This window comes from Bubalus kerabau, chromosome 8 (genome assembly GCF_029407905.1).
Source record: "Bubalus kerabau isolate K-KA32 ecotype Philippines breed swamp buffalo chromosome 8, PCC_UOA_SB_1v2, whole genome shotgun sequence".
Taxonomy (NCBI): domain Eukaryota; kingdom Metazoa; phylum Chordata; class Mammalia; order Artiodactyla; family Bovidae; genus Bubalus; species Bubalus kerabau.
Window position 1 is genome coordinate 57780606 of NC_073631.1, and position 72089 is coordinate 57852694.

Here is a 72089-nt window from a genome sequence, read left to right on the forward strand (position 1 = left end):
AAGATATGATACAGTTTTTAGCATTTTCACAGATATGCACAACATCACCATTATATAATATTTTCATCATTGCTAAAAGAAATCCATTACCTATGGGCAATCACTTCCCAATTCTCTTACCCTCAGCCTCTGACAACCACTAAGTTATTTTCTCTCTCAATGGATTTGCCTATTCTGAGCATTTCATAAAAATGGAATCATGCTGTATGTGGTCTTTTCTGTCTGCCTTCTTCCACTTAGCATAATGTTTTCAAGGTTCATCTGTACTGTAATATGTACTTCATTTTTTTCTATTGTTGAATGGCATTTCATTGTATATACCACATTTCACTAAAATATCACAGTTTGTTTAGCCATTCATCTGCTGATAAACATTTTCTTTTTCAATTTTGGGCTATTATGTATAAGCTTTTATGTAGACAGATGTTTTCATTTCTCTTGGGTATATACCTAGGAGTAAATTGCTGGTTAATATGGCAACTCATATTTAACCATTTGAGAAACTGCCAAGCTGCTTTCCGAAGTGGCCATAACATTTTACATTCCCACCAGAAATGCACGAGAATATGTATTTCTCCAAATCCTCAACAACACTTGTTATTGTCTGCTTTTTGATTATTGCCGTCCTTGTGGGTATGAAGTGGTACCACATTGTGGTTTTGATTCATATTTCCTTAATTACTAATGAGGCTGAGCATATTTTCATGTACTTATTAGCTATTAATAGATTTTCTTTGGAAGAATGCCTACTCAAATCCTTTGCTGATTTTTGAATGGGGTTATCTGTCCTTTTACTGAGTTGTAAAGGCTCTTTGTGTATTTTGCATATGAGTTCTTTATACATCTATGCAAATATTTTCACTTATTCTGTAGTCAGTCTTTGTATTTTCTTGAAAGTGTCTTTTGGAGCAAAAAGTTTTTAATTTTATGATGTCCAATTTATTTTTTTCTTTTGTCATTTGTGCTTTTGATGTCATGCTAAGAAACTATCGTCTAATCCAAGCTCACTAAGATTTATGCCTATGCTTTTGTGCAAAAGTTTTCCAATCTAAACTCTTAAAAATGTAAATCTTTGCTTAGTTTCTGAATTAATTTTTGTTTATTGGGAGCCAGGGTCCAGCTTAATTCTTCTGCATGTGGATACCCAGTTTGACCAAGATTAAATTTCACTCGACGGTGAAATATTGCAATCTTTACCACATAGATAAGGATTAAGATGCTCGTTACAGCCACTACTACTGAGCATTGTATGAGATTCTTTTTTTTTTGCTAGTGCAATAAATCAAGAAAGCAAAAGATACAAAGATTGGAAACCAAGAAATAAATTCCCACTATTCACAGGTAACATGATACTGTACACAAAAAGCACAAAATAACCTAAGTAAATTAATATAATTAATAAATGAATTTAGTAAGGTCACTAGTTACAAGGTCAGCTTATCAAAGTCAGTTGCATTTCTATATACCAATAAAAGGAAAACTAGAAAATAAAAATGAAAAAATGGAAAATGAAACATTTAGAATGATAGTATATATACTAGCATAGAAAATTAAATATAAACAAATATAAACAATTAAATATAAACAAATTAAATATCAACAAATATAAACACATTAAATAAACAAATATAAACAAAATTAAATATAAACAAATGGATCTAGTAACACATATGAAAGAGCTCCTCACTGAAAACTACAAATTATTATTGAGAGAAACTTTAAAAGAGCTAAAACCATAGGCCATACCATGTTTGCAGACTGGAAATCTCAGTATTGTAAAAATGTCATTTCTCTTTAAAAATCTACTCAAATAATCTATAGACTCAATGCATGCCAAATAAAATCCTAGCAGAATTTGTTTTTTGTAGAAATTAACAAACTTATTCTAAAGTTTAAATGGGGTTGCAAAGAGTTGGACACCATGGAGTAACCAAGCACATATAGAGAGAAAGAGCAATCTTTCCATAATTATGCTGTACACACTGGATATTTTTATGCAACAAAAATAAATCTTGATTATCCTACCTCATATTATACCCATAAATCAATGCCAGATAGACTGTAGATTTAAATGTGAAAGATAAATCATAAAGAATTTACCTGAAGGACTAACAAATGAATTCTACTTCTTAAATTCCATTCATTGAAAGACACCATTAAGAGTAACAGGACAGGTCACATAATGGGAGAAATAATATACATATAGGCATGCATACATGTATTTCTGGGAAAAACATTAATATCTATATATCAATTTATTGATCCATCAATTTATCTGACTTCAACAGTCACTTCACAGAACAAGACATGCATATGTTCAAAAAGTGAGAAGATGCTTAACTTTATTAGACATCAAAAAACAAAAGTAAGATACCATTTCATAATGACCATGTGACAAATAAAACTATTGACAATACCCTGGGCCTGCAAGAACTCATAGTAACTCAGATCCTCATACATTGCTATTTGGAGTGTATATTTGTCCCACCACTTTGATAGATTGCTTGGTAGTAGCTTCCCTCCATGGGATTCTCCAGGCAAGAGTACTGGAGTGGGTTGCCATTTTCCTTCTCCAGGGTATCTTCCTGACCCAGGGATCGAACCCAGGTCTCCCTCATTCCAGTCAGATGCTTTAACCTCTGAGCTACCAGGGAAGCCCAATAAATTAGAATATACATATATAAGTTTAGAATATATGTTCCTAAACTGTCTTTGCTGCTGCTAAGTCGCTTCAGTTGTGTCCGACTCTGCGACCCCATAGACGGAAGCCCACCAGGCTCCCCCGTCCCTGGGATTCTCTAGGCAAGAACACTAGAGTGGGCCATTTCCTTCTCCAATGCGTGAAAGGGAAAAGTGAAAGTGAAGTCGCTCATTCGTGTCCGACTCTTTGCGACCCCATGGACTGCAGCCTACCAGGCTCCTCCATCCATGGGATTTTCCAGGCAAGAGTACTGGAGTGGGGTGCCATTGCCTTCTCCAAAACTGTCTTTAGGGTTCATATATTAACAAACCAAAGGTCTTTCAACAGTAGAATGAATAGTAAGTTATGACCTTTTCATAAAATAGAAGAGGACACATCAAAGAGAATGGATGAATCTCACAAATATTATATTAAGCAAAAGAAACTAGACCAGAGTTTGGTTTCAGAAAAATTAAACTTAAAAACAAGAAAAACTAATCAGTGGTGATGGAAGTCAAGATAGTGGTTACCTTTAAATACAGCTTTTAAGAGTGGGTATGAGGATTTCTTGCTGGAGCTGGTAATCCATTTTTCAAAGTAGTTGATTAAATGGCTAAGATCACTTTGGGAAAAATTCAGTGAGCTGTACATTAATGATTTGTGAGCTTTTAGTATAAATGTAATAGTTTAAAAGTTTTGCTTCAGTTGATACAAAAGACTTCGGTTAGGGCAGTAAGTTCTTATGAGGATATCAAATGCTGCTTCTGAGACAACAATAAAAATAAAACACAAAAACTAATGTAAATTAAACTATAGCACAAAATAATAGAGCTTTTATTAATTTATTCAAGTGGAATGTGATGCCTCACGAAGCAGTGAGTTTGCTGTCACTGGATTTATATAAGGTAAAGACAGAAGCATTACTGTTTAAGGGTGGGCTTTGGATAAAATGATCTCCAAGGAACTTTCCAATTCTAAGACAAAATAATGTCAACCTTACAGTGAAGAAACACAACCTCCCAAGTGTGTATTCCAGACAATTTGCCAAATAACTGTTTATCTGTGAGAAAATCATTTAAACTATCAAGCTGACTCCACTTAGAAAATGTATTTCTCACTTCCTTATAAGTTTGACAATATTTTGTTATATAATTTAATATATATGTGTATATATATGTTATTAAGATACTGAGTTAAACCATAGATTTTTTTTTATATATTTTAAGAAAAACCTAAAATAATCCAGTGACAGTTGACTACTCTATTGGTAAAAGATGATTTTCCAGGGGAAAATTTAGAATGATGTCCACTATATTCACTGTACCAAGAATGCCTTATGAAAAATTAAGCAAGTTCTGTTTATTGCTCACCTAAATAGTCAGATGAGATACACATAATGTGTGTATGTTTTGATATAAACATCATTATGTATTTTTCATATTCCATAACAAAGAGATTTCTTATAAAGGATTTTGATTCAGTTTTGGATGAACTTCAAGTGCGTGAGAAAGAGACTTGCAATTATTCTACTTTTAATTCACAGGACCAACTCCTCTTGGTTGTCAAATAATCATTTGCAGATATCAAAAATTGTTAAATTTTTTGGTTCAGGACTTGCAATAAAAATTGTGTATAGTCAACACAGTAAAATTTAGACATGAATAAATTTAACATATAATTTTAGAGAATTTTCAGATCCTTTGCCTTCCACCTACATATCCAGCAGTGTAACATATGTCACAGGTCCTGGCCCGGTTAAATAAAATAATGTATATTTGAGACAAAACTGGCATTGTTGTTGACTTTGTTACAATATTAAACAATAGTAGGCATCCTACTCTGCATGATACATTCAGTTTGAGATTCTTTAAGTTGTTGAAGAAGCATTAAGTATTTATCATCACCCAAAATTGTGCCAAACATTGCATAAAGTATATACCTGTCTTTGAAACTTTGAGAGAAACCCATAGCTAATGCTGAATTTTTGCCTATAGTAACTCAAATAACATGACATAAAAAAGTAAGTCACATATATTAAAATTGTGCCCTGTAAGTAGATTGAAAAAACTGTAGTACCTGCATGCTTATTTATGTAGGATCTCATGGTAAAATCTCAGAAACTCTTAATTTTCCAAAACTGAATTTTATATCCTTCCATGTCTTATATTGTTTCATTCTATCTTAAACAATTTGTTTAATTCTGTAACAACAAGGAAGGACTAGTATGAAGTGGAGGAGAAGGCAAAAGTCTTCTAGTAGTCTGAACCTGTGGTGACTCAATGCAAAGAAAATATATTTATGCCTCTAAAATAATGAAGTAGGAAGTGAATCTGAAACTAATACAATTCTTTCTTATGTTTTCCCAACAGCATGCATTGTCTTTACATTTTTTTTACTATGGAAAATATTTAGCCTGAACAAAGAATAGAGTATTCTGCTTAACAAATTATTTTGGCAGATAGAGAATTGCCACATTTTCCACATATGATTAATAGTTTTTTAAAATAATTTAAAAGTTACTTCAGGATTTTACATTATATATATTGACTTTACTATATTGCAGAAGTACAGAATTAACAATAAAAAGGATATTTGAATTCCAGGAAGATAATGGCTTATGTCGAAGTCCTTCATTTTGCTTACCACTCATCCACCCATCCACCTATCTATCCATCTATCTATCCATCCATGCACACGCCCGTTTTGTATAATATGGGATATATGGAAATACAATGGTACACAAGATGAATAATTCTGCCCATGAAGAATTATTCTTTCATGAAGAAAATTGCACAGTGACTATACTAGATGATTGGATTTAAAAAAATTAGTGCAATATAATTGACATATAATATTGTCCCAGTTTGGGGCTTCCCAGGTGCCTCAGTGGTAAAGAATTCACCTACAAATGCAGGGGACTCAGGAGATGTGGTTTGATCCCTGGATTCGGAAGATCCCCTGGAGAAGGAAATGGTAAGTCCGTCCAATATTCTTGCCTGAGATATTCCATGTACAGAGGAGCCTGGTGGGCTGCAGTCCATGGGATCACAAATAGTCGAACCCAATGGAGTGACTGCATGCACCCTTAAGATTATTAGATAATTGTTCCAGTTTAAAGTGTACAACATGTTGAGTTCATAAATTTATATTTTGAAATATGATTACCACCAAAGTGTTAGCTAACGCTTCTATCATGTCACATAATTTGGTGGTGGTGGTTTAGTTGCTAAGTCGTGTCCAACTCTTGTGCAATCCCATGGACTGTAGCCCACCAGGCTCTCCATAGCATTTTCCAGGCAAGAATACTGGAGTGGGTTGCCATTTCCTTCTCCAAGGGATCTTTCTGACCCAGGGATTGAACCCAGGTTTCCTGCACTGCAGGAGCTACTGACTGAGCTACCAGGGAAGCCCCCGTCACATAATTTAGATGAGGAAATTTCAAGTGATCTTTTTCCTTGTGAATTTTATAACCACCATAATTGTATGTTTTTATTTCTTCATAAGCTTTCCATTTATTAACTCATTTGATCCTGTAACAACCTTGGAGGTAGGAACTATTAGTATTGCTATTGTACAGCTGCAGAAATAAAAGCACAGAAAGGTTAAGTAATTACCTAAAGCTCCTCAGCTAATAAATAGAAGCAGGATATAAGCATATACAGTGTGTCTCTAGACACTGTTCTCAAATCCCACAGTTGTATTATCTGTCAAATAGAGGTATGTTAATATGATCAACAATACTGCAATATTATCATCATCAAGAATAACAATAATAATATATACAATTTTTATTCTTTATATAGACTTGTCACTAGGCTTCCCAGGTGGTGCTAGTGATGAAGAACCCACCTGCCAATGCAGGAGACATAAGAGATGCAGATTTGATTCCTGGGTCAAGAAGATCCCCTGGAGGAGGGCATGGCTTAATCCTTAAAGCATGATTGAAGTAGGACCCTTTAACAGTCCTTTAAAATAACAAATATCCATATTAGCTCTAAAGAGATTATATAATTCATTTTTATAACTGAGACCAGTAATTCCCAAATAGGAGTATAACAAAGTCTGAGGGAGAGAAATAAAACAGTGTAAGATATTATATTTACCAAAGGAGCATGGGTTAAAAAAGGTTGAGAGACTCTGTCACAAAGAAAAATTATTTGGACATCTTGGGAGATCTTTCATCAAATGGAAAAAAGAAAGTTCACAAAAGTTAATTGATTATAAAAGTAAACTAAATCTAGAACAAATGAATTTTAATGACTATCTTTCAAAGAATGATTAATTTGTTAATTATGCATTATAAAACTAAAAGTTGGTGTATGGATGGTATACTATGGAGAATACTGCACTGAAAGCAGAGACATCTGAGTTTAAGTCCCAGCACTGTTACCAAATGTTGGGGTCCTTCATTGTTCTTGATTTCAGTTTTCTTATGTGAAAATGAAGGGGTAGCCCAGAAGACTGTTAAGTGCCTTAGCGTTCTGCTTCTCTATAACTCACCTAAACTTTTGTCGTTTTTTGTAAAAGTATTTTGTAGCCTCCGCGTAAGAAAAAAAAAAAAAAGATGTGATAATTGCAGGATGATAGCCATAATTCTAACTAGAACCTAAGTCCTTGACCCTAAGGCCAACAAACTAGTAGATTATGCATTATAACCATTCTGCAAACCAGAACCACTTGTGGGGCACCAGCAACCTGGAAGCTATCATTCAGTAGATCTGACAGTGCACCTGAGCCTATGTAGTTGGAGCATCTCAGTGATTTTTGTTACATATCAATTGGCTTCCCTTGTGGTTCAGCTGGTAAAGAAGCCACCTGCAATGCAGGAGACCTGGGTTTGATCCCTGGGTCGGGAAGATCCCCTGGAGAAGGGAAATGCTACCCACTCCAGTATTCTGGCCTGGAGAATTCCATGGACTGTATAGTTCATGGTGTCGCAAAGAGTTAGAAATGACTGAGCGACCTTTACTTTCACTTGTGAATAATCATTGTTCCAGATTCTCTTTTGACAAAATGTTAATTGAGTTTAAGTTGCAGACAAAGACTTATGCTAACAAGGGAAACAAATGCAGTATTATAATTAATCTCAAAAAAAGACTATTTCTTTTTTAGTCATCTGTGGATAAGATCAATATTTCTTATGTGACTTGCGCTGTATCAGAGCTTACAGATCTTAGATACTTGAACTTATTTTTTTTGCTGTGGTAATAGAAGATCAAGGAATAGAAACTCAGTTGGCATTGAGATGGAATATTCAGAAAATATACACATACACACATATGCTTAAACTTAGTACATAAGCTCATAAAGATACATAAATACAAAACTTTTAATCTCCATTATCTTTTGTTTGCTCTTCCAAATTCATGCACCACTTTTTTCACCCTTTTCCATCCTGCTGTGTGCCCTGGGAGACTGACCTGAATGAACTGTAATAGTACCCATAGCCTTTGGCCAACGGGTAACTGGTAGGATACTGTATGAAAGGATAAGAGTGAATTCAGTGTGTTTTTGCCCATGGATCACTCCTGCTCATCTTCAGCTGACTGTGTCCCTTGACTAAAGATCACTGATCCCCTTCAGCCTGGTGAACAGTTTATGACACTCTGTGCTTTGAAGTTTTGATACTTGGCCCCTTTCCTCATTCCTTGAAAAACTGTAGCAGTTCTGATGCAATTGGCCCCAGTTTACTGCACAAACTCCTGTGGATTTTCTGCATTTACACTTTTAAATAGATGCTTGTAAATAAGCCCTGATGGAATTATCAAATTTTGTGCATGACGTCTATATTTCCTATTTACAGGAATCCTGATTGAAACAGTCTTTTATGTTAAAGGTACCTTTGAAAATCTTTGGTTAAGACAAAAGAAGTAAATGTATGGAAACTTGAACTGAAATTTGATTAAATAAATAAATAGTCATAACGGATAAAAACAGTATACTTAAGTAATTGAGGAAAAATATAAAACTCATATTATTAAAATTGAGGTAGCAGTGACTATAAGAAAATGAGACGTTGGCCTGATATGGAAAAAAAGTAAGGAGATGTGAATTTTAATTGATACAAACACCAAGTCACAAGGCTGAAACTGATAGAGCTTTCTCCATGCCCCAGAGACACTTGATCTGTGCTACTACATTCATCTAGGGGCAGCTCATTACCAGAATAATATAGGCAAGCTGGAAAGATTCATGGAGGAGTAACAAAATGATAAAAAGTGCTGAAGGATTGACCTATAAGAAGAGATTAAAAAGAGGAAATCACTCTGCTTTAGCTAAGCAGTGACTAAGGGGGAACATGTCAACCATCTATAATTATGCGAAGGTTATAAACTCCAAAAGATAGGCAGCGATTACTACAAATCTAGGGTGTAGTGCTCTGCAGAAAGATAAATTAAGAAAAGGAGATTTTAACTCAAAAAACAGGACCATTTCCTAATGTAGAGCTATTTTATGTCTTCTAAAGCTAAGTGTTCTATAATATAGCCTTTGAAAAAGACAAAAATGAAACAAATTACAAACCATTACTTATTATTATATATGTAGATTCTTTACAATCTATTTCTATCTATCCTATCCACCTAACTAGCTGATCTAACTATTGGTGTATCTCAGAAATCAACCTTTCACAAACATATATAGCTATTTATTTAGCAATGTATTAAATAAATATTTATTTAGTAAGCATCTCATTTAATTGTTAACATTACATTTTAGCAATCAAAGAAAAGAAAATTTAAGCAGTGTTCTGAAGGTTACCCAGCTAGTAAGTATCACAGCCAGAGTACAAACCCAGGGGTCTTTATCTCCATGTCTCTGCTTATCATCCTTGAATAGTTAAACTGCTTCAGTACATTATAATATCATTTCCACAACAATTCTCCATTCTTGAACAATCCATGTGGTCATCATCCATTCTAGCTATGTGATAAAGCCTAAAGTAGTTTTCATTTCCTTATCCTAGATAGATAATACTTATTTTTAATCTTGCAAAGTAATTCCTTAATTCACTATTGTACACAATTCAAGTTATTCAGTAAGTCATAATTATTTATAAAGTTTAAATTTAAGAAAGTATGCTATTGAGTTCTCTTAAAAAAAATAATCACCTCTCACAATTTATTTGAGTTGAAAATACATTGAAAAAAAACCCTTGGTCATGGCTAATATTTCAAATAGTACAGAGACCATAAAGTGAAATGATGAGTCCTTTTCACTTAAAACCTTCAACATCTGTGGTTAGAGATAACTGCTCCTAGTAGTTTCTTTTGTGTATTTCCAGGAATTTTCTATGTACATATCTGCGCATACTTTCTTTTCTTTACTTAGAAGTAATTTTGGTTGTCTTTCCACATCAACACATAAATTGGTACTTTATCCTTTTTAACAACTGTAAAATATTCTATTGAATGGGTGTAACACTATTTGTCAATTTCCCTGTTGATGGATATTTAGATAGCTTCTAAAATAATCAGTCCTATTATGAACATATATTTACATTCATCTTTGCAGACTTATCCCTTACTGATAGGGCAAATTTGTAGCCAGAGCATTTTCTAGGTCAAAACATATGTATGTTTACATTTTTATAGGTATTTCCCAATTGTTATCTACAAAATAGATTTTACATTAATACAAAAATATGAGAGTCTAAACAGGCTGCTCACACTCTAAAATTCACATAGAACCCCAACATGTCATGGTATTAACTTCTGCTTTGTGAGCATAAAATGGCATTTTGCCAAACATTTTATTCTACATACATATTTTATTCCTGGACCAGGTTTATCACTGCCTACTTATATTTCAAGTCATTAACATATTACTTGTTTATATTTTTCTGTGACTTAATTAAAAGAAACTTGCTAATGTTTGAAATAACAGATTTGACTAATTGTTTGTCTTACACCTTAATTTACACTATTTCTTCCACCTGGAAAATCTACTTCATTCTAACCCTACATGTCTATGTCCTACCTACCCTTCATGATTTCTTTCAAATGATACCTTCTCCATCTAAATCTTGTTTCTTTCCTCAGAACTCCCAGCATCTTATTTAACCATTTAGAGTTACATTATATATAAGTCCATGATCAATGGTGGCTATCATTATTATTAAATACTGGATCTTTCCAGTTCTATAAATGTTCTTATTCTCTCCTGCCTTCCTTTGCCTTCTTCAATGGATGGATCGAACTTAAACTACACATTTAGTATTGTGATACTATTTTTATTCTCTTTTAAAATAAATGGTTCAATTTTTAATTTTTAATATCAACAGGTTAAAGTAATATTTTTATTCTAAAGTTTCAGATTTTCAAACACAGCAGAAAATGATTTAAGATGTCTCTTTAGAACTCATAAACACACTCAATTTTAAAAATTAAGAGTTAAATCTGAAACATGCTGCTGAGAGTTAATGTGGATGCTATCATATTAAAGGCCTTTGGAGGCAAGCAAGCATAGTTTACACGCCATCGGACCTATTTATAGAGCTGACTCCTTTTTGCAATGTCAACTGTAACCTTATACTTATTTTAAGCCTCAGTGTCTCAAATATCAGCCTCTACTAGTTGTACAGTTCTCCCTTATTTGATATCAGAGAGCCCAATGGAGCCTTCTGAAGAACCTAGTCAGATTAGCAAAGATAACTTTTTAGAAGTTCCTAGTTTATCTGATTCTCTTTCTGAAGATGAAGAAGTTAAAGCTACCTTCAGACCTGGATTCTCCCCACAACCTAGCAGACGAGGTTCTGAATCATCTGAAGACATTTACCTGGACTCTCCACCATCAGGTGCAAGAAGAGTTTCATTTGCTGACACCTTTGGATTCAATCTTGTGTCTGTTAAAGAATTTGATTCCTGGGAATTACCGAGTGGTTCAGCTGATTTTGACTTAAGGCAGGATGTTTTCCACACAGAAGAATATGTTTTATCTCCACAATTTGGCTTGCCTTCTTCAAAAGAAGATCTTATGCAACAACTTCAAGTACAGAAAGCGATACTGGAATCAACCGAGTATCCTCCTGGATCTACAAGTATGAAGGGCATTATTCGAGTTTTGAATGTTTCTTTTGAGAAGTTAGTATATGTGAGAATGTCCTTAGATGACTGGCAGTCATATTATGATATATTAGCAGAATATATTCCAAATTCATGTGATGGTGAAACTGATCAGTTCTCCTTTAAGATATCATTGGTTCCTCCTTACCAAAAAGATGGCAGTAAAGTTGAGTTTTGTATACGTTATGAAACTTCTGTTGGTACATTTTGGTCAAATAATAATGGCACAAATTATGTATTGATTTGTCAAAAGAAAGAACAAGAGCCGGAGCCTGAAAAACTACAGGAAGACGTTCCTAATAGACAAATAAAAGGCTGCTTAAAGGTAAAATCAAGGTGAGGATATATCTTACATCATTACTTTTCATAATTTTAAGGTTTTTAAAAGTCATTCTTTATTTCACTACCAAAAAATAGCCATGCTGTTTAAAAATATAGTCTTGTTATGTATAAAGCAATGGTGCTAGGCTTTAACAAGGTCAGTGATATTTGAATAATAGCACTGTGTCATCTCTCCTCCAGATATAAGGAAAATATGGGTATAATGTAATAGATAGCACAGGGAGTGCAATGTGTATATTTCCTACCTAATGAGCTATAAATTGCTTAAATTCAAACAATGGAATCTAGATTCTTAACATGTAAAACTGTTTATTTGCCATTTAAAGTATATATATGTTTAATATTTTAAATACTTTTACTGTACTTAAAAACATTTCTGATGAGCATAAAACTGTGTTTCCATATGTACCTAGTGCTCAGAAATTCATAGACTTCCCCTCAAACTTTTCAATGACATTTAGTTGTATAGGGATGTCTGGAGTGACACATATTTAGTTACATTTTAAGAGCTATGATGACTTTAGTGACAAGCTAAGAGAAAGTAGTATATGAGTGGTATATGAATTATCCATAAAAATTTATAATTATAACCAAATGTAACATTATAGAACACAAAGTAGTATAATTTAGTAAAAGTAAATGGAGCAGAATAAAAAAAATGACCCAAGTAGAAATAAGGATATTAGCTTTATAGATTAGAGATTTGGGATATGACCTTTCATTAGTAACCTTGCTCTCCTGTTAATGTAATAAAATAAAATAAAATAAAAATAAATGGGTATTCAGTTCTCTCTATTGTAGAGTTGGCTCATTTCCATGACAGTAGGTGAGTAGATAAAACATCCAGGAGGAGATGGATGTCTCCTGCTCCTCAGAGTGTCCCAAAGGAAAATCACATTGCTCTACCAGCCACAGACAAAAGCTTGATTATTTTCTGGATGGTCCATCCTAACTGTCATTAGACCCAAAGATTCTAGTAACTGCAGCAGAAATAGTGTAATATGATGAAAAGGGAACTGTATTAGGAATCAAGACAACCAGATTCTAAGTGGAATTAAATAAAAACATAAAGAATTACATTGGAAAATGTTTAATCTTTCATGCTCTAATGCCTTGATCTATTATATGATAATAAATAATAACCACTAAATGTGCTATTCTAATGCATTAATGAACTAAATATAATGTAAGTGAAACAATTCAATCATATAAAATATTTCTGTTTTCATTATCCTTTAAAGTAATTTAACGATTGGTTTACCTGACTTTGTGAGTTATGCTGTCTTTCTCAGTCCAAATAAACTTTCTTAGGTTTAACTGATGCTATTGAGAAATAACAAAATCATAATCTGTGTGCTAAAATAATTTATGTTTATGAGATTACTCAGCAACATGTTAGCTATGTAGACAAAATATGTTCAACACTATTTAATAAACTAATTTGTATACATAAACATACACATATTAAATACTTTACAAATAAAATCATCACCAGTGAATAATGTACAGGATGCAACTTGGTCTATATATTAGAGAAAAGCAAAATTTAAAAAAGGCACAGCCGTATTGTCAAAGATCTCATAAAAGAAGGAGTGTTTAACTCCGGATTTTTCTGCAAGTTAGAAATGCAGTTTAAAATTATAAGCATTACAAGCTGAACTATGGTAAAGATAGAGGATTCCTTTGATAGACCAAACTTGACTTGAAAATAAGGACTAAAATGGATAACTGCTAGGCCTAATCTACCCCAGTCTTGATATTATTGAAACTTCTCCTAGTCTAAGATATGTATAACTGGATATATATCCATACCCACATTTATATTCAGAACAGTAATTGTTAGGTTCATAGCGGACACCATTCAAGTTTTAATATTGCTTTGGGGAAAAACTTGAGAAGAACTAAACCACAAAATGGTCTAAAGGCCTGTAAAGTTTCCTAATGAGTTATAAAAATGGAAAAAATCTCTCTCCTTCAAAACCACAAATACATTTTCTGCACTTCTATAACTTAAAAATGACCAACATAATTCAAACCACATTTTGAAAAAAAAAAAATGCATTTGCCTCTGGAGAAGGCCTTTTGTGCTAAGTTTCAGTCCAACATGAATTTTTACATCTGATTTATATACCACTCAAAATGGAGTGTATAAAGGAAATCCTGACAGATCCTTAGAACAGCATGTGCCATAATAGAATATTTATACAGCTTTTCCATGATATAATTTATATGCAATGGGGTTTCAAATATTCCTAAAACTCACACAAGAGAGCATTATCGAATTTCTAAATGAATATTGCAGTTGGATTTCATTGTGAAGAATTTGGTTAAGGAAAAATAGCACATCTTATTAGTGTTTCTTTATGAAATGTGTACTCGGCTAAAGCAAAAATTCACTAACACTTATTTGATCAAAAAAGTTACAGCTTCTAAAATATCTTCCTCCCTTCAAAAGTTACAGAATTTTGTAATTTAATTTAGCAGTCAGTTCTTTGAGAAGACAAATGCAGAAGAGAAATATATGTCAATTTTTACTTCATATATGCAGGTAGATTAATAATAGTATGTAATATAAGTCAGAGTTAGACTGAAAATAAGTCTGTCTTAACGTAGAGAGTAGCAACTAAAGTGAATTCCTCTTGATCCCAAAGTTAATTTGCTTTCAGGATCTCAGAGATTGTATCTTCTAAAAGCGTCAAGAATCTCTTCTAAACAGGTACAGAATGAACTGTGGGAACACATTTAGGGAGGTAGGATTTCTGTTATGTCAGTCACCCTAGGCATGATGTTTTCTCTATGGAAGATTTTTTCAGGTCAGAGTTTGCAAACCTCCACATTGATGTGGTTGTCTGATTTTTTTGTTTTTGGTTTTTCTTTATTCTTATTAATCTATCCCCTTTGGATAGAAAGAAATATCTAGTGGGGGAGGAAAAGAGAATTTGTAACTCATAGGCATGTGACCGAGAGTGACCCAGAGGTATTTAATTGCACTGAAAGGCATGCCTCATGAGATACTTGATAAGTGTTACCCATATGTAGTACTGGAGTATGTGTTAGCAAACAAACTAAGCAGACTGCTGATCTATGTCCCATGGACATAATTTCAAAATAAGTGACCAAAAGAATTAAATAACATTGACATAGGTAATATTAGATATATTAGATAAATAAACTAAAAATAACACACAGAAGCAATATACCTCCAAAGTTAAAATTTGGGTTTCAGAGATAAACATATCTGGGTTTGAGTCTAAGCTGCACCGCATGCAAGCTGTGTGACCTTCTGCAAGTTAAACTCAATATCCCTTCTGTTAATTGTGAATAACAATGGTACAATCTCATAGAGATTGTTAGAGATTTCCGTAAAATACTACATACAAAGTTTTGGCCTAGTGTATGGCACATAGTAAGTTATCAGAAAATAATAACTCCTGTAAAAAGCCAAGGCTAACTCTAGCTTTGGGTGGATCTGAAAAACCCTAGGGAGGCCCAAACTGTCCAAAAGTTTCTCTTTTCTTTCTTTTCAGAGTTTCTGAAATTTCCGTTTTGGAAATCAATTTTCTTTGTTTTTTCCAGGATTTTAATCAACAAGGGAAACCCACTGAATTGTCAGTTTTCTTGAGATGTGTGTTACCTGATATCTGGAACATCTTAAAGTTGGAAAAGATCTTAATGACTATTAAAATTTTCATGCTTAATAAATAAAAAAATTAAGGACTAGATCAAAAGGGTTAAAAAAGGCTTAATTGCAGCATTGAACAAATATTATTTATCCCAGTTCATATTCATATTTATAATATTAATAATACATAAGACATATTTTAATATTTATAATACATATTTATCCCAGTTAATATTCACTTAATAACTATATGGCTACGGACATATTATTTTACTTCTTAAAGCCGCTATTTATTCATATGTAAAATAGGGGCAATGGTACTTGTCCAGTCTTGTGATGATTAAGTTAACATAAAATGAGATTATATTTTTAAAGCTTCTAGTAAAGTGCTGGGGACATATATAGCTATCAAAACTCAAATATAATTGCCATCATTATTATCAAATTGTGTTCAGCTAATTTCTTGGTTCTTGGACTTGTGTTATTTCTTCTGACATCATAGTCTTCTTGTTAGGGTTTCAAAATTCATTCCCTAAGTGTTTATTAAGGGCCTGTGTTTCAGGTACTGTGTTGTTAGGCACAAGGTTGGAAACATGACTCAGTGAAGACCAGAGGCCCCAAGGAAACAGTCCTCACAGGGGCTGAGAGCAGAGAGGGTGAGGGGAGAGAACATTAAAGCCAAGCTCAGATTTTCAGGTAAACAAGGGAAGCCACAGATGAAAAATAAGAACCATTTACATTTTGAGTTTTCTCAAATTCTGATCAATAACTGGTCTTGAGTACTGGCCAGGGGACTGACCTTTTCAGCATATCCTTTTCCCTACCAACAGCTGCTAAATGTTCCCAACTGTTGGGTACACAGACTGACTTCATATGGTCTTGTATTTTATTAAGTGAAACCAATTTATTATTTTAAGTAATGAAATGGCATGATATAGGTGTTGGATGGTATTTATAACTTGGCCAGGTGAATGCAAATAAATTCCTGAAAGATTTCAATGCCAAAGGAAAAAAAAAGATCACTCTTCAGTTTCTGTACCTGAGGAATAATAGAAACAGGCACATTCAAGAATGGGAATGAGAGAGAGGCTTTCTAAAGTATGACTTGAAGATTACAGAGAGTTTATCTTTCAGGGTGGTAAATTGTTAAAATGAGGCCAAGAAAAACATTGGAAAATGGTGCCTAATATATGCTCACATTGCATGTTCCAGTCAGAGCTATAGCATTGTGAGACTTCCTTAATTTACACTTACAGTATAATCTGGAGTCCTGGAAATAGTCCAAAGAAGTGTAAATAGCCCCATGAAGCCTTTAGGACTTAATATATTCCATAACTAACCTGTTTTGAGTCCTAACGAATTGTGGAAGCCTGGTCTGTTTAAGGGAGGGACCTCTGGCAAGGCCACATGGAAACATAAAACACAGCTGCACAGGACCCGTCAAGAGGACTGTTTGGAAACTGCCGGCTGGTTGACAACAAGGAGCCAACTAGCTTAGAGTTTCCTTGGAGATCTACCAGGGCTTTATGGCTTCCTGGTCTTATGGGAAATCCATACTCCTATAAGCCTTGACTTTCCCCAGAGTAGTTTTGAACCTTTTCTGAGAGAAGAAGAGGGTCTCATCACTCAAGAGTTTCTCTCAAGCCCTAGCCAAAGGGGACCACTATAGATGCCAGGCCTCAAATGGATCCTCTGGGATCTCTATGAGCCTAATTTCCCACCTGAAGCCCATCTGCAGCCTGTAAAAATGGAGCGGGGACCAAGAACACGGGGCCAATAAAGCTCCAGGCAAAAGATGATTGTGAAGTGGGACACAAGTTTTTCACCTTCTTCCAATTCAGCTGACTGTGACTCCTGTCCTTGTTCCAAGGTTTCACCCCAACAGGCCAACAGGAATAGTGTAAGGGCAGTTACCTCAAGGGCAGACGCCTGAAGTGGGCCTGACTGCCCACTGTGTTGTCAGACTTAAAAGATCATACCGATATAGATATATGTGTGTTTATATGCATATGCACACATTTACACGATACACACACACAAAACTCCTCTTCTTGAATGCAGACACCTCCAGGACAGAAGGGACTATACCTACCTTATACCCAATTAAAGTCAACTGCACAAATGGGCTTTGAGTTTGGATTGAGACAATGGAAATGGATAGTTTTAGAGCAGAGGGCACTATGGGCAGAGTTGAGTACAGAGTTCTGGTAAGAGCTCCACAGAAGCAGGAGGGCCCAGGGGGTCTGAAGTATGTGTGTATATTTGGGAGGGAAGGAGGATTCCAAAAGCAATAAGGCATATTGGAAACAGTGTAAGCAGTAAAGTAGGGCATATTTGGGCTTTCATTCTTACTAATTAGTAGCTGTGTGAACTTGGATAAATTACACTTTGTATCCATTTTATTCAGATGTAAAAAAGGGATATAATTTCTACTTGGCAGAGTTGCTATGAGAAATTCATTAGCTAACATATATAAACATCTATCCCAGTTGCTGACACTTTGTAGATACTCAAAATGGCATTGATGATAAATTCCATATTTTAAAATCTTGTATATGGCTAGTCCTTTGACCAAAATTAATGGAGAAATGTTTTTTTTTCCCCTCAATGTCATTCCTGCTACCTAGACCCAGGTTAGTATAAATCCATAGTTTTGTAGCTCAGTTGGTAAAGAATCTGCCTGCAATGCAGGAGACTCAGGTTCAATCCCTGGGTGGGAAAGTTTCCCTGGAGAAGGAAATGGCTACCCACTCCAGTAATCTTGCCAGGAGAACCTCATCGACAGAGGAGCCTGGTGGGCTACAGTTCATGAGGTCACAAAGAGTCAGGCACGACAGAGTGACTAACACACACACACGTTTTAGAATTATGGACTTTTCAACAAGTTTGGGGGCACTAACTAGGGAAACTATATTCCATAGCATTGCTACTATGGGGGAAAAATTATTCCCAAATTCCAGAAACCTCTGGGCTACAAAAAATTTTTGGAACATCAATCAGACACTAGGTTTTTTTTTAATGAACTACAACATATTTTTTCCTTAAGGTAGTTCTTAAGATGGTTCTTTTGGACTAAAAACAGAGTTGGCTATACACAGTTTCATTTTATCATCTCTGTATATAAACATGAATAGAGAGTGAAATTTAATTTGATATAATTTTTTCCTCTAAGAAGATATATTATACACCTTTGAATTTTAATCGTTTCTCTGCTTTTAAAGCATTTTCTATACACCACCACTGTATAAAAAGAAAAGGGTCCTCAGGACATAGCTCTCAAATCTTTTCAGGTTTTTATTCTGCTTATCTAATAACTTTTCTTGGGTAACTGGCACGGTAATATTATTATCTATTATATAAATAATACTGCAATTTCCTGTTAGTATAGTGGTGAGTATCCCCACCTGTCAATCTGGAGACCAGGGTTCGATTCCCCAATGGGAAAGCACTGGAAACCTTTTGGGCTTCCCTGGTGGCTCAGACACTTAAGAACCTGCCTGCAGTTGGGAGACTCAGGTTCAATCCCTGGGTTGGGAAGATCCCGTGGAGAAGGACATGGCAACCCACTCCCAGTATTATTCCCCGGAGAACTCCATGAATGGAAGGGTCTGGAGGGCTATGGTTCATGGGGTCGCAAAGAGTCAGACACGACTGAGCAAATAACACTTTCACTCTCATATAAATAATAACTGGTTTTGAAGCCTTAATCAGACCATCCTGCTGTTTAAAGATTTTATGATAAATAGAAATAAATTGCCACATTGGACTGTTACACAGCACTGTTTAGTAACAGAGACCAACTGTTCATTAAAAAAACCTGTCTTAGGAAATTTCATTGTTCCCTCCCCTTATAGTTAACTCTGAAAACAGTCTGTCTGTGTTGCATACCAGTGCTATTCAAATTACAACTAGAAATGGGATTCAAACATCGTAAGACAATGATTTGTCCTGTGTGCAGCTGTGGATTTGAATTTCATTCACCCCTTTTGAAATTTGCAAAGTAAAAAAGATCAAAATATCCCCAAGGTTTAAATCTATAAAGCATGCCAAACTGTAGATGCTTTTACTAATTATGTGAAACAGATTTTATAGCCCATTTAACACTGATGGTACTCTGCTTATTTTACAGAATTAAACCACGATACAAAGCTAACCTATTGATGATGAAATTATAAGAAAAACCCCAAACTGGTTTCACTTTTAAAAATTATTATAGATGTCTTCACACAATTACAGATTACGTAGAACTGCTTGGGTAACTTTCAGCTTCATAAGCCATATAGGAAATAAAACAGTATTTTTTCATTTTAATAAGATCTCCTCCTGGTGATTAATCTTAAAATAATATATTGTAACTACTTAAATATCTTGAATATTTTACCAATAGAAAAATCTCACCAAATTTTAAAATTACATTCAGGTACAAGCAGAAAAAAAATATATGATCCTCAGATGTAATCTTGAGTATGTATATAAAACTATTGTGTTTTAGTGTAAATGAAATTATAATCATTTTTACCAGTGCTAATACAGCACTTGATCTGAACAGTCTTCCTTGAATTGTATTGTAGGAAAGGCCATCTAATTCTAACCTTTGCTTTCAGGCAAAATTATTCTGAAAACTACCCAGACCAAATACTTATAATATTCTCTTCTTAAACATCTCCTGGAGAGATTGTATTCTTTAGTAAAGTATTCTTTCAGGAAATTCTATATCTTTCATGTAGTCATTCCTGTTGTTCTATGTCTTTAATCTTGTCATTTTTAATGCTGATTCTCAATTGAAATAAATGGAGTTCCTATCCTTATACTTAAAGTTAGAATTACACTGTTTATGTGACTGATTTCTATTTGCTATGTCAAATAAGCTCAGTAAACTTAGATCTCCCCTCAAGTTCCTAACTATTAAACTAATAAGCTCGTTTGTAGTATTTCAATGCAAAAGTCAGAGAAGAAAAAGACATCACCAAGCAGTGAATGATAGCACTATTATAAGGCCTGTGCACTGCCAGAACCACGGTTATCAGGGAAGCTGAATGGATGAGTAGGCTAGCTAAGAAGCGCTCCCAATCCCACCTCCTTTACCTTTGAGTCCTGATTACTGAACTCCTATTGAAGTCAGAGAAGGGAATAGACTTTATCTTACTAAATTACAAAATTAAAAGTACTTCAGAAGATCATTCCATTTATTCCTCAATCCTACATGTAAAGTTAGCTGTATTAGATTTGTTGAAGCTCTCTTAGACAAATAATGAATAATTTTGAATAATCATTAGTATTTTCTAGAAATCTAATTTTTAATACAATTTCATTCAATAATATAATTTTATGAGTACATTGAAAAGAAAGTTTGAATAGATTTATAAAACTCAAATGTAATACTTACCAACTGAAATTTAAGCTATCTTAAATTTCAATGATTAAATTTAAGTATCATTTTGTAGAAAGGTTAATACTGTGTCTACAAACAGAAGTCATTTGAATATATGTTAAAATTATTGATTCTGTGTCTATGTGTGTTTACAGTTTTTTCCCATATATGATTTTTAATTGGAGGATAATTGCTTTACAATGTTGTATTGGTTTCTGCCATACATCAACATGAATCAGCTATAGGTATACGTATGTCCCCTCCGTCTTGAACTTCCCTCTTACCTCCCAGCACATTCCATCCCTCTAGGTTGTCACAGAGCTCCAGTTTGAGTTCCCTGAGTCATACAGCAAATTCCCACTGGTTATCTGTTTTATATATGGTAGCATATATGTTTCCATGCCACTCTCTCCAAGAGTGTTACAATTTTAAAGGTATTGTTTGAAGGAATTAATATGTACAGAGTATTGGTATAGTCAATCTAGTTGATAATGTATTTATTAAATTAAACATGTGTGTGCTAAGTCATTTCAGTCATGTCAGACTCTTTGTGATGCTATGGACTATCCCTCAGGCGCCACTGTCTATGGGATTCTCCAGGCAAGAATACTGGAGTGGGTTGCCATGCCTTCCTCCAAGGGATCTTCCCGACCCAAGGATCAAATCTGCATCTCTTATGTCTCCTGCATTGGCAGGAGGATTCTTTACCATTAGCACCGCCTGGGTTTCGAAAATTCTAAACACGACAATATATACATAAAATGAATGAATAAAATAATCACTTCAGCATGATATTCTTGCTGCTGCTAAGTCACTTCAGTTGTGTCCAACTCGGTGCGACCCCATAGATGGCAGTCCACCAGGCTCCCCCGTCCCTGGGATTCTCCAGGCAAGAACACTGGAGTGGGTTGCCATTTCCTTCTCCAAAGCATGAAAGTGAAAAGTGAAAGTGAAGTCGCTCAGTTGTGTCCAACCCTCAGTGACCCCATAGACTGCAGCCTTCCAGGCTCCTCTGTCCATGGGATTTTCCAGGCAAGAGTACTGGAGTGGGTTGCCATTGCCTTCTCCTGATATTCTTGAGCTTCCTTCATATTTGTTTATACATTCAATATCTGTGCTGAACTTCTAACATGGGAGAAAGAATAAGTAATTTTGCCCACCTGCATTCAAGTCATCCTTGATGCATTGATTTTTGGGTGGAAAGTACACATATATGTATACATGAGCTTTTCACTTTTCACAAAGATAGTAATTTTCCAGTATTTTATACTGTTTGTATTAGTAATAATACCTCATTCAAAGCTAACTTTGGTAAATCAAGTTAGGTTTGAGACCATGGCAGTTATACAAATATTCAAGGCATTTATTTACAAATATCATAAAACTCATGCAGTTCAGGGCTACTCCTGTGGCCGATTTATTCATGTTAGGCAACTTGCTGTTGCCCTTTCATGGCTTTGACAAGCTTCCTTAAAAGTACCTGCATTTCTGGCAATATTTTCCCATAGAGTAGCTACTCCCATGATGCAAAATAAAACAACTCCTTAAATAAAAGTGTTGATGTTTGCCATGTTTGCATCTGATGTAACTTATAGGCAAAGAAATTAACATTCAGTGAAACTTCACTGTTTATCAGACATCTTTATTTTAAGGAAGAAGACTTCTGTCTTGTACCCCTTTATATATGTTTAGCCGCAGCGTTGTCAGTACTACCTTTCCCACAGTGGCCTTTCCCTGCACCTTCAAAAGTTTCAGAAACTTTCATGTGTGTACCATCTTCCCGACTGGACTGCAAGGTCCTTGAGGTCAGTGATGATGTATTAGTTTAAGCATTGTTCCCCACTGAAACTAACAAAGGGTTTCATGTGGAAAAGCTCTAAGAAAAATATTGATTAAACCTGATAACCATAAAGTCTGGTAAAATCCTAAAGTATTCATTCTGAATAATTAAGGAATGAATTATGCTTATTATAACATTAATGATGAGTGGTTTTATTGGTTTCACGATCTTTAAAACTCAGGGGCCTTCTGGTCATCACCATCTGGATACTCAGGTGGCAAATTAACTCCATTATGTCCAAAACCAAAGTTACATTTCCCCTTCAATCCTAATCCCTCTTCCTTTATTCTATATTTTGTTTAAAATCATAGACATCATTCTAGTCATGCAAATAAGAATTGTCGACATAAGAAATGATGATGTGATTTCTCTTTTGCAAACTCATATTAATTCTGCACTCATATTCTATTCCATTGCCACAGAAGTAATGATTGTGCATTTGATTAAAAATAAACATTATTTTAAAAATAAAGAATAAAGTATACAAAAACCATATTTATATATTATAAAAACAACAGATAAAAGGGAAATTTATCTCTGAATATTTGCATATTTGTTGCCTAAATTGACTCAAAATTGAATTTAGAATTGAACATATCATCCATATTAACATCTTGTAGTCAGTCTAAATTTACTTTCAGGTACCAGGATATCAAAGAAAGATCAAATTGAAAAATAAGTTAATACAGTCAATGGCACCCCACTCCAGTATTCTTGCCTGGAAAATCCGACAGATGAGCCTGGTAGGCTGCGGTCCGTGGGGTCACTAAGAGTTGGACACGACTGAGTGACTTCACTTTCACTTTTCACTTTCATGCATTGGAGAAGGAAATGGCAACCCACTCCAGTGTTCTTGCCTGGAGAATCCCTGGGACGGGGGAGTCTGGTGGGCTGCAGTCTATGGGGTCGCACAGAGTCGGACACGACTGAGGTGACTTAGCAGCATAGGATACTAAAGGATCATTCAGTCTTCCCTTCTTTCTTGTCTTCTAAAGAGCTGACTCATTTTCTTTGGGACCCTTTGGACTGTAGTCTCCCTGGACCCTCAGTCTGTGGGATTCTCCAGGCAAGATCGCTGGAGTGGGTTGCTATGCCCTCCTCTAAGGGATCTTCCCAACCCAGGGATCAAACCTCTTTCCCGTGCCTCCTGCAATGCAGGCAGATTCTTTACCCGCCGAGTCATCGGGGAAGCCCACTGAGTCACTACAATGTTACTATTCTGTAATGTCATGTAATCTTAATATCCCAAATAAATATCCATTGGTCAGCTTTTGGCTTCCTTCATATCATAGGGTTGCAAAAACTCAGACACGACTGAAGCAACTTAAAAATACACACACACATGCCACAATCCAGACCAGTGGGAAAATAGAAAAATCCAACAGGTTGAGTAACAAAAGACCAAAAACAGATACTGTATGTCCACTGATCAGAACTGAGTCATTCATTCTTTCTTTTTGCCAGGACCATGGCCAATACTGATTATTCATGTTAGTTCTACCGCTGCTGCTTGCTGCACTCACTGATTCTGACACCTGTGGATTCCGATCTGGCTGTTGTTCTGTCTCCTTTTCTTTACCTGAATGACTTCTTTTGACTGGGTCTTTTGCCTCTACCAGATTCCTCCTGTGTACCTAAACCTAAACACCTAAACCATGTCCTCCCTGTCCGGAGACTGCAGATTCTTCGTCTTTGTTTATATGAAACCATAAAAACAAAAGCAATTAAAGAGAAATAATGCAGTGTATGTAAATGGTTAACCTTAAAATCTACCTAAAGATAAAATAATGAATCTGCTACATTCTGTTGAGTACTTTAAACAATTTATATATTTTACACTTAAAGAAAAGTTATAGGAATAATATGAAGATGTCCCATATTCTTGTAAACTATATAATGGTCCAGTTGCATTGATTCTTGTAGATAAAAGCATTTATCATTGAAAACCATAAAAATGGTAACTTTCTGATGTGTAGCTAATTACTGATTTTTGCACAATATAAAGTACATTTAAAATTTTTTGTGAAAATAACAAGCTCAGATGGAAATAGTAGTTATCACTATATTATAATGCTTTCAATTTTTAATTATAGCATTTTCTCTTTATGATATAAGAATTAGGAAACATATTTTTAGGAAATTAGCATAAATAATTACATATTTTATATGGCAAAATAATAATAAACCCCATGTATAATGATATATTAATAATCTTTGACATCACTATCCTCAACTGTCATCTCATCTCCTAAGAGTCTTACTATAATTTTCCTAATATTCTAAAGATCTTTACTATATTAAACCTGAAGTTTCCATCCAAAGTATAAATGTATTATTGAAGTAGGTAATTCATGGTATTTGTAAGTAGTTATATTTCATTTTCTCATAAGAAGTGTTTTAATGAAATGCTGAAAATTAAAGTTTTATTATCTACATTTGTTGTCCAATTAACTTTCAGTATGCAAGTATGGATGGGTTCCTACTGAAAATGACATTTGTGAGACTGAATTGAAGAATTCTGGGGGATAGCTTAGCTATTGATTGAGCAGTCTTTAGGGGTATTCTTTCTTAGTACAATAGAATATACTTGTCTGTGACTAATTGTAACCTCTGAGGACATTAATTTTTCAAAAACCCTCAAAATTATGTTGGTGTGATTATAAGAGTCTTTTTTTTTTCTGTGTTATTCTTCAATTTCTGGAGAATCTCTTGACTACTTATGGTAATTTTGGACCAATTTGCTTTCATTCTTTCAGTTTTTATCTGAGCATCTATAACATTTATTAGAACTTGTCTACAAAACCAAGTGGGACTCTCATCTTATTCATGGACTGTAGCCCATCAACAGCTTTAAATTTATGATATTTTACTACTTTAACATGTGAGCTTGTTCTTTTATTCAGAAATATCTAATTATATAAACTTAAGGAATGCATGTTTTAAATATCTCTCTTATTATTTCTTAAGTGATATAAAATTATCTCCCACTAGAACACTTTTATACATTGTAATCAATAAGGCCCGCTCCATTTACATAAGAAGAAATTTAGGCAACAAGGGATTTGTTTGATCAAGTTCAGGAAATATATAAGATGAAAAGTTGTTTTGTGATTTAAGTTATTTTGTGATTAAGGTCTCTAATTCCCTGTGCTCCATTAAGCCAATTAATCATAAAGAAATTATGGAGCCCTTGTTTTCTTCTAGTTAGCTTCTATTTTCAAGCATTAATTTGGTTAACAGATAATATTTATGAACATGAGAAGACCGTATGTGCCAAATGGAATAAAACAGACAGAGGAGATCATAAGAGATATGAACATAGACATTAGAGAAATGATACACTGCAGGCTGCCCTGATTAGAAACAGTATCAAAGAGGAATTGAACTTGATCTTGAAATGGGTAGGTAGAGAAGAGTTAAGAGACTGTTTATACAGAATAAAAAATACTTGTGGACACAGGAGCAAATAGATAAGTAGGTGGTTTTGTTAGTCAATTTGACTGCCTGGAATGGGAAGAATTGTGAGAGTCAAACTTGAAGAACAAGGTTGAGAAAGAACTGCACAGTCTTGTTAGACCAAGGATTTTGAATTTAGTTCCTATGCTCAGGGACAAAGTATTATTTTAGCTATATCAATTCAGAAAGTGCATGCAGGATAAATCAGAGAAAAGTGGAGAGAAAAGCATGAACTAGATCACTGTCCATAAGAAGGGACATAGATTTTCTACATTCATAACTGTTTATTACTGTTTTATATGTATGGAAGGTTTAAAACATAGATTTTATCCTTTCTCATTTTTAATATCAATAATTGAATTCTGCTATAGGTCATCTTTAATGTAAATAAACATATACATATTATGCTACTAATTATTTTTTATTTAGACATTTCTACACTATTTCATGGCTGATTTATTTTGCTATTCTGGTGATACTTAGGGGAAATTTACTGCTATAATTGTTTTTTCACCCAAATTCTTCTTTCAAAATCTAACGTGTATGTTTTAATTTTGTGAAAAAGGTTAGTCCAGGTATTTCAGTCTTTATCCTCTTGGATGGATACGTGGAAATCACACCAGTATGGTTTTTCTATAATACCAAGATTGAGAGGGTATTGATCCTGGCTCAGATGAAAAGAAATGATCAAAGTATTACTAGCAAAGTTCTAACTTTGCTTTTCAGCTTGCATATTAAAAGAGTGTAAAAAAAAAGATTAGTAACTAGAATAAATGATCTTCATACATTCGACAAATATTTATTGAACACCTACTATGTGCCAGGTACTGTCTGAGTACTAGAGATACATCAATGGAAAAAAAATGATAATCCCTGTCCTCATGTAGCTTACATTCTAATGGAAGGAAAACTAATAGGTAATAAACATAAATATTAAGCAAATTATCTTGAAAGATGATATATGCAATTGAGAATATAAAGAGCAGAGCAGAACAAGAAGAACAAGAAATAAAGACTACTTCATGACAAGTGATCAGAGACTTGAAGAGAGACAGTCATGAAGAAATCTGGGGGGAGAGAGCTCCATGCTTAACAAAGCAACCACTGCAAATATTCTAAGGATATTCAAGATCTCCCCTTCAGTTTGCATTAGGTTTTCATGCTTTTCAGGTCTCCAATACATTCTTGGGTTTATTTCCCACAGGATCCATCACTACTCACAAGGTCTCTGAGAGAAGGAGGGAGTACAGCATAGGTACAGATGAAAACACATCATTGGCAGTTTATCTTTGGCATCAACTCTTTTAGGGTCCCTTTTCTGCTTTCTCTGGCAGTCCAAATCTCTGTATCCTATCTTTTAGATCCATCTTTGCTACTGAAGGACTGAGTTGCAATTTTGTCTTGGTGAAGGTGCAGTTGTGTTATTGTATCTATCATGATTTTATTTTCAAAATGTTCCAATTATCCTAACAATTGACTGTGCTGTGCTGTGCCTAAGCACTCAGTCATGTCCAACTCTTTGCAACCCCAGGGACTGTAGCCTGCCAGGCTTCTCTAGGCAAGAATACTGGAGTGGGTTGCCATGCCCTCCTTCAGGGGATCTTCCCAACCTAGGTATTGAACCCAGGTCTCCCACATTGCAGGCAGATTTTTTACCTCTTAAGCCACCAGGGAAGCCCAAGAATACTGGAGTGGGTAGGCTATCCCTTCTCCAGGGAAACTTCCTGACCCAGGAATTGAACCAGGGTCTCCTGCATTGCAGGTGGATTCTTTACCAGCTGAGCTATGAGGGAAGCCCCAACAATAGATTATGAGTATTTTAATATTGAATAAGTTTATGTAAATTGATATCTGTGAGAAGAAAATATTCTTCATAAAATCAATGCCATATACATATAAATTAAGCAAATCATTTTACATTGATGATTTGGAAAGAGTAAAAGTAATCTTGCAGGTTACTTCACTTTTGTAGCAAATAAGGAAAAAAGAAGACCTGAATGTATGCAGTTTTGATCTTTCTTCATAAAGCATTATTTTACATATTATAAACTCCAAACACATTAATCTATCAGTATTGTCCACAGATATATTTAAGTCATTACATTGCATATTCTGTTTTTTTCCATAACTGTCACCTCGTCACTACCATTTTCATCTCAAGACTAATTGTCTCTTTTGTGGGATCTAACCAACTGGTGTCCTTGGCAATGCAGTTTTTTGTCCTGCATTTACAATAATTGTTGGGGCAATTTGCCACATAGTGCAACTGGAAAACATTTTACCATCCCAGGTTTAAGTCTTAATAAACACCATCAATTTTATAATCAACAATACAGCTGTTAAGGTAGAGAAGATTAATGTCTCTTATCCTAAATAGCATCTAGATTTCCTTTCAGTTAAAAAAAAAATCAGTAAATTTAAATTCATTGATGTATGAATTGGTAATATCTGTGATAAATACAAATTAATTGTTTTATAGACCTAACAGGAGCAGAAGTAAAATCTTTATAAAATTTACATTAATGCTAACCTACTTGATTATGTATACCCTCTCCTCCTCCCACCCCACAGAAAATCTTCAGTTCAGTTCAGTTGCTCAGTCGTGTCCGACTCTTTGCGACCCCATGCACTGCAGCACGCCAGGCCTCCCCGTCCATCTTAATAGCAGAGTATTGTTACTGAAGGATATATTTTCTCACTATCCATACTTTGATATAGTAAAAGCCAGTAGTGTAAAGCAGTGTTTCTTAAGCTTGGGTGCACATCGGAAGGGGAAAACTAAGGCACTCCTGCCCAGATCCTCCTATAAGACCACACTTTCATTGGTCAGGGTTGGGTTGCAGGCACAGATTTTTAAAAATCTCCTCAGCTGATTCTGATATGCAACAAGCTGTGAACAGTATAAACAAAAGATGAAACAGATATTTTGAGTTGTAACTTTTAAAAATTTTTTGAAAATCACTTAGTCTCAATATCCACTGAAAGAATAACACTATTAAACAAAGAAAAAATTAGCAAATAAAGTAATTCTGTTGCAAATGTGGCATGAGGGATTTTTAAGCATTAATAGCAACATTAAGGACTGTGGGAATTAAGATACCAAATGTAAGCTTTACAAACAGGGCATTTATTAAAGAAATTTTGTCCTATCATTTGTGATGACTTGGGAAAGAGAAAAAAGACTCATTAAATAGCATGGTAAAGTTTTCCATTTAGAATGAAATAAGCTTTCAGAAAGTATTTACTTTTTTAAAAGTGTATATTTTACAATTCAGAAAAAATCAAACTTTTAAATACGGTGTGTAATCTTATTAAAGGATGTGATCTTCTTTCAGTCTGATCTCTTTGCAAGCCCATGCACATGCGCAGTTGCTATTGTCTTCCCTGAGTTTGAGTTATGGATCTTATTACAGTTGACCCTGTATGGATCCTGTATGGACCCTGTTATGGATCTTAATACAATGAGGATACCAGGGGTGCTGACCCTCTTTGTAGTTGAAAATCTGAGTATAACTTATAGTTGGCCTTACATACACTCAGTTCCTCTGTATCCATAGTTCTGCATCATCAGAGTTAACCAACTGCAGTTCAAGCAGTACTATAGTATTTACTATTGAAAAAACAATTGGCATATAAATGGACTCATGCAGTTCAAGCCTGTGTTGTTCAACGGTTAACTGCATTTTCTTCTATAGGATTCCATACTTCCCCAATCCTGAAAGGTATGGCTGTGATTTTAAATGGCCAGTTTTCATTTATCATTCTTCAGACAGTAAGCTCTATGAAGGCAGTTGATTCAGTCGCAGCTTGTGCTAGTGGTTTAACTTCTAGCATGATCTAGCATGATGCCTAGCACAAGTTAACTATTTGTTGAATGAATAAACGTTAAATTTTGTCCAACATTATTCTAACTTAGCCTGATTTCCAATCTAAGTTATAATAATGTAGAAGGACAGAATCCTTTTAAAGCCACTTGATAGCTGTATTCTTCAGAACATTAAGTATAAAATCTTGTGCCATCATGTTACAAGTGTGGCAGAGATCCCCATCTTTGGAAGCATAACTGCATCCCTGCAGGATTTAGCTCTTATGTCTGACACCTTCAGCAATCCCAGCCTGTGTCCCAACTTCTTCAGTCATCTGTTCTTTGTCTTTTAGTTCATATTGGCTCTCATCTTGTGCTTCCCAAACATCATACTGCTCTTCTAATCATAGTCTATCTTAGTGAGCCCTTCATACTTCATCTTAGGATTCCCTGGTAATGTATATAGCTTTACTTAATCAGGGATCCAAAAGCTTTCAACTGGGAGAGTCATCTTGGCACAGATGAGCTCCTCCTGCCTACTCCATCTCTTCCAGTGAAAGGCACCAGAGGAATAATACAGTGTTTGTGCTCTAAGCTTCTTAAATCAGTTGGATTTCTTTTCTTGAATCTGTAGGTTTGTTTGCATCATCTCTGAATCTGCTTACATCTACTCCAGTCTAGAAATTAGCTAGGACCAATAACTGGTATATGTTTTCTAGCATCACAGTATTGAAATTAACATGAACAAGAATATGAGATGTAGATAATTGTATGTGATAACTACACTGATCAGATCAGATCAGATCAGATCAGTCGCTCAGTCATGTCCTACTCTTTGCGACCCCATGAATCACAGCACGCCAGGCCTCCCTGTCCATCACCAACTCCCAGAGTTCACTGAGACTCACGTCCATCGAGTCAGTGATGCCATCCAGCCATCTCATCCTCTGTCATCCCCTTCTCCTCCTGCCCCCAATCCCTCCCAGCATCAGAGTCTTTTCCAATGAGTCAACTCTTCACATGAGGTGGCCAAAGTACTGGAGTTTCAGCTTTAGCATCATTCGTTTCAAAGAAATCCCAGGGCTGATCTCCTTCAGAATGGACTGGTTGGATCTCCTTGCAGTCCAAGGGACTCTCAAGAGTCTTCTCCAACACCACAGGTCAAAAGCATCAATTCTTTGGCGCTCAGCCTTCTTCACTACACTTATAGAGACTATTTTAAAAATAATATTGCTTTCTATTTAAAGAATTTTAATCAAATAGATTCTGTGTAGTGTATTGGCAAGTTAGTGAAGATCTTAAAGCTAATTTAAAAATTCTACTGCTTGGACATTATCAAAGTTAAGCACTCTGTCCTCCAAAAGACACAGTCAGGACAGTGAAAATGGGAGAAAAAACTTACGAATCATGTATCTAATAAGTGTCTTACCCAAAAGAACTCTTACAGATCAATAATAAAAGACAGCCTAATCTGAAAATGAGCAAAGGATTTAAATAGACATTTCTCTGGAGAATATATAGTAATGATCAATAAGCTGCAGTCTATGGGGTAGCAAAAGAGTTGAACACAACTTAGCAATTGAACAGCAACAACAAAGAGCATGAAAAAGAACTCAACATCATTAGCTACTATAAAGTAAGTGAAGTGAAAGTCACTCAGTCGCGTCCAACTCTTTGTGACCCTATGAACTGTACTCCATGGAATTCTCCAGGCCAGAATACTGGAGTGGGTAACCTTTCCCTTCTCCAGGGAATCTTCCCAACCCAGGGATCAAACCCAGGTCTCCCACATTGTAGGTGGATTCTTTACCAGCTGAGCCACAGGGGAAACCCAGTTACTATGAAAATGCAAATCAAAACCACAATGAGATGCCACTTTACGCCCACTATAATGACAACAATCAATAAGAGAGATAATAATAAGTGTTGGTGAGAATGTGGAGAAACTGAAATTATAGGATTATCATAAACCCAGCCATTTCACTTCTAGGTATCTAACCAGGGGAAATGAAGACACATGTCCATCCAAACACTATGCAAATTGTTCACAGAAGCACTGTCTACTAGAGCCAAAAGGTGGAAACAACTCAAATACCTATCAACTGGTGAATGCATAAATAAAGTCAGTGTATCTATACAATGGAATACTATTCACCAATAAAAAATGAAGTATTGATACATCCTACAACACTGATGAACCTCAAAAACATTTTCCTCCATAAAACAGGGAAGAAGCAAAAAACACATATTGCATGATTTTCTTTAGTATGAAAAGTGCAGAACAAGCAAATATATTAAGACAAATAAGATTAGTGGTTGCCTAGGACTGGGGAGAGGAGTAAAGAGTGATTCTAACAGTCACATCCTTTTGGGGGGTTCTGGAAATGTACTAAAATTAGATTTGGGTGGTAACTGCACAATTCTGTAAATTGAACAAATCTGAATTAAACGTTTAAAATGGGTGGATTTTGTGGTATGTAAATTTTATTTCAATAAAGCTGTTACCTTAAAAAAATATTACTAATTTTGTGTAGAGATACAAATATTTTATGATAAACAGATCTTGATTTCTGAGCTGCACTGCAGAGTTTAGGGTTTATAAGTTTAGAAATAAGGGTCTGTTTCTCCTAAAACTTAGTAGAGAAACAGTAGTAAAAGCTTTTTTGTTTTTTAGATAAGGCTAGAATAAAATGAGAAGAAAATGAATATAGGTTAGCATATAAAGTCCCAGAAAAAAACTGTATTTCCCATACATGTTGTGTGTATAAGCTTTAAAAGATACTTGAATACCTTTCCATGACTTCTGTAGCTAATTCTATTGTGGGAATAGGAATATAAGTTTGATTCCCTTCTTCATAGTATGTTAATTCAAGAACTGAACAGCTTTCACTCTATAACATTTTTATTATTGTTTCAATAGGGAATGCAGATATTAATTTCATCTTTTTTGCAAAGTGTAAAGTGTTGATGTAATAATAATAGCTAATACTTATTGATTGCTTGCTGTATGCCAGACACTGAGCAATTCAAATCCATTTCTTCACTCATGTGTTACATTGGCACAAACACTTACTTGGCTTACTTAATCGCTTACTTAATATTCTTTCTTGTGTCCTCTTTCATGGCCTTTCTCTGCTCTCTTTTTCTTTTTTCTATTCCACTACTCTTTCCCCACCCACCTTTAGAGCAAATTATTCAACTGTTGACTACACTATTTGTTTCAGAGTTTCACTTTTTAAAAGCAAGTGTTTTGTTCACATTGTTCTGCCTTTGGCCAAAGACCAATTTGATATTACAGAAAAATATCAAATCAGATTTTATGCTGAATTTTGATTGATTTAGTCAAAGTGTTCAACTGGTTTGTTTATATAAACCTGCCTTAAATCAAAGAAAGGTGGGCTGAAGGGGAGGTTGAAAGTGAAGTGGTAGATTCCACAGGAGAGCAGAATCTTTTGTGAAAAAATCTGCAACAGAGGACAAAAGAAAGAAAATACTAGTTCACAAAAGGTGTGGGTGAAGGACTGGCAAAGCAAACCTGTAACAGAAGATGTGGACATTTGTGAGTATGCCTCAGTGCATTGCATTAATAATTTGCATATTAAGAAGTCATGAGTTTTCATGTTAATGAATCCCTAACTAGTCTCTGACACAATAGACTGAGCGTCCCTGGAGGAGTCATTATGGCCCATCATGTCAATGATCTGCATATTAATGACTCCCTTACAGGCTCATCAACAGGTAGCTTCACAGGCTTCCATTGAGTTCTTTTTCATTTGCTTTTTAAATGTACCTTCTCCTCCCTTCCTTTTGTAATCTATTGTGAAGAATTGACAAAAAGGTGCATTAAGATGATTTTAATGTGATGTAAGTTCACAAAAGCATTAAATTTAGAAATAATACATTAAGACTTTCTGAGTCTGCCTACAAAACTTTTCAAAAGCAGTTACATACAAATCCAGTTTGATAATAGCATTATTATTTGGATTTTAACACAAACCATCCAATCTAATTTATCATATTTCTCTTTTCACTGATATATCAATTTATGCTATGATTAGCATAAGTAGAACAGCTAGTTTAAAAATGTTTGTGAAACTGAATTTCTTGAAAATGGAAATGAACTTCAATGGATTTTATATCATAAAATAAAATTAAAAAAAAGATTACTAAACACTTACTAAAACTATAAAACTAAAAAGCAGAAACTGCTAAGATACATAATTTTAAAATATAAATGAATTTTAAATTAAGAAAAAAACAAGACAATAAATAAATGGTCCTAGGATCAAAAAAAATTATTTCATAACTTAAAAATTTAACATTTAGTTAAAAGCAATCACACGAAGGCAGTACTTTAATATTTCTAACTTGATTTGGCTTGCTCTGACTTTTGTTGGTCCTAATTATTATATTATTATATATGAAATGCCTGGCCGGATGAAGCACAAGCTGGAGTCAAGACTATCAGGAGAAATATCAATAACCTCATATACACAGATGACACCACTCTTGTGGCAGAAAGCGAAGAGGAACTAAGGGCCTCTGATGAAAGTGAAAGAGGAGAGTGAAAAAGTAAAACTCAACATTCAAAAAACTAAGATCATGGCATCTGGTTCCATCACTTCATGGCAAACAGATGGAGAAACAATGGAAACAGTGACAGAATTTACTTTCTTGGGCTCCAAAATCACTGCAGATGGTGATTGCAGCCATGAAATTAAAAGACACTTGCTCCTTGGAAGAAAAGCTATGACCAACCTAGACAGTATATTGAAAAAAACAGAGACATTACTTTGCTGACAAAAGTCTGTCTAGTGAAAGCTATGGTTTTTCTGCTGGTCATGTATGGACGCGAGAGTTGGACCATAAATAAAGCTGAGTGCTGAAGAATTGATGCTTTTGAACTGTGGTGTTGGAGAAGACTCTCGAAAGTCCCTCGGACTGCAAGGAGATCAAACCAGTCAATCCTAAAGGAAATCAGTCCTGAATATTCATTGGAAGGATTGATACTGAAGCTGAAGCTCCAATAGTTTGGCCTGATGTGAAGAACTGAGATGTGAAGAACTGACTCATAGGTAAAGACCCTGATGCTGGGAAAGATTGAAGGCAGGAGGAGAAGGGGATGAAAGAAGATGAGATGGTTGGATGGCATCACCAACTCAATGGACATGAGTTTCAGCATGCTCTGGTAGTTGGTGATGGACAGGGAAGCCTGGCGTGCTGGAGTCTATGAGGTCGCAAAGAGTCATACATGACTGAGTGACTGAACTGAACTGAACTGAATTATTATATTTACGATATCTGGTGATTTTTTACAAACATAAAAGGTATAATCTCCTATATGAAATACTGTAGAACTGCTCTACTAGTACTAATATTGAATTACACATCATTTCCCCTGATTTACTCTACAGATAAAGGGAAAGGTATTGATATATGCTTGAAACTCTCAAGAGACAGGAATGGGACAAAGGGTAGGGGAAGAGTTGTAGATGATTGCCACTTTGCCCCCATTAAAAAGAAAAGAACAATCACATGCAAACTATACTATCTTGGGAAACAATACAGGGCACAGATGCTCAGGGGAGTGGCTGCCACCCTAAGTTGGGCAACAGATCCTTTTGGGAGGTGAGGTGTCACTTCTGAAAGATTTGATTTCACAGCCTGGAAGCCTCATGCTCCTTTGTTTTCCTTCCTGCTCTCAGCCCTTCCAAATACAACCTTTCCACGTACACACTGGGAATATCAATTTACATTTTAAATTGCCTTTTTCTTAAAACAGTTTTCAAAACAATATGTAACACAAGTTCTGTAGAGCTTGGATGTCAAAGCTCAGTATTGAACAAACCAAGTATCTTAGTGATGCTTATATGTAGATTTCACAGAGAAAACAGGTTTAATCAAGAGTTCCTTAATTGCAATTAGTTGGCTCACAGTCATGACCCTGTGATAATGACATTTTACACAACCACAAACAAATCAGTAATAAATAAAGCCTGAGAATTAATATCCTTAGGAAAAAACAGATATTAATAATTCTCTGATAATATTTGAAAGAAAGATGAAGTATAAAATTCTTAGAAATCGCTTTGTAGGGGAACATGGAGAATCAGAATGTTAGAATTCAAAAGTAGTAAGAATCTCAGCTGGACAAGCATTAATTTTTTGTCATCCATGGATGACAATTACTTCCATTAAGAGCTGTGGTAAAATAAGGACTTTAGACCAAATAAAGTTAAGAATTTTTTCTGGTATCTCTCTGATATACATTCTTCAGTTTTTCCTCCATCACTTAAAAACATTTACATTTCTCTCTTGCTAGAATATAATTGGCAGATTGTGGCAGAATAGTCCCTTGGACCAGGCTTACCTATAAGTTTTTTTTTCCATTTAAAATTCATGGATTCTGGTTGTAATTGCATTGCTCCCAAAGCAATCTACAATACTTTTGTTGTTCACATGTGAACTTCCAAGATTTGACTTCATTACAGACTAGATTCTCACATTTTGGTATTCCTTTAGAAGACACTCTAAGGAGATCTCATCTCTATAAAATTGCACATGATGCCCAGATTTGATCACAGAATTAAATCCAAATAATTTTTTCGCTCTAATTTGTGTGGGATGGGGTGAGCATGAAAAAAATAGTACCCACCACTTTGACATGACAAAGCAGATTTGAAAATAGCAATCCTTGGCAGAAGACAGAATTAGGAAATGAAGCAACTTTGGAAAAGAAACTTACCAAAGAATTCTTCAACACGGTATGTTTTTCAGTTGCTTCTTTCTCTGCTATTGAAATTTCTCGCATCAAGAAGGCATGGCACCATCATTGTCAGTATGTTTTCAAGATCAGGGACTGAAGCAATAGGCAGTGTGCTAAATTTAGTAAAAGAAATGCAGAAGACTTTGGGGAACGTAGCAATTCAGCTTTATGGAAAACAGGAAAGTGACTCAATAAAACCATCTTGTCACTAATGTGGTAGTCTATACTTAGTTACCTGAATACTTAAGCAAGTCACTAGAGTTTACTCAAGGGTCTTATGTTGCCATGGTTTATGCTTACATTTTAAGAGTAATAAATTAACTTATATCATATGTGTTACACAATATATTTGCTCATCCCAATCACTTGTAGATATTGGTAATGTTTTTTCATTATTTGAGAAGCTTTATCTGGACATAGTAAAACAATGGGGGAACAAATTATTGTATAATCTGCATTATAAATTATACAAGACTAGTTGACAAATTGTAGTGGTAGGATTTCTGTAGGTATTAAATTTGAAATGCTAACTATAAGATTTAGTTGAGAATTTATCTTTGTATTGCAATGTTAATAGTTATTTCTATTGATCCTTCTAGCATTTATATGTCTTTTGACAATAAATTTTAAAAATTTCCAAATCATATTTCAAAATTATATTTATGGGATGCTATTAGTCATATAAATATGGAATCTTAAAGCAGAAGGCATACTATTTAATATCAAAACTGAGAAAGGCAAATTTTTTCTATTTTGAACAATAAAGGAGTTGATAGGTAGTGGCTGCCAGGCTGCATAGAGAATGGTCACCAGGCTCAATCTGGACTCAGCAAGGAAACCCCTTGATCTGTTATCAGTGCTTGCCATGGATGCTAGAGAGGGAGGCCAGCATGAGAGTATTGTATTTGATATCCCTAATCTAATCCGGAGCTTTCACTTTGAAGATAAGGAATGTGATGCCCACAAAAACCATGTTCTTCAGCATATTAATTATTAGTCCCCAGATTCAGCATCTTAAGGAAATACAAAGTCATTTAAAAATGTTTATGTTTTCTCTTTGAGATTATTTTTGCTTCATTCAATCCTTTATTGATGCTGAACTGTCTTCATTTTGTTTTCCTTTCTAGCATTATTGTCAAGGAACTGAATTTTAATGCATGTTTTCATCCTGAACTCCTTCTGGCATTGTGCCTTTAAACTTTTTTTCCTTAGACACTTTTGTTCACAATTAGACATTTATTGCTCTAATTGTCTTTCTTTTGATCAAATATTTCTTTTCTGTTTTCAGTTTTATTCCTGATCAAAAGAAGACTACTGGTGTTTTAACACCAAAGGATTAGATACTGAGCCCTTGTAGTTGGTTAATGTATTATGAACTTCACTTCTCATTAAGTACAAGTTTCTGCTCTCCTCCCTCCTCCAAATCATAAATGGCTGTAAAATGTCAGAACACAAGAAAGTCCATTTTTAGAGAAATATCACAATGAGATTATGAAAATAAACAACGTATAACGCATAATTATTTATTTCAGGAAAACCTCTTCAGTATAAGTATCCACTTAGCAATGCCAATTCTAATACTAAAATATTCTTCTTAAGTGCCCTTTAAAAACTTAAATGAGGCACATATTATTTTTAACTTAAAAGCTCTCCATTCATTTATTTTCCTTTGTTCCTTTAGGGAAGGAAGGTAAAGGAAATCAAATGAGAGCACCAGCTTTGAACAAAGAGGGCAGACTTAACATACTTTTTGAGGAGTTCAATATTGACTTTTTAGCTGCTTATCAGAACAAGAGGTGATGCCTAAGAATCCCAAGCTGGTTATCTTTAGTCCGTGCTGAGGACTTTCAAGCAGAGTTGTTATAGAGACACAAATGCAACATTCATGACTCATTTTGGAAATGATCCTTTTTTTATGCCAACTTTTTGATTCCTCTTGGAACAGAGTTACACTTCTACTAACTACAACCTAATCCTGACATTTACCCTGACTGGCTGGGTAATTCCATCACATTAGACAGATTGTGTGGAACAGGTTTCACTCATATTTTAAGAGATATATGAGCTTTTAGCACAATAGCATTACAGAAACTCAGGAAAAATGATATTACTACTTATACTAAAACTACTACATTTTGGCAGTGTTAAAATTAACCATAACTCTAAAAGCCTAAGTGCCACATACCTAGAAACTGCAGGAATAGTAACAGGGTGCATAGATTCTGACACTGAATAAATCAATTGGGTAATAACAGAAAGTGTGAATTAGCATTCCCATGCAAACTGTGTTTGGTGAAGACATTTTTAAATAGAAAGGTACGTTCACTGATGATCTAGTGATCTTTCTTTGGAGGGTGGCCTTCTGATAGTAAAGGTATGTTTTTTAAAAAACTAAGCAAGTATGTTATCATGGGCTGCCAGTTTTACACTTGAAAGTAACTTGTGGGAAAAAAAGGTAACTTGTGAATTAAAGACATGAGAGAATGGAGTAAACCTTAAAAAATATATAGATAATTGCAAGTAAAAGGAGAAGCATGGGAATTGGTTACTGCAGCAGTGGAGAACTAGTGATCAGCATGGTATTTGCTACATGTCACTAATAATGAAAATAACAATAGTGATAATAATAATAATAATACATTTATTAAACATTTCCACATATTGAGAATTATGTTAAATAATGTCCTGTGTATAAGGACTAGGCAATAATTGGAGAAAAATGATACACAGAGAGGTTAAGTGTTGTGTTGAGGTTAAGGCTTGTTGGAGGTTGCATGGCTAGTAAGTGACTTAGTAATTGGTAAGTAACAGGAAGGACAGATTTGAATCCAGGTCTTTCTGCTTTTTTTTTCACTATGAACTGACTAAAATAAAAGCCAGGAAACTAGGCATAACCTACTGATGCACTGTTCAGGCACACATACCCGAGAATAGAAAGGAAGGCTGAAAAGTGTCTACATGAGCACCCGAGTAGCAGATTACCCAGCCTGGAAGACATCAGAAATCAGCCAGCAGACTAATTCAAGAATGCTGATTTACAGAACAGGAGCCACAGATGACCACTGACTTAATTCTCCTTTGCTTAGGTCTTGGAAAGGGCAATACTTGATTTCTAAATCTCACGAACACAACCAAGGTTAGGCAGAAAGAAGGCATCTTTAAAATGTACATCCAGGCAAGTATGGGTGTATTAGTTGCTTAGCATGGCCGACTCTGCAATCCTATGAACTGTAGCCTGTCAGGCTCCTCTGTCCATGGAATTCTCCAGGCAAGAATACTGGAGTGGGTAGCCATTCCCTTCTCCAGGGGATCTGCTGGCTCAGGGATCGAACGTGGGTCTCCCACACTGAAGGCAGATTTTTTACCCTCTGTGATACCAGGGACACCCCATATCCAAGGAATCGATCAACAAATCACACTGATGCTACAAATTTGATGCCTCTTCACCCTCCTAATTGCCATCACTTTTATCATCATTTGTGCCTGAAATATTGCAGGAGTCTCATGACTTACCTTCCTGCTTCACTATGGCTTATCCCATTCAGGCTCTCCTAAAGAGAGGTCCTTAAGTGTACTTCCAGAGATTGGTCCCTAAATGTAAAACCTACCCTGTCTCTCTCCCATTTAACTCTTTCACTGCCCTCCTTGTCACTGCCACCCCTCCTCAAGCACTGATTTAAAAGTAAATAAAGAATTCAGACATTCAGTTCCACTTTTCCTGGCATACTAAGTCCTTTAAACCTGACTTAAACTAACCCCAGTTCTATTCCTTGGCATTAAAGAACAAAACACAAACCACAGCCCAAACCCTCTGAACATCTCTTTGTTTCTGGATGGTTCTTATCTTTTTGTGCTTTCTTACCTTTTAATTCTTTGACCACTTCTTATTTTTTCTGCCTGGAATGACCTTATCTTTTTTCTCTAGCTGAGGAAGTCCTACTTCCCATAAACATAAATTTTCCTTTGTGAAAAATTTCCTGATTCCTCCAACTGAGTGCTCTCCTCATTCCTGTTCTTTGTTCTCTGGAAAATATCATATCCCATTATTTATTATAAAATTTATCACATTATAATAATTGCCTGCTGATGTATCTATTTCCATCATTACATTAGAGCTTCCTTGAGGTAATTATATATATACATATATAATTCATCTTGGATTTCTCAGTGTTTATTAGAATGTATGGCATATAGATTTCCCAATGTGTATTAGAACTTAGGGCATAGAGTGGGTGCTCAACAATGACCTGTTTTACGATTAAATAATACTAATGACTGACTATAGTATATATTTAAGGTACACTAGTAATGAAGTATCCCTCTGCAAATGACATATCCTTTTGAATTTTTAATTTCTAAATTTATACTAGATTTAATTTTTTTTTAATTATTTAAGCCCATAGTTAAAAACTTTGCCTTTTAACTTTGGAGGGGGAGGTACTTCAAATATTATAAGACACAAAAATACACATGCTTTATTAGAATTTTTATGACACTTTTAATGAGGAAAGAAAAGAAGAACAATGTTATGATAATGCTGATAAGAGGCAGACAGACAGGAAGAGTAGAAAGGACACTGTGCATTTATTCAGCACAATGTCAGACACTTAACCACTAGGAAGACCAGTAAGAAACTCCCCTGATCAAAAAGGACTCGGGGAAAAGAAAATCTCTTTAACAAGTGGTGCTAGGGAAACTGGTCAACCATGTGTAAAAGATTGAAACTAGAACTCTTTCTAGCACCATACACAAAAAATAAACTCAAAATGGATTAAAGATCTAAATATAAGACCAGAAACTATAAAACTCTTATAGGAAAACATAGGCAGAACACTCTCTGATATAAATCACAGCAAGAACCTCTATGACCCATTTCCCAGAGTAATGAAAATAAAAACGATAAACAAATAGGACCTAATTAAACTTAAAATCTCTTGCACAATGAAGGAAACTATAAGCAAGGTGAAAAGGCAGCCTTCAGAACAGAAAAAAAAAAAAAATAGCAAATGAAACTACTGACGAAGACTTAATCTCCAAAATATACAAGCAGCTCATACAGTTCAATACCAGAAAAATGAACAACCCAATCAAAAGTGGGTCAAAGAACTAAGACATTTCTAAAAGAAGACATACAGATGGCTAATAAACACATGAAAAGATGCTCAACATCTCTCATTAGAGAAGTGCAAATCAAAACCACAATGAGGCATCATCTCACGCTGGTCAGAATGGCTGCCGTCAAAAAGTCTACAAACAATAAATGCTGGAGAGGGTGTGAAGAAAAGGGGACCCTCTTACACTGTTTGTTGGAATGCAAACTGGTACAGCCACTTGGAGAACAGTGCAGAGATTCCTTAAAAAATGAAATAGAACTGCCATATGATTCAGCAATCCCACTGCTGGGCATACACACCGAGGAAACTAGAATTGAAAGAGACACATGTGCCCCAGTGTTCACTGCAGCACTGTTTACAACAGCCAGGACATGGAAGCAACCTAGATGTCCACTGGCAGACAAATGGATAAGGAAGTTGTGGTACATATACATAATGGAATATTAGTCAGCTATACAAAGGAACACTTTGGAGTCTTTTCTAATGAGGGGGATGAAACTGGAGTCTATTAAACAGAAAGAGAAACAGCAATACAGTATATTAATGCATATATATGGAATTTAGAAAGATGGTAATGACAATCCTATATGCAAGGCAGCAAAAGAGACACAGATGTAAAGAACAGACTTTTGGACTATGTGGGAAAAGGTGAGGGTGAGATGATTTAAGAGAATAGCATTAAAACATGTATGTTACCATATGTAAAACAGATAACCAGTGTAAGTTCAATGCATGAAGTAGGGCACTCAAAGCCGGTGCTCTGGGACAACCCAGAGGGATGGGGTGGGGAGGGAGGTAGAAGGGGTGTCCAGGATAGGGGGGACAGGTGTGCACCCGTGGCTGATTCAAGGCGATGTATGGCCAAAACTACCACAATATTGTAAAGTAATCATCCTCCAATTAAAATAAATACTTTTTTTAAAAAAGGACTCAGAATATAAAGGAGAGACTAGACATTTTCTCTAACATATTTCATTTCTACTATGACTGTATATAGTTCTGGGGCCTATCATTATCAACCATAAAGTTCTTTGCCTTTATTTTCAAATTTTCTAAAGTTGTTTTAATTAAACCCTTTAAATGTAATTGGTCATATAACAGATACTTTGGGTTTTGGAGTGGGATTTTATCTATACACACCCTGTAATTTAGACCAGAGAGCAATCCATTTGTCTGAATATATTACCTGAAACTAGAATTTAACAATTTAGATATTTTAAATGATACAATAAACACCTGTAAAACAAAACAACCTATCATTTCCTCATTCCTTTCCCACTTTTATGTAATCATAATCTTGAAAATCAAGCTTTCTTGTTTACATGAATTATATCCTATGTATTCCTTAATAAATATATTTAGATTATTTCAATAGCTTTTAGCACAATAAAAAAGAACCTACTCTGATGTAATGTTTTAGCACTGTTCATTTAATATTATATGTTGTTAAGATTTATCCATATTATTGTATGTCTCTGTGTATTTTAAATCAATTTTGAGTGCTATATATATTTCTCTTGTGGTATACTAAGTTTTGCATCTACTCTTCCATTGATAAACATTTGGATTGGTTCAATTTTATGTAGTTGATGGCGATCAACTATCAACTGATAAAACTGACAGTCAATTTTATCACTTGAATAAGTATAAAATTAAATAAGTATAAAATAGCATCTCCTTGTGGTCTTGGTTTGCATTTCTCTGTTTTTTAATAACACTGACCATCCTTTATATGCTTATCAACTATGTGCATTTTCTCTCCTGTGAAATGTCTGCCCCTCTCCCCTGATTCTATTGAAATGTTTGTGCTTTCTTATTGAATTGTAGAAGTTTTTTATATTTCTTGACATTTATTTTGTGTTGATGCTGTACAATGTAAGCATCTTCTCCCAGTTTAGTTATATTTTTCTGTTATAAAGAGGTCTTTCAATGAACAGAAGTTTTAAATTTTAATAGAGCTAAACTGATAATCTTTTATTAATAGTTTTATTTTTTCCTTCTTTAAGAAAACATTTTATACTCTGAGGTCTGAAAAATATTCATATATTCTACTAAGAATTTCAAGGTTTTTGACATGTAAAATCTTAATCCATCTAGAATTGATTATTGAATATTTGTTGTGCTAATTTCACTTTTTTCCCATGAGGGAACTCATTTTCCCTATCTTCGTTTACTGAGAAGTCCCTTATTTCACTGATGTCTGACATGCTACTTTTATCAAAAACCAAAGTTCTAGATATGTGTGGATCTGTTTCTAAGCTCTCAATACTTTCCTGTCTCAGTGCCAATATAATTGTCTTAATAACTATATCCTCATAGAAGTATTGAAACTACATAGAGGTGCTTCTTCTACTATTTCTCAGAAGTAGACCAGCTATTTTTAGTCCTTTATTCTTCTCTTTAGAATCATATCTTCAAATTTTGTGAAAACATGTTTTGAAATGTTGATTAGAAGTGAATTTATAGATCAAATTTGGAGACACTATCTTCATAATTTTCCTATCTATGAATATGGTATATCTCTCAATATTTTCTAGGTCTTTAATACTTACTGATGCGATTCTATTTCTTTTCCCTGTAGGAGTTTTACACATTTTCTATTAGTTTTTTAAACAAATATTTGATATAATATTAAATTTCATCTATTTTGGATTCTTTTTCTTGTATTTACCTCTAAATCTAAGATTTCCCTCCTATATTTCTGTCTTTACATGTTTTTGTAAGATATCAAGATAGTAATACCCAGTTTGATACCTATTTGTCTTCACAGTGAGTTAAAAGCAAGTTCCTTTCCTTTTGATGAAATTATTTTAAAAATTTAAGCATTCTAAAGAATTTAATAAGAAAAATGATTAATAACATTTTGTTTAGGCAAAAACATAAAGCTTTAATGATATTTTCATCTACAAAGGAGATTTTCAATATTGTTATCAGATGAAAGATAAAGAAAGAATACTTAAATGCTGTTTAATGGTTTATATATTTTTAAAAGTACATAGATTTTCTGGACATGGAGAAAGAAAAATGTGTCAACTTGCAGTTGGATTTCACAAAAATGAATCTTTGTATAATTATAGGTCTGATTAAACAATATAGATTATGAATTAAAACAGTATCACTTATGGTAATATAATATTTTCTAATGAAATTGTCTATGTAAAAACATTATTTTCATTTCTGGGCCCACTGCAAGGTAGCAAATAGTTTTGGCAAAGCTAAAATTGAGCATCATAAATGTATACAAAGCTGAATTACTTCTTACATGGTCAAGATGGAAGAATTTGTAATTTTCTTGTGATTTGTCAAAACAAGATTAGCCCTCTGGGGATCTGGATCAACACTGTCCATGCAATGAAAACTAGGTTCTATTATACAAATTCATCAGTCATTGTGAACTCTCTGGATTTCTTTTATTGCAGAAAAATCATTGAGAAAAGTCAGTAGGAGAAAATTCAGCTGAGATAGTACAAGAAAATGTGAATATCGGTCCAATCATTTCTGACAGACTGACTTGTGACATAACTATACACAAAGTGAGCTTTTCACTAACTATTTTCTTGCTATTGTCGTGGGCAAATCTAAATTCTTATAATTCCACAAATACACCTATAAACAGAATACATTTGAAAGGAAAAAGTATCTTTCTCAATAAGTATGCAGAATATGAGAGAAAAGCAAGTATAATCTGAATTATTTTAAAGAAAAAAATATATATGCTTCCATACGAATGACCAAAGTCTTGGCTGTAAAACTGGCCTTTGGCAATACACACATGAAGTCTTTAAACGGTATAAATTTAGCTGCCTTTTAGTTTCTGTTAAATTTGTTTGTTTTCTCCTTTTCTGGAGAGAGAGTTAATATTATGTCAGTTCAACTGGAAGAATTTTGAGTAAAATGGAACACAAAAAAATGAATAATTGGAACATTAAAAAGTAATTTCAATGACCACAATGGACTGTCAGTTCATAAAACTTCATCATTTAAAACAAGAGAGAAATATTTGGACTTTCAAAGTGAGAATTATGGGACAATCTAGATTTATATATATATTTCCTTTGGCTGTATGTTTTAATATGAGTAAAATAATTTTATTTAGAATTATGGTATTGTGTAAATAATTTTTACATTTTTCTACAACTAATATACATTATTGCATCATTCTAAGAGATCATTTTAATGAAAAAACATACAAAGTAATGCAAGAAATGTGAAAAGTTAAATAATATTTGTTTAGCTTGTAACTGGTTTGAATTTCCTATAATAAAAATGCTATACATTTATAGTCCCTGAAAAAGCATAACATTTTGTTGTAAATTTAACAGTAAAGAAGAATCATCGGTAACATCAGATGAGAATAACTTTGAGAATTCAAAGATTACAGGTAATATTTCTTTAATTTTTAAACAGAATATATTTCTTTTGTTAAAGCCTACAACTAGAACAATCTTACATAGGTACAATTATCTTAACTTTTCAGATACCTATATCCCAACAATTGTTTGTTCTCATGAGGACAAGGAAGACTTGGAAACCAGTAATCAAAATGTAAAAGATGTAAACAGGGAACAGGATGAACGTAATGAAAAAGAATTAGAGCCGATGGTAAGTATTCTGGTTGCCAAGGTATTAGAGAAGATGAATCCATTTATGCTTCAAAGATGCTGCAATGTCTGCTTTTCAACAGCTTCAACTAATATAATTTGCAAATGTGAAAGCATAGCCTATTCTGTCCTTGCGTCTCTGGCTTCATCAACAAGGCTAGTGATTTGATTTCAGTATGTTTCTTCAGGTCTCTGCAGTGGCAAATTAATGACATTCATTTCTTATCTCTTTACCAGCGGCTCTGAGTAACAGTCTGTAGGAATTACAGAAGAGGTAGCGCTATCCTGATGTGCAGTTTCTAATCTTTGTGACAAGTGTACACTTATAAACTCGTCTGTAAAATGAGAGGGCTGGACTGGATGATTGTTAGGGTTCTGTCCAGCTCTACAAGTCTGATTCTTGCATTTAGCAGCTTTTTTTTTTTTTTAACTTACTTCCATCTTCGTGCAAATCTTTAAGTTCTATATCATTGGAAAGTATTAAATTACCAAATGAGGATAAAATAGCTTGTGCCACAATTTTTAGACAGGAAACAAATTTAGAACTGTACAATTTAGTATTAAATTTGTTATCATAAATTTCACACTTCGTGAACATTCAATCTATTTGGGATTTTTAGGGGGATGGTTTAGATAGCATTTTTATCACAAAGAAAGAAATAGGAGTAAATGAGTCACATAATGCAATTTATCCTTTACTGTATTTGGTTGGAGCTCATATCATTAGGATACATGGATTCATAATCATCAAAGATTAAAATGACATTTGCCTCTTCAAGTGTCAGTGCTGAAACAGAAAAGAAATAGAGCTCATCTCTTTCCCCACACATTCCACCCTTTCTATAGTGATATGGAAGCTGCATCACTAAAGTATGCAATTTACTTTGCTCCAACTTTAAGAAACTACAAAGTTGTCACCCACTGTGTGAATTCTCACCAGCTGAAAGTTAACACAGCCATTTTTTTCAAACCACAGAATATAATGAAAGAACTCTGAAAAATCACATACTTCACCAATACACCTCATTACAATGAGCAGGCGCAAATATAAAGTTTGTTTAGAAGTTACTGAGATTGTACATCCAACAAATGAACAGGGAGCTGTAATTTAGATGCTAATTTGCTCCGTGCTGATGTTAATGCATAAAACAATGAAGCTCTATAATAGATGGAAATACAACCAAATCTGTGGAACCCACAGGCATTGGCTTACAAGACAGCTGTGCAGTTGACAAGTAACATGAGCCTTATGTGAGAAGAAGGGGAAAACGTAAGATTTGCATATAATTATTGAGATCATGCAAATGTCAGTTATGAGGAGAAAAAAAAACACAGGCATCTCACTGTTAAATCCTGACAGTTGGCATCACTGAAGAGCTCAAATACATTTGAGTACCAGTTGGCAGAGGGTCATTAAAACAGAATTTGCAGAGACATTAACTCCCTCACTTTTCTTTGAGTGACGTTTTGCTATTAATAGTTTGCAGAGGCTTTGCAGAAAACATATTAATAAGAGAAACTCTAATAGGGGCACCTACAGCAAGTGTAAATGCAGGAAGGGGCATCCAGGAAGCTGCTCTCTAATTGATGAGCATGGAGCTATCAATGTGTATATCCTAAGTGAGGAGAAAGTGCAATGACAAGCAAGAATAGTTGAATAATACAATGTGATATTTGGAAGCTGGGAAGGAGAGTTATTAATTTTGGCCCCTTTTCTTATTAATCTCATTCCTAAGTCATAGCCTACAAGAATCTCCCCCAAACATTCATCTTTCAGAATTTGTGCAAAATCTACAAATGAAATGAATCAAGGAAATCTACCAGATAATCACTAGCCAAGTTAATGAAACCTATCTAACTTGCTTTATATATTTAAAAACAATAAAAATCATTATTTTTTGTTGTTTTTATCCCTTAAGATAAACCAACACTTGCTAAGAAGTACTGCTTCTGGAGATGAAAAGAATACAGTCAATTTTCCAAATAATGCTGAGAGGTTACAGAAGAAGCAAATCCATGATGATGTATACACTGACTTGTTTAAAAGGCCTTCGTCTTCAAGTTCATCAGCAGAAGGATCCTTAAAGGGAGATTTTTACCACAAGGAAAAATATTTCTCAGGAAATGAGCACACTTGTCCACCTTCAGAGGAATTTACTTCAGATACAGGAGAAATCAAGCTGTCATTGGGAAATACTAGTAGTGATGAAGTAGTACAATTACATATTGGCAGCAAAGAAGTACTGGATGATAATGCTAATCCAGCCAAAGGGAGAGGCAGAGTGCATATGTCTTGTCCCTCTGCAGACCAACAAATGGCAGACAACTTTAACAAAAAACCTGAAGGAGAAGCTAAAGAAATTGAAGTAAAAGATTGGGAATGTTTAAGAGGTGACTTCCGCTTGGATTTCCATTCAGAAAAATCGATAGAAAAAGGATCTTTCAAGAAAGATTATGGCAATGGTAAGAATGAGGAGGAGGGGCAAAGGATATATTTAGGTGTAAGTGAAAAACAAAGCAAAAGTTTTCAATCAGTCTTATATGACCAAGAAAGAAAGATGAGCCACTCTGAAATAAGTGTGGAAGGGATGGGAGCCAGTAACAGAGACCTAACTGCTCTGCCGAGTAAAGACACCACAATTCATGACCAGTCAATCAGAGCAGATACGTTTCATTCACCAAGGACAAATCTAAGCCTGGAGGAAACTGTGTCAGCAACCTCAGACTCTGATCTCTCGGCTAGCAAAGGCACTGCTCTAGGAGGGATGCCTGGTCAAGCTGGTTCACCAAGAAATGGAAATGTTTTGAGGAATAAGCACCTTTTCCAAGCTGAAGAAGAAAAATCAGTTTGGATTAATCCTGAAGATCAGAATAAGAACACACAGCATAAACAAAGTTGGAATGTTCTGGAAAGTCAGGAAAGAGCAAGAGGGAGTAAGACAACTATAACAGAGCAGTCCAAAGAACAAGCAGATTGTGAAGACACGTGGGGAAAAAGAGATGACACAAGGAGCTTGAAAGCTAATCCTACAGAAGAATTGTTTACCTGCCAAGAAACAGCAAGCTGTGAACTGTCTTCTCTAGCTGATCATGGTATTACTGAGAAAGCAGAAGCAGGTACAGCTTACATAATTAAGACTACATCGGAAAGTACTCTAGAATGCATGTCTGCTAGAAAAAAAGCAATAATTGCTAAGCTACCTCAAGAGACAGCACAAAGTGACAGGCCCATCGAAGTAAAGGAAACAGCGTTTGATCCACATGAAGGGAGAAATGATGATTCACATGATACCCTTTGTCAACGAGATACAGTAGGTGTAATCTATGACAATGATTTTGAAAAGGAGTCATGTTCAGGTATTTGTAATGTACATGTAGATGAAAAGGAGAAGGAAGAAACCAGAGCTATATACAATCCTGGGGAGACACATGACAGGAAGAAATGTGTCATTGGGAATACAACATCTGGAGAAGAATCCTCACAGGTCATTACAGACAATCAAAAAGCAGCCTCAAAACTAGATTTACATTTGGGAATGTTACCAACAGACAAAAAAATATTTCCAGAAAATAGAGATCATGAGCAGGTCCAAGAATTATCAAAGAAAACAATTATAGATGTCATTATTAATTCTTCTTTAAACTCAGACACTAATAGAACTTCTCAGAATGGCTGTCAGGTTTCCAATCACCATGCTAAAAGTTCAGTGTCATCTCACGAACAGGCCACTACTATAGGGCATGCAATTACTACCATGACTCTCCAATCTATTTCTTCTAAATCAGAAAATAATTGTAATCCAACAAGTGAAATCCAGGGTACTGAAAAGCACTCTCATCCTGCATCTCCACTGGAAGAAGTTTCCAAAAGTTCAGGAATAGTGACATCAGATAGTACAAAGGAAAGATGTATAGGCCAGATTGTCAAACAAGGAGAATGCAGTGTGGAGAAACCTCTAGGGCCAACGATTTTAATCAGTGAAGCTTCTGAGAACATAGAAGGGGTAAGGCATGAAAATGAAGGATTAATAAACTCTGGACAATCACTGTACTCTTCAGGCGACAAGGAATCGGACAGCCCTGCTTCTGACAGTCTCCCTGCCCAGGAAAGTCAATCTCAAAGTGAATCTCTGCTTTCAAAATACATCAACTCTAAAGTACCGTACTTCCTTTTGTTTCTGATATTTCTTGTAACCATCTATCAGTATGACTTAATGATTGGCTTGGCATTCTACCTTTTCTTATTGTACTGGCTATCCTGGGAAGGGGGAAGACAAAAAGAGTCTGTCAAAAAGAAGTAACCTCAGCACTATTATTACTCTCTCTTACAAGATAAGCTATTTAGCCCCAAACGTTTGGATTGGTGAGAGAGACTACTCATTGTTCAAAGAGCCAGTGCAGTTTTTCTCTTGAAGGATCATTTAAAAAGGAATGCGTATGAAGTTTGCTCCTTCATATAAGTAATTATTCTATATAGGACCATTATATTTGGATCATTAAATACCTATATGAATATGAGATCTGAAGCACGTCAAGTTGAAATTAGGTACAGCTGTTGCTCCTTAGCAGGCTATGAAGTTTCAATGCTTCATGTCTCTTCACTACTTAAAGTGCCATTTCTTGCATTCATTTCTTTTGCAGTAAAGCTTCATTTTTTTCCCTGAGCGTATTTTTCCCTCTGTGGTTTTTAAAAATAGATAAAACATGGACAATGACAGAGGACTTTTTTTGGTCTTTGAATATTGACTATGAAATTTGCATTTACCACTGTATCATTGATCAGCACACTTTGAGAAATCAAATCTTTCAACTTTAAGTTCATATTTTTAAGAACAACATCCAAACGTAGATTTAAGTTGAAGAAACACATTGTGTACCTGAATAACAATACACATATATACATACTATCTCCTGCATACCTATAAAATCAGGACATTTGTAAGCCAAATTTGACAAAGATCGAAACAATTAAGAGATGATCTTTCAGTTTTGCAAAATTTGCGGGATGGTCTTTCTTTAAGCAATATTTTTTCTCTTTTAAAGGAAGATTGTATAACACAGTTGAACAACTTTGACGTCAACTATTATTCAGAGCTGGAAATTTAAATTAAAAGTTCCACAAGCATTGTTTCAGAATGAATTTGTACCTATAAAGCATAAAGCATTAAATGATAATTAAAAAAAGATTTACAAACGGACTACTCGGTATTTTTTTTTTTTTGTCTTCAAGCAAATTTTTTAACTGTCCTCACTATAAAACAATAAATTATTCCCCAAGGTGCTTTAAGAGAATAAACAACTAATCATTGGTGATAGTCATTATATAGTTACCAAGTTGTTAAATTATATCTCAAATTTTAAAAAGTCAAATAGGCAGACAAGGAGATCTTCTGATAGAGAAATGAATATCCAATATACCAGTGACTGGTTGCTGCTATTAGCTATGGCTAAGTATGTGAAATAATGGAACTAATCATTTTAGTCACATAGGTATAATAAAATATTACTATACAACCAATTTCAACAACTATTTATTAAATGACTAAAATATGCAAAATCTTGTGCTTTGTTCTACAGTAGAGCACTTCCTTTGATACCCCAAACAGCTAATCCTCAGGAAGGAGGCATTAATAAGTAATTTGATGCTTTTGACTTGGTCAGAAATATGGGACAGGGTCACACTGAGGGAGCCCATTTGGGTGATTTCTTTTTAACAGGAACTTCTTTCATAGAGAATGTAACATTGATCTTCAGAGAGAAAAGGTAATCTGTTTATTAACCTATGAAGGTAATTCAATGACTAACACTTGTATATACCATCCCACACTCCTAAGAAACATGCATGTATGGGAAGACAACACGAGAATGAAGCATTTAAACTGACTTTCATGTGGTAGTAGATAATTTCCTTAATTTTCTTAGGTTTAAGATAATTTTCTTAATTTCTTAATTAGGTACACAACTATTTCCAAATCCCCTAATTGCATGCTTGACTCAAGTCCCATTGAAATTGAATGCTTGACTTTAACTTTTTAGTTGAACAAATACAAACATCCTGAAGTAGAACTGAGGGCAAATATTTGATTGTTTGAGAAAGCATACTTTCATTAAATACAAGTGGGATACTGTAGGCTGTACTTAGAATATTATCTCTAAAATTGTTCTCTTGATACTTTTGTTGACAGGTCTATATTACAACAAAGTTAAGGTTGGCATTTCTTCAGTTCTGAATGACTTGGTTTTTGCATTCTACCTTTAAGAGTTTCAGTCAATATGCAGTGTCTTATTAATGCAAAGAACACTATATTACTTATGAACACAGGTGTCTGAACTGTAACTATTTTCTTATACATAAAAGAATGTATCGTCTTTAATCTCTTTTATTTGACTTTAACATTAACTTACTAAACCTTTTCATGCATACTTGCAATACTACAAAGAAGTTTCCAAGGACTTAAAATATGTCATGTGTACTTCAGTTCAGGCAAAAAAGAAATAATCGGTGGTTTAACTGATTTTCCAATAACCGCTTGTGAAGAATTGGAAATAAAATCATAAGAACCATGAAACTATTGCTAGGTGGAGGGGAGGTAGATTTTTGCAACCCATTTTGGTCACATCACTATGTTGAACAAGAAAAGTGGATCTCAGGAAGAACTGGCAGCCCCTGGTTAATAAGGATTTTACTCTGAACCATCATAACAGAGGTCACCTTTATAAGCTTAGCTGCCTTCATCATGTCCCCTCAAGTAGAGGTTAAGAGCCAAAAGAGGATGTGGCATGAGAATAAACAAAAAGAAGTGTATTATTGCACATCTGTTTCTATAGTGGGTAAGAAATGTGATGTACTAACCATCACCTTTTATCTTGCTGGGCTTCTGTCTATTAGAAACAAAGTTCTAAAAATTAATTGATGAGTCAAGCAGGTATAGGTAGTATACTTAAATATCTGAAAAAAATCACATCTACTTAAGCCACCAACATCTCAACAAACTTTTCAATGTAAGAATAAATGAGCCAATGAGATGACATTCATCTCTCAACCTTCAAGAATATTGGCTTAATACTATATATATATATACTATCATCATTTTGTAAGAGAGACAGGATCATCTTTTATATGTCATCATAAACCAATCTTCTGGTTAAATGGAAAACATAAAAATATCCAGAGTAGATACAGGGAAATACATAAATTTTTTCCCAGATAGCACTTATCATACTTTCTTAGTAATTTTTTAGTCATGGAATATTATTTTATATTGCCAGGCCTGCTGTCTTTATTAGGCTCAATTTTTGCATATAAATTTTGGCAAAAAAGCAAACAAAACAAAACAAAACAAAAAACTAGCAGGAGAACTAGTGAAGATGCAGGCAGGAGAGCAGCCACCCCAGAGTCAGTTCACCTGCTGAACTCTGAAACCTTTAAACTTTTCCGAGTGAATACAGACATTGAACTAGGCAATAAAGATGGTGGTTTGCTAATTAATTCTGTCTTAGCTGATTCTGTGGAACTGAGGAATAGGATCTACCGTGATTCTGCAACAAGGTAAGAAAAGAATAGGGAAGGACATGCTCTTCCAACATCTACGCAGTTGTACTCCTATATAAAGAGAACAGCTTAAAAAGTTACTTTTATTTATTGAATTAATTGGCTTAATTTTTTCTATTTCAGAAATAATTCATAATAAAACTCACAGAAATGTAAGTTACTTTTCATCTTTTAAAAATGGATTCAGTCACTAATAAAATATATTTCCATAATTTTACCCAAACCTCTTTAAAGAGCTAATCAAATTTTCACTAGCTTTGAACATGTTTTATAAGGAATGTCATTACTATACTGTGCTAAAACCTTATTAAGCAAACAACTCTTTAAAAAGTTCAGTATTTTTATTTGTGTCAATTCTATATTTGTTAGATACCTACATACTACCTTCATTTGTCAGACATGAAACAATGTATTATATGAAAATTTAAGAAAAAATGAGCTAAGTCTTTTCCTAATATATTCTTTTGTTCAAGATAATAAAGAGTAGCATGGGTAAGTCAAAAGTGAATTACAGAGAAATCATTTTTGTTTGGCTGAGATGACACCAAGACCGATTTTGCAGCATACTTCAATGTCTAGTTAAGTTACTGGTCTTGGTTGGAATCAGTGCATTGTCCTTATTACCTCATCTGAACCATGCAGCCCTAATATCCATCGCTCTTTGCCTCAAGTCTTCTGTCAGTCAAGCAGCTCACACTGTCCCAAGGACATGCCGTGTTCATCTGTTCCTCTGTGTCTGCTCATGTACACCTCTTTGTCTAGAAGATTTCAGTTAGCTTTCCTCCTCTCCTCCTTCCCAACTCTGTACATTTTCCTATGTACTACTTTAATCCTTTTGAAGTCTTCTACTATTTCAGTTGGTGGTATCTCTTCATTTCCAGGTCTCTTATGACACTAGCTATTGTGCATGCACTAGTAATTTGACTAATTATCCTAACTGACTGCCTGTTTATTTAGGAGAGGAACATGACTTCTTCCATCCTATCACTTCTCAAGGTCTAGTTTGTAGGAATCCCTAGTCAATACTTGTGGATAGAATAGAACTGTAGCAATGTCTTTTTCCTGTCCTATCCCTGAAATGTGGACAGAATATTCTGACATCTGATTAGCAAAGCTAAAATGTTTTTCTATTAATAAGCTACCAAATACAATGTAGAAAAAGGTAAAGAAAATGTACCTACAAGACAGAGTAGTGCAGTGGATTGGGGATGTGGGAAAGAGAAAAAAAATCTTTTATCTCATATCTCTTAGCAATTAAATTGTTTTTTATATTATTCTTCCTGGCACAGGAAACATTCCCTTCATTCTGTTTCATGGGAAATATTATATAGATTATTTGCTAAAAGAATAATAATGAATACCGTAATTCACTGGCTAATGTGAAAACTAATAGAACAAGGCATGTCTTCAAATAAAGAAGCTTAGTAGATTAAAAACCAGCAGACATCACAAGGTATAAAGTGTAAGAAACTCAATCTTCCCATCTGCTGCCATGCCCTTCAAAAATGGCTGATCTCTCAATTTCACACCTGTTCTGCATGTCAACTTTTAGGATAAGCAAACAGAACAACTAGCAAAGATAGTAAGTGGATTTTTTAAATGGAAACATTTCCCTGATTAGCACATGAGATTATCTATATATAACTCAAACACACACACATACACATGCACACATACACACACATAAATACACATATTCTAAGATCTAATAAATGACAGTAATGATAGTAAACTAGTAAACAGTCTACTAATATCATATGGAGTGATATAGTAGTGAATAAAATATAACATATAAAAGGCTTATCTTTTCTTGGAACAGACTCATTGTATTATATTTAGATATGAGGTTAATTGTATTGATTGCTTGATTGATTGATTTTTGGCCATAGTACACAGTATATGAAATCTTAGTTTCCCAACCAGGGATTGAATCTGTACCCCTTGTATTGAAGTGTGGAGTCCTAACACTAGACCATCAGGGAAGTTCCTAAATATGAAATTAAAATAACACAAAGCTATGTCTGTTTAGCAGGTAGAGTCTAAAGGAAAGCAGTATATGGCCTAGAAATGTAGCAGCAAGGCATTTAGCAGCCTAAGACCATTAGACCATTTTTTAAACTCAAGATTTTTTTTAAAAAGCCAGATACATGCCTAGTCTATTGTAGAATTCATCAATATTATGTATCAGTTGACTTGGTTCTGAGTGGAAGCAGATTTAAAATTCCCTAAAGATACATTCTATAAAACATAATATCAAACAACAGAGACAGCGGGTTTAAAAAAATCACTATACAAGGTTAGAAATTCTCTTTGTAAGCACTTAACCCATAACCCACTTTTAATAATTCTATGTAGGTAGCTTTTATATAGTTAATAAAAATTTTTAGCAGAGTATTTATGAATATATCATACATCTAAACCATTTTTATACATATAGTCTACAAATGATATTTGCTACTACATATTAAGTAATTCTTCACAGTTTATCCATAAATCTTTGGGAATTCAGTTGTCATTTTTCATTACACCTGAATATTCTGTGTTTAATGAAACAATTCTAAGCCCTACCTAAGAAAAGGATAAAAGCTAAAGAAAAGATAATTTATTTCCTATCTTCATAGATATGAACAGATATGAAAGATGTATATTTTAAATACATCTTTACTCTTGAAAATTGGAAAGAAAAATAAGAGATTATAAATGTCATTCATATTTATTTCATAGTCTTTAGTGTTTGAGATCAGGCATATTTTAAGCCTTTTTTTCCTCCCATTTGAATTCTTTGGCCTACATGATCTTACTCCCATGTTTAAATTAGTATTTAAGTGCAGCATGTTAATGTTTTATTACATGAATAAGTAAAGAGATTAGTTGTAGCCCGAATCTTTGAGTATAACATCTATATCTGTATCTTTATTGATCTATGCATGTGAGGTTCAACTTTTAACGATAATGAGTAGTAATAGTTATAATGACTATTATTATTACCTTATAATAGCCAACTCTTGAGTGTTAAATATAATTGGGCAGTGATTTAAGTTCTTTATGTGAAAAACTCATTCATGTTTTACAACTTCATGAGAGAAGTATTACTTCTCATATTACTTTACCATTTTATAGATAGAAATAGATGCATAAAGGCTGGTTTTCCCAAGGTCATATGCTGGCACAGATTAAGACTGCAACAGTCTTTCCCCAGAATTGATCCTCTTGAACATTGTACCATGTTGTTCCTTAAATTTAGATATACCAAGTTATCTTAAAAACTGTAGTTATATGTTACCATGCTGCATGGTGCCATACAATATATAAGTATATTACATACTGCGAGATATGAGTATACCATATCTCTCCCACAGATGATCATATCTTTGTAATGCTCTTATAAAGGAAGTTTCTAAAAATATTCTGTTCTGATCAATTTATTCAAATGACCTAAAAAAATACACATTGACCTCCTTCCAAGCCACAAGCTGGTCCCAAATCTTGCCTAGTTTGAGTATAGTGAAGATAGAGTTCAATAATTAATTGCAATATCTTGTTGCCAGTTCAACAGTAGAGGTAAGATCTAGGAACAGAAGTGGAACAAAGGAAGGACTATTTGGTCCTGTGAGGACTCTGCTTCTTATATTCAGTATTTCATAAATGTGTTATCTTTTCACCACTATAATTTTTGGTATGAAGGAAATCACAATAAAACCTTCCAAATGTCCGATTGTAACTGATGTATTACATAACAACTACAATGAAGATACATATTGATGTGACTGGTATAGTGCTTATTTATGATTGGTGTCTCAGTGTAATTATTACCAGCATTCCTTTCACTTTCAAAAGCAATGTGATTTGGATGAAAAATGAGGTCAGCCTAAAAGTCCAGGAAAATATCCTACTAATAGGTGTATTTCACTCTGTGTCCAAGAATAAAGGGGGAACTTCCCATATGAATGTCATCTATAACCTACTGGCAGAATTCCTGTCCTTAGGTTTGTATAATATAATTCAGATACACTATTCCCTGGTCAGCCTAGGTAAAGAAGAACAACATTTCTGCAGATTCAGTATTGCAGAGGGCAATTTAAAAAAAAAAAAAAAGTAGGGACATTTTGTAAAGAATGTGCTGGTCAAAATCCATTAGAGAGAAGTCATTTACATTACTGACACTGGATAATCATAACACTTTGGAATCTGATACTATAGCCTAAAGCCTACTGAGACAGCTCAGGATATGATAATTCCATCATTCAGTATAGTAAAAGTAGGACAAGATGGAAGAGACTTATGCCAAAGTTGTGGAAGCCATTGCATGTTACTCAAAATTATAATGGCATATGTTGCTGGAAACTGTATTATGAGTATATGTGTTGTTCATAATTTGTAAGAGGAACAAAATTTTTGTCCATAAACTACATATTACTGACATTTAATAACCATGAGGCAAGACAGTAGTATTTTAACAGCAAAATAATGAAAATATAAACCAATAATCACAAATATCCAATAAGAGACAAAGACATTTTAAGGCAAAATGAGTGTCACTCCACCTACTTTTGTCCTTTACAATAACCTTCACTTTTGGGCTCACTTCACACAGGTGTGCTGTGCTAACATTGCGAATGATATTGGATCAGCATTTATTTCACTTCTGCTTAAAGGGTGTGCATTGGAACCTTATCCAAAGAACAACTATCATAATTTAAGGCTGCAAAATATATTCATAATGAATGAATGGCAAAAAGCTAGCATAGTTGTCCTTGTTGTTGTTATTTAGTCACTATTTTATGTCCAGCTCTTTGCAACCCCATGGACTGGAGCCCACCATGTTCTCTGTTCATGAGATCTCCCAGGCAAGAATACTGAAGTGGGTTGTCATTTCCTCCTCCAGGGGATCTTCCTGACCCTGGGATTGAACCCACATCTCCTGTGTCCCCTGCAGTGGCAGGTGGATTCTTTATCACCAAGACAGCTAGCAAGATGCACAGTGCCTGAAATAGAATTCTCCAAAGGTAGTCTTGCATCCTGAATGAATATATCCACAAGTTAACTGTTAGGGTTCCCTGGATCTCAGTTCTTAACTCCTAGAAGAGAGAAATTTATTCAGATGTTCATTCTAGATGCAATCCATTGTTTCCCAGTAACTGGAGGCAGAGGGTGATAGAGGGACTCACTGTAAAGGAAATGTTTGTGGGTTCTTGAAGGCAGGTGGGAATATGGAATTTGTAATGGGTGTTTCTAAAGTGCCAATTTCTATACTTTATAGATATATTTCTGCCTCTCTTTTTCATTTTGTGGATTTACATGGCCCAAATTTCTATAGATTTATAGTAGATATTGATACCAGGTAAGGCAAGTTCCTATACATTGTTCTTTAAAACTGTAACTCTTGCCCTTTGCTGTTCTTCCATATAAACTGTAGGATCAGCTTATCAAAGTTTCATGAAAAACTTACGTTTTAATGGAATTTTACTGAATGTACAAATTAATTTGGGCTTCCCTGGTGACTCAGATGGTAAAGAATCCGCCTGCCATGTGGGAGACCTGGGTTCGATCCCTGGGTTGGGAAGATCCGCTGGAAGAGGGCATGGAAACCCACTCCAGTATTCTTGCCTGGAGAATCCTCAGAGACAGAGGAGCCTGATGGACTACAGTCCATGGGCTCACAAAGAGTTGGACATGACTGAGCGACTAAGCACAGCACATACATTAATTTGAGGAGAAGTGACATTAAAAATATTTTTTAAATGAAAATATTGTTTTTCCATCCAAAAGAATAATATATATCTTATTCATTTCTGTTCCTTCAATTATGATTTCAAAATATTCTTCATAAATGCATTGCACATTTACTATTAGATATACCCCTAAATCTTGGAGGAAGAAATGGCAACCCATTCCAGTATTCTTGTCCAGAAAATCCCATGGAGAGAGAAGTCTGGAGGGCTACAGTCCATAGGGTCACAAAGAGTCAGACCACGACTGAGTGACTGACCACCACACTCCATAAATACCTTATGGATTTTTATTTTTTTCCCTATTTTGAATGAACCATTTTTCCTATAATATCTTCCCTGGGGAAATTATTGATATTTTGTAACACTTGATTTTTATTTGTCACTTATTTAACTACTTTGCCAAAGTTTCTCACTAGTTTTACTAGTTATTAGTTTAATATTTTGGTCATTATGGCAATAATGCATAAAACACTATTGAGTTTTATATGTCCATTTATGTTATGCATCTTGCCAAATTCTATCATTAGTACAACTAGTTTGTGTTATTTTTAATTCACTTTTATTTTCTTTTTCTTGTCTTCTTGAGATAAATGTATATCCTATTTATTTTTAATCCTTTCTCTTAAAAAAATTCATATAAACCAAATATTTTTAACCATGTTCAGTTGTTTTTGAGATAATTACCTATATCTTAAAAACATATATGTGTGTATATACATATATACAATATTTAAACATTTTAATTCCCTTTTATTTCCTGTTTCCCATAATTTCCAGTGTAATTTAACACCTTAGTTATTTAACAAGACATTTAATTTTTTATGATTTTTTTAACTGGTATAAATTACGTTACACTACTGTCATAGAACGTGGTTGAGGCCACTGTTTGAAGTGATATTTCCTTTGTGATCCACTGCATTGTCAGTGTAATTAGTCTTTGTACATATTCTTTTTTGGGTAGAGTTCTCTATGTATTTATTAGGTCATGTTTCATAAATCTGTTGTTCAAAACACATTCAAAGTCCAGAAAATATCTCATGCACCTGTGGTCAACTAATTTATGACAGAGGAGGCAAGAATATACAATAGAGAAAAGACAGTCTCTTCAATAAGCAGTGCTGGGTAAATTGGACAGCTACCCACAAAAGAATGAAATCAGAACATTCTCTGACACTATACAGAAAAATAAACTCAAAATGGATTAAAGACCTAAATGCAAGATGGGACACTTTAAAACTCTTACAGGAAAGCAGAACACTGTGACATACATGGCAGAAAGGCCTTTTTTGACCCCTCTCCTAGAGTAATGAAAATAAAAACAAAAATAAACAAATAGGATTTAATTAAAATTAAGAGCTTTTGCACAGCAAAGAAAGCCATAAACAAAATGAAAAGACAACCCACAGAAAGAGAAAATATTTGCAAAGAAAGTGACTGACAAGGGATTAATCTCCAATATATACAAACAGCTCATGCAGCTCAACATCAGAAATGCAAACAACCCAATCAAAAAAAAAAAAAAATGGTGGAAGATCTAAACAGATATCTATATGTACGTGACAGGTTAAAGCAAATTAAATGACAACAACAACAAAAAAAACTGTGAACTTACTTTAATTTAAAACTGTATGTGGTATTCTCTATTTGCTAAGAATTTGATATTTGGAAAGAAGAAAGTACAGTCAGCCCTTTGTATCTGCATATCCATGGATTCAACCGAAGGATGGAAAATAATTGAAAAAAATTCCATGAAATTCCAAAAAACAAAACTTGAATTTGCCACCCATCTTCAACTATTTACATAGCACTACATTATATTTGAGCTTTCCTGGTGGCTCGGACAGTAAAGAATCTGCCTGCGGTGCAGGAGGCCTGGGTTGATCCCTGGGTCAAGAAGATCCCCTGGAGAAGGAAATGGTAACTCAGTCCAGTGTTCTTGCCTGGAGAATTCCAGGGACAGAGGAGTCCTGCAGGCAACAGTCCATGGGGTCACAAAGAGTTGGATGTGACTAAGTGACTAACACTACAGTATGTATGTATAGACATCTTCCAAAAAAGACATAAGATGGCTGAGATCTATGAAAGATGCTCAACATCACTAATTATTAGAGAAATGCAAATCAGAAAAACAATGAGATATTACCTCATACCAGTCAGGAAACATCATTAAAATGTCTACAAACAATAAATACTGGAGAGGGAGTGCAGAAAAGGGAACCCTCCTACACTGTTGGTGGAAATATAAATCGGTACAGTCAGTATGGAGAACAGTATGGAGGTTCCTTAAAAAAATAAAAGCAGAGCTACCATTTGATCCAGTAATTCCTCTCCTGGGCATATATCTGAAGAAAGCCATAATTGAAAAGATACATGCTCATTACAACTCTATTTACCATAGCTAGGATATGGAAGCTATCTAAATGTCTATCAGCAGAGGAATGAATGAGAAGATGTCGGGGCTTCCCTAGTGGCTCAGCAGTAAAGAATCCACCTGCCAATGCAGGAGACACAGGATTGAACCCTCTGGGAAGATCCCACGTGCTGCAGAGCAACTAAGCTCATGTGCCACATCTATTGAGCCTGTGCTCTAGAGTCCAAGAGCCACAGCTACTGAGCCCACATGCTGCAACTACTGAAGCCCATGTGCCCTACAGCTCATGTTCTGCAACAAGAGAAGCCAGCACAATGAGAAGCCCAAGAACCACAAGTAGAGAGTAGCCCCTTCTTGCTGAAACTAGAGAAAAGCCTATGCAACAACAAAGACCCAGCACAACCAAAAGTAAATAAATAAATAAAAATTATTTTTAAAAAAGAATGTGTGGTACATATACACAATGGAACATAGCCATTAAAGAACAAAATGATGTCATTTGCAATGATATGGGTGCACCTAGAGATTGTCATACGGAGTGAAGTAAGTCAGACAAAGACAGATAAATATCATACAATATAGCTTATATGTGGAATCTAGAAAAATGGTACAAATAAGCCTATTTACAAAACAAAAATAGAGGCACACATGTATAAAACAAACCTACAGTTACCAAGGGGTAAGGCGGGAGGAATACATTGGGAAATTGGGATTGAGGTATACACACCTATATATGAAATAGGTTAGTAATAAGAACCTGTTATAGAAGAAAAGTTATGACCAACCTAGATAGCATATTGAAAAGCAGAGACATTACTTTGCCAACAAAGGTCCGTCTAGTCAAGGCTATGGTTTTTCCAGTGGTCATGTATGGATGTGAGAGTTGGACTGTGAAGAAAGCTCAGCACCGAAGAATTGATGCTTTTGAACTGTGGTGTTGGAGAAGACTCTTGAGAGTCCCTTGGACTGCAAGGGGATCCAACCAGTCCATTCTGAAGGAGATCAGCCCTGGGATTTCTTTGGAAGGAATGATGCTAAAGCTGAAACTCCAGTACTTTGGCCACCTCATGCGGAGAGTTGACTCATTGGGAAAGACTCTGATGCTGGGAGGGATTGGGGGCAGGAGGAGAAGGGGACGACAGAGGATGAGATGGCTGGATGGTATCACTGACCTGATGGACGTGAGTCTGAGTGAACTCCGGGAGTTGGTGATGGACAGGGAGGCCTGGCGTGCTGTGATTCATGGGGTCACAAAGAGTCGGACACAACTGAGCGACTGAACTGAACTGAACTCTATTCAAGACTCTATAATGACCTATTTGGTAATAGAATCTAAAAAGAATGGTCACGTTTGTCTATTTCATTGTGTTGTACAGCAGAATCTAACACAACACTGTAAATCAACTATACTTCAATAAAAGTATAGTTCAATTCTAACTAATACTTAGCCTGCTTTGACAATCATTATTTCAATTTTCCTAATACTATGAAATTATCCATTTCTTCTTGTAATTGTGCTAGTTTTGCTTTAAATATTTAACACTCTTAGCTTTCAGCTGCAAATAAAATGCAAATTTTACCATTTCTTAGTGATTTTTTCCTGTATTATTGTCCATGGCATTCTTATTAATAATTGCCTTAAATTATATGCCATCAGATATTAATACTGATGTACTTGGTTTCTTATGACTAGTGTGGTTTTCCTCATCACTTTATATCTCTTGCAGTTATACTTTAAAAATACAACCTATAATCTGTCTTTTAACACAGGAGTTTGAACCATTCATGGTATTTTGATTAGGTAATACATGTGGACTTATCTTTACCATGTTATTTTGAGTTTCTATTTTTTCTTTTCCCTCTGTCCTGTACTCTTAATGAATTTCTTGAATTACCCTTCTAACTCAGTAGCTGTGTCTTCTACTTTGTCTAATAGGAGTTATTTTTCATTTTAATAACAATGATTTTTATTAAATATATAGAATTTGTTCTTTTTCATACTTTGCCATTTTCATTTTTTCTTCTTCCAAAAATAATTCTGTATACCTGAAACTAAATCAATATTGCAAATAGGAAAATATTGTTAAAGAATGTTCAAACTACCGCACAATTGCACTCATCTCACATGCTAGCAAAGTAATGCTCAAAATTCTCCAAGCCAGGCTTCAACAGTACATGAACCATGAACTTTCAGATGTTCAAGCTGGATTTAGAAAAGGCAGAGAAACCAGAAATCAAATTGTCAACGTCTACTGGCTCATTGAAAAAGCAACAGAGTTCCAAAAATATCTGCTTTATTGATTAAACCAAAGTCTTTGTGTAGATCACAATAAACTGTGGAAAATTCTTCAAGAGATGGGAATACTAGAGCATCTTACCTGCCTCCTGAGAAGTCTGTATGCAGATCAAGAAGCAACAGTTAGAACCGGATATGGAACAACAGACTGGTTCAAATTGGGAATGGAGTATGTCGAGGCTGTATATTGTCATCCTGCTTATTTAACTTATATGCAGAGTATATCATGTGAAATGCCAGGCAGGATGAAGCACAAGCTAGAATCAAGATTGCCAGGAGAAATATCAATAACCTCAGATGCGCAGATGACACCACCATTATGGCAGAAAGTGAAGAGGAACTGAAGAGCCCCTTGATGAAAGTGAAAGAGGAGAGTGAAAAAGCTGGCTTTAAAGTTAACATTCCAAAAACTATGCTCATGGCATCCAGTCCTATCACTTCACAGCAAATAGATGGGGAAACAATGGAAACAGTGAGAAGCTTTATATTTTGGGACTCCAAAATCACTGCAGATGGTGACTGCAGTAATGAAATTAAAAGCTTGCTCCTTGGAAGAAAAGCTGTGACTAACCTAGACAGCATATTAAAAAGCAGACATTACTTTGCCAGGAAAGGGCCTCTTTAGTCAAAGCCATGGTTTTTCCAGTAGTCATGTATGGATGTGAGAGCTGGACTATGAAGAAAACTGAGCACCGAAGAATTGATGCTTTTGAACTGTGGTGTTGGAGAAGACTCTTGAGAGTCCCTTGGACTGCAAGGAGATCCAACCTGTCAATCCTAAAGGAAATCAGTCCTGAATATCCATTTGGAAGGACTAATGCTGAAGCTGAAATTCCAGTACTTTGGCCACCTGATGGGAAGAACTGACTCATTGGAAAAGACCCTGATGCTGGAAAAGATTGAAGGCAGGAGGAGAAGGGGATGACAGAGGATGAGATGGTTTGATGGCATCATCATTTCGATGGACATGATTGAGCAAGCCCCGGGAGTTGGTGGACAGGGAAGCCTGGCATGCTGCAGTCCATGGGGTCTCAAATAGTCTGACACGACTGAGTGACTGAACTGAACTGATTGTAAATCAAGTATCCTTTATAAAATATAATTCCTTGCTATTTGAAAATAAAAGTATTCCTTTTATCACTTTGATTATCTTAAATGGTGATGTTTAAAATCTTCAGTGGAATACTCCATTTGTTTGAAGTGATTGTAACAGGTGTTGATTTGCTGCTGCTCTGCTGTGCTCCCTCATGTCCAACTCTTGGTGGCCTCATGGATTATAGCCTGCCAGGTTCCTCTGCCCGTGGAATTTTCCAGGTAAGAATACTGGAGTGGGGTGTCATTACCTACTCCAAGCGGGGCATCGTCCCGACCCAAGGATCGAATCCATTTCTCTTGCATCTTCGGCATTTGCAGGTAGATTTTTTACCACTAGCACCACCTGGGAAGCCCTTTGTTGATTTGCTTTTAGCTATATTTAGTATTTGATTCCTTCATGTGTTTTAGAATTTTTGTTTAATAAATTCATTGTCTCTTTCCTTCTCAGAGTTCATTTCTCCCTATCTCAACACTGTTTGCCATTGTCTTCACCTGGCTTCTTGATCCTCACATATGGAGCATGATAATACCACCAGAATTGGGGACTTCCATACTGTGGAGAAAATAGAAATACTGCAGATTCTGTCAACTTCAAAGTCCCTTGGTTGCTCTGTGCTATTCTTAGTAGGAGAGCTGGAACTTGTTAAAGTTACATTTTAGGTATAATCTGTGTTTTCATGAAAAGGAGAGACCACTTCAATCTGTGGTTTCTAATTGAACATGTCTTTAACCATCATTATCAAATGTTGTTTTCAGTTATTCCAATTTTGTATGTGTCATATCCAGGGATATTGCAGGAGTGGGAGTTAGGAAGGAGAAAAATTCAGCCCTGCATATTAGCTAAAATTGATGTTAAAGGGAGAGGGAAGATATTATGTATATTGGCTGTGTCTGTTTCAATACTGTATATTTAGGATTACCATATAGCCCAGTTTACTCCAAAGAAATAATTTGTTTATAAGGCTTAATTGATCAATGCCAATTTTAACATTAGTAAGAGAGAGTTATTGAGTGTATTGTCTTTTATTCTCTTTGATGGGTACTGAGTATCCTAAAATTAATAAGAATTTAGACTTAGATAGACATGATATAAGAAACTTACCTTGATTCATGAACATAACATTCCAGGTTCCTACGCAAAATTGTTCTTTACAGCATCAGACTTTACTTCCATCACCAGACACAGCCACAACTGGGCGCTGTTTTTACTTTGATTCCATCTCTTCATTCTTTCTAGGGTTATTTCTCCACTCTTCTCCAGTAGCATGTTGGGCACTTACTGATCTGGGGAGTTCATCTTTCAGTGTTATATCTTTTTCCCTTTTCATACTGTTCATGGGGTTCTCAAGGCAAGAATACTGAAGTGGTTTGCCATTCCCTTCTCCAGTGGACCACATTTTGTCAGAACTCTCCACCATGACCTGTCCATCTTGAGTGGCCCTACATGGCATGGCTCCTAGTTTCATCGAGTTAGACAAAGAGCCTCTTGATGTGAAAAAGGAGAATGAAAAGTGAAAAAGGAGAATGAAAAAGCCAGCTTAAAACTCAACATTCAGAAAACTAAGACCATGGCATCCAGTCCCATCACTTCATGGCAAATAGATGGGAAACAATGGAAATTGTGACAGACTTTATTTTTGGGGACTCCAAAATCATTGCAGATGGTGACTGCAGCCATGAAATTAAAAGACACTTGCTCCTTGGAAGAAAAGCTATTACCACCCTAGACAGCATATTTAAAAGCAGAGATATTACTTTGCTGACAAAGATCCAGCTAGTTAAAGCTAATGTTTTCCCAGGAGTCATGTATGGGTGTGAGAGTGGGACTATAAGGAAAACTGAGCAACGAAGAATTGATGCTTTTGAACTGTGGTATTGGAGAAGAGTCTTGAGAGTCCCTTGGACTGCAAGGAGATCAAACCAGTCAGTCCTAAAGGAAATCAATCCTGAATATTCATTGGAAGGACTGATGCTGAAGCTGAAATTCCAATACTTTGGCCACCTGATGCGAAGAACCGACTCATTGGAAAAGACCCTGATGCTGGGGAAGATGGAAGGCAAGAGAAAAAGGGGACGACAGAGGATGAGATGGTTAGATGGTATCATCAATTTGATGGCCATGAGTTTGAGCTAGCTCCAGGAGTTGGTGTGCTGCAGTCCATGGGATTGTATAGAGTTGGATATGACTGAGTGACTGAACTGAACTGAACTGAACTGTTATGTGAAGTTAATTTCTCGAATATTTATGATGGATCCATAAATCACACCATTATATATCCTTTTGTGGATTTCAAAATGTGTAGAGCTTATATTTTAAAATGATCATGTTTGAAAGGGAAGGAAATGATCTATTACTAGAGGGTCTTAGACATTTGATAAAATACTGGTTTCACTATGACCTAAGTATTCTCTAGGGTTTGAAAGGTACATGGCCAAATTACTGGTGCAATCACACACCATTTGTCCTGAAATTCAAGTTCATGCATTTGAATTAGTTGATACTAGTTTTTCTCATATTCCTCCTTCTTGTAGCAGGGAAACTGAACATGGGTTGTGCAAGAGAATATAATGTCATTGAGAAACCTGAGAGAGAAAATTCAACTTTTGGATTTTTAGGCTTTATCTTTGCCACTTTCATATTACATCCCATTCTCCTCTTTTTTGCTTCTATCTTTGCCCCATTGAGTATATTACATATCAAGATGACCTCAGAGATGAACATATATATACATATAAGTTTAAGGACTATATCAAGGCAGATTAGTGTTTGCTATGGTTCTACTAAAGTATAATCTCACTGAAATATGAAATATCACTTAATATTATATAGATTATTCTCATTAAATGACTAGAGAAAAGAGATTAAAAAATTATTTCAGTGGCTAAAACCACATTAGCCAAAGACTGATTTAGACTACTCTCATGTTTTAGTTTCAAAAGACATGACCAAATTGAACAACATCAAAATACTTCATCGCAAACTCACTCTTGGATATTTATGCCACTCTACTGAACCACACCATGGAGTATGGAAGAGCTAACAAGTTACCCAGTCCTGACAATTATAAAATTGCTTTCATCTTAGTCAGAGAAGGCCTGGTATATATTTATTTTTCATTACAGGAAAATATATTTTTATGGATTACCTCATCAAAAACATGTTGTAATATTACCTAGAAAAATGAGTATGGTTCCTCAGATAACAAAACTATTCTTATATGGGAAAAGATTGGATTAAGTTGGGATTTTACTAGAATATTGAGTATATACTTCATCTTTGATATGTCAATGCTACCTGGGGAACTTCAGAGAATTTTTTCCTTCCAACTTATAAATTAAAATTCTACTGTAGATGTGACCAAGTAGATTCCCTGAGAATATTCCTGAGTATATTCCCACTCAGGTCTTTCAAAGTATCCTTCTTACCACAAGAATAGTTTTTAGAATAATTTAGGTAAAGTCAGTAGAAAGATTGAGTTCAAAACACTAAAGTTTAGACAACCATATGTTTTATTATGAGAAAAAGTTAGTAATTCTATACTATTTCTCACATTACTGCAACTATAACTGACCATAACTATTTCCTAAAGTAATAGATGTTAGTTAATTGATGTGTAAGTTTACAAGTACACAACTCTGTGAAAATGATAATGCGGGAGGCATTGGGAGTGATATCACAGAGAAGCTGGCTCATTAGCAAGTTCTTAAAACTAGAATAGGATTTTGATAGGAGGTGAGAAAGTAAGAAGTGTTTTACCCAAGAAGGTTGAATTAATTTAACTCAACAAATAATTAGAACAAACTATAATAAATAGGGTTAACTTCTAATCAGCACTGCTATGTGCTTGGCACTACTCTAAATATTTAACATGAATTATCTAGTTTAATCTATTAAAAAATACATGTGTTAGGCACTACTAATATTTTCATTTTATAGATAGAGCCCTGAGGCACAGAGCGATCACTCAGCTATTAAGTGGTACTGCTACTGCTGCTAAGTCATTTCAGTCGTGTCCGACTCTGTGCGACCCCGTAGACGGCAGCCCACCAGGCTCCCCATCCCTGGGATTCTCCAGACAAGAACACTGGAGTGGGTTGCCATTTCCTTCTCCAATGCAGGAAAGTGAAAAGTGAAAGTGAAGTCGCTCAGTCGTGTCGACCCTCAGTGACCCCATGGACTGCAGCCTACCAGGCTCCTCCGTCCATGGGATTTTCCAGGCAAGAGTACTGGAGTGGGGTGCCATTGCCTTATCCGTTAATTGGTACTATAAGGATTCAATTCAGAGCAGCCAACTCCAGAGCCTGTTAAAAACGAGGATGCTGGAGTCAACAGCCTGGCTTCACATTCTGCCTTCATCTACAACACTGAGGCTAGTTCCTGGCCCCCCTGGGTAAGTGCCTGGATTGTTGTTGTTTAGTAACTTAGTCATGTTAGACTCTTTGCGACCCCATGTATTACTGTAGCCCACCAGGCTCCACTGTTCATGGGATATTAAAGGTAAGAATATTGAAGTGGGTTGCCATTTCCTACTCCAGGGGACCTCCCTGACTCAGGGATTGAACCTGCATCTCCTGCTTGGCAGGCAGATTCTTTGCCACTGAGCCACCTGGGAAGCCTGGATAAATATTAACTATTTTAATTATGTTAACTATTAACTATTATTAATAATTAACTATTATTAATTATGTTAACTATTTTGACTATTTTCATTATGTTTATTGTTATTAATAATGAACATCTCTGTCATTGCTACTTCTCTATGGCTATATGAAAGTTATTCAATGTACTGTAGATGATGCAAGCATGCCAGATTGAAGGTCTTAGTCTTCAATGAACTTTCAGTTTTCTGGGAGCAACAGATATAAACCCAGCAGTATAATAGGCTAAGTATAGGGGAGATTAATTTCAACTGGAAGAGATTAAGGAAGACCCCAGAGGTGGTTTCTGATCAGAACATAGGATGGTTATGCTTACAGTTGAAGACACAAGAGGGAAGGCTTACAGGATGAGAGGACCCTGTGCACAAAGGCACAGTGTTCTAGAAATGTTCAGAATGTGTTTGGAGAATAGCTTAACTCATATTTACTTTAAGGGAGGGGAGAGCAGTGAGTGCAAAGGCAGGAGAGCAAGCCTTAAGTTCATGTCTCCTGGAGCCCTGAAGAGGTCTTTAAACAAAGCAGTGGCAGTTCAAAGGCATTTCTGGAACACATTTTAGTAACAAGACACAGAGTAGATAAAAAGAGGGCAGGGTTACTAATATAGACATTAAAACTAATTCAGGCTTGCTGCCACCATGTTATTCCACCTTCATAATTCTAACGAAAATTTGATTAATTTTGTGTGTGTGCTGGACAAGTTGCTTACTATTTTGGTCCTCAGTTTCTCACTTACAGAATTAGGGAGTAAAAACTGATAAATATACGATCATCAGCTTCTAGAAGTCATGGTTGACTTTGTGCCTAAATACTTTCACATGTAATTTTTGTTCCTGATGTGTGCTATGCTTAGTTGCTAGGTTATGTCCAACTCTTTGCAACCCCATGGACTGGGGCCCACCAGGCTCCTCTGTCCATGGGGATTCTCCAGGCAAAAATACAGGAGTGGATTGCCATATCCTCCTCCAGGGGGTCTTCCCAACCCAGGAATTGAACCCAGGTCTCCCACATTGCAGGTGGATTCTTTACCATCTGAGCCACCAGGGAAGCCCAAGAATACTGGAGTGGGTAGCCTATCCCTTCTCCAGGAGATCCTCCTGACTCATGAACCAGGGTCTCCTGCATTACAGGTGGAATCTTTTATCTGCAGAGCTATCAGGGTTCATGATAGTGGTCACAAATATGAATATCTTTCCCTCTCTAAGTAAATACTGATTTTATTTAATATTTCTATCCATTTAGCACATAACCCTATATTATTATTATTATACCTTATTTTCATTTCTTCTCAACTAAAGTTCATTAAAGACCATATTTTATACTTCTATATATGAACACATTAGCATATGATATAAGCTCAAATAAATTTTACTTAATTAGTTGATTAACAGCAATATGATATTCTATGTTTTGATTATATTCCTTTACCAGTGAGTCAAAAAATTTACCAAATTAAGCTTTTAGAACAAATTCTATATGTGAAATTAATAGGTTAATTTATTTTACTATCACTGCTTATGTAAACCAAAAATTTGCCATTATTTCTGTTGTGTGTATTTTTATATCTCATCTTCAAAACTGGGAGAGGTACCACAAAAAAGAGTGGAAGAGGATTTTTTTCCCTCAAAATAAATATACAAATCCACAGAGTAAGAAACAATTATACAAAGGTTACTTTTAAGATTCTGCAAAATCTAAATATTTTATCTATTCCAAGTAAGGAGAACT

At 35.0% G+C, this 72089-nt stretch overlaps 1 protein-coding gene across 2 annotated transcripts; it reads left to right on the forward strand.

Annotated features, from left to right (window-relative positions):
* Positions 1–11259: 11259 nt before the first annotated feature.
* On the forward strand, positions 11260–60356 carry PPP1R3A (protein phosphatase 1 regulatory subunit 3A). Of its 2 annotated transcripts, XM_055590317.1 has the most exons (5): positions 11445–11717; positions 11996–12078; positions 46381–46439; positions 46536–46660; positions 48579–60356. In XM_055590317.1, exons 1-5 carry the CDS (start codon positions 11586–11588, stop codon positions 50958–50960), a joined length of 2781 nt encoding a protein of 926 aa, XP_055446292.1. In that variant the 5' UTR covers positions 11445–11585; the 3' UTR covers positions 50961–60356. The 2 variants fall into 2 exon arrangements, with proteins under 2 accessions (XP_055446291.1, XP_055446292.1); XM_055590316.1 differs by having other exon boundaries at positions 11260–12078; positions 48579–60351.
* Positions 60357–72089: the final 11733 nt, after the last annotated feature.

What these genes read in the sequence shown, in the direction of transcription:
- PPP1R3A (XM_055590316.1), top strand. Translation starts at nt 11,291, where the DNA reads ATGGAGCCTTCTGAAGAACCTAGTCAGATTAGCAAAGATAACTTTTTA. An exon ending in TGCTTAAAGGTAAAATCAAG is followed by an intron (nt 12,079 to 46,380) that starts GTGAGGATATAT and finishes TAAATTTAACAG; the next exon opens with TAAAGAAGAATCATCGGTAA. An exon ending in TGAGAATTCAAAGATTACAG is followed by an intron (nt 46,440 to 46,535) that starts GTAATATTTCTT and finishes TTAACTTTTCAG; the next exon opens with ATACCTATATCCCAACAATT.